The following is a 72,089-nucleotide window of genomic DNA, read 5'->3' as shown; positions in this document are numbered from 1 at the left end:
TTTCCTATTGAGCTGGTATTTTGCATGCATGTGTAAGTCGGATGACAATGCAATATTATGATGACACGGAGCTGATCTGATGATGGAGCTGGAAGGTAGCCATAGGAACTCCGCAATAAAACGACACAGGCCTATCGAATTTGGGCTCATTTAATTTGTATTAACGAGAACTTTAATCGTATATGGTAACTATCAGGGTCTGATGATGGAGCCGGAAGGTGTCCATAGGAAATTCGCACTGAAACAACACAACCTCGTCGAGTTTGGGCTCGTTTAATTTTTATTGACGAGTACTTTAATCATACATGGTAACCATCAGGGTCTGATGATGGAGCCGGAAGGTGTCCATAGGAAATTCGCTCTGAAACAACACAACCCCGTCGAGTTTGGGCTCGTTTAATTTATATTGACGAGTACTTCAATCCTACATGGTAACCAGGGTCTGATGATGGAGCCGCAAGGTGGTCATAGGAACTTTGCAGTAAAACGACACAATACCATCGAGTTTGGGCTCGTTTGATTCGTATTAATGAGGACTTCAATTTTATATGGTAACCAGGGTCTAATTATGGAGCCGGAAGGTGGCCATAGGAAATCCGCACTGAAACGACACAAACTCATCGAGTTTGGGCTGGTTTTATTCGTATTGACGAGTACTTCAATCCTACATGGTAACCAAGGTCTGATGATGGAGCCGGAAAGTGGTCATAGGAACTTTGCAATGAAACGACACAATACCATCGAGTTTGGGCTATAATTGTTCGTCTGCTCGTTTGCCTCCTGTCACATAAAAAATAAAAGAGTTTGGGCTCGTTTTATTCGTATTGACGAGTACTTCAATCCTACATGGTAACCAGGGTCTGATGATGGAGCCGCAAGGTGGTCATAGGAACTTTGCAATAAAACGACACAATACCATCGAGTTTGGGCTCGTTTGATTCGTATTAATGGGGACTTTAATTTTATATGATAACCAGGATCTGATGCTAGAGCCGGCAGGTGGCTATAGGAATTCCACACTAAAACGACACCACCTTATCGAGTTTTCGCTCATTTGATTCGTATTGATGAGCACTTCAATCACATAATATGATAACTAGGGTCTGATAATGAAGCTGGAAGGTGGTCACATGAACTTTGCGATAAAACGACACAATACCATCGAGTTTGGGCTCGTTTAATTTGTATTGACGATAACTTCAATCCTATATGATTACTAGGGTCTAATGATGGAGTTGGAATGTGGCCATAGGAACTCCGCAATAAAGCGACACAACCCCGTAGACTTTGGGCTCATTTAATACGTCGCAAGTCGTAACCCTATCAAATGGGAATAATGTTCGTTACATTTAGTATGAATGTAGTTTCATTTTGATTAGATGAATAACCCATTGCAAAGGTGCACGAGCTGAGAGCTGAATTATTATGAGGGTGTATAAAAAATAATATGTCATAATCACTAACGCTGCGCCTTAACCAAAATGTTTCAATAAATTTTAACTTTTCAAACCCGCATTATAAATACTAAAAAGTCGAAAATAAAATTAAATAAAAAAATATTTTTCAAAAACAAGCTTTTAATGCTCTAAAAAGAATAAAATAAAATATAAATTATTTCAAACCCAACAACTTATTACTTTACTCAATTTATATGATTAAAAGCTTGTCTGTCTGTCTGTCTGTCTGTCCGTCCGTCCGTCCGTCCGTCCGTCCGTCCGTCCGTCCGTCCGTCCGTCCGTCCGTCCGTCCTTTATCTCGTGTTTATTGCCTTATATTATACTTTTCCTAACGGAACCCCCGTACTACTCCGCCCGCACGCCCTGCCCCTCCCTTGTGCGTAAACAAGTCGGTGCGAGCGAACAACGTCGGTCACGAAACGTGGGATAATATTTTTTACGGAACCCTTGCGGCCTTTTCACGGAACCCCAGGGTTCCGCGGACCACCATTCGGGAACCGCTGCCATAGAAGATTTTACTCATAAAAATCTAACCCTATCATGCTTTCAGTATACTGGCCTTGGTAACGTCGTCTCTCAAATCCCACTATATTTTGATGAAAGCGTGCCCCTTGTTCTTGCAAAAAAGCCCCCATAATTATCTATAAATATATCCCAATGAGAATGTGACGTGCATCTTTAGAGACATTCTACGTACAATGAAGATGGAAAATTCAAATCGCTATAACTTCTTAAAAAGCAAATATTTTCGATTTGTAATCGCACTTTTTTATATAAATTTGCTTTAATAATCAGAATATTATAAGTAAAATCCATGCGCAAAAATTTTTTTTTTTTGTTGACCGGTGTTATTAGACCTACTGAATATAAAAACATTTCATAAGAATCAAGTCAAGCCGTTTTGAAGGAGTTTTGTTTTGAAACCAATAAAAGTCTGTAATACCAATAAAAGTCTGTAATAACTTAAACTAGCTTTCCGCCCGCGGCTTCGCCCGCGTGGAATTTTGTCTGTCACAGAAAAACAATATCGCGTGCGTATTTACTCATCGTTTAGACCTGGACTACGACAAACATTTTAAAACCAAAATCAGCTCAATCGGCCTAGTCGTTCTCGAGTTATAATCAGACTAACGAACATCAATTCATTTTTATTTATATAGATAGATAGATGATAGCTAGCGGCCGCCCGCGACTTCGTACGCGTGGATCCCGTTTTACCCCCTTCATCTATCTTAAGCGGTTTAGATTTTTTTCATACAAATGTTTTTTCCCGCTAACTCCCGTTCCCGTAAGATTTTTGCAATATCCTGTTGAAACTAAGCTTTAAGTTTACTAAGGTACCTGCATGCCAAATTTCAAGCGTCTATCTTACGCAGTTTAGATTTTTCATACATATGTTTGTTCCCGCTAACTCCCGTTCCCGTGGGAATTTTGCGGTATCCTGTTGTACCTAAGCTTTAAGTTTACTAAGGTACCTGCATACCAAATTTCAAGCGTCTAACTTAAGCGGTTTAGATTTTTCATACAAAAGTATTTTCCCGCTAATTCCCGTTCCCGTGGGAATTTCGGGAATTCCTTTCTTAGTGCACCTCTACGGTACCTAAACTACGTCCCTTCCAAATTTCAAGTGCCTACGTTTAACTGTTTAGGCTGTGCGTTGATCTGTCAGTCAGTCAGTCAGTTTCTCCTTTTATATATTTAGATAGATGATAGCTAGCGGCCGCCCGCGACTTCGTACGCGTGGATCCCGTTTTACCCCCTTCATCTATCTTAAGCGGTTTAGATTTTTTTCATACAAATATTTTTTCCCGCTAACTCCCGTTCCCGTAAGATTTTTGCAATATCCTGTTGTAACTAAGCTTTAAGTTTACTAAGGTACCTGCATGCCACATTTCAAGCGTCTATCTTACGCAGTTTAGATTTTTTCATACATATGTTTTTTCCCGCTAACTCCCGTTTCCGTGGGAATTTTGCGGTATCCTGTTGTACCTAAGCTTTAAGTTTACTAAGGTACCTGCATACCAAATTTCAAGCGTCTAACTTAAGCGGTTTAGATTTTTCATACAAAAGTATTTTCCCGCTAATTCCCATTCCCGTGGGAATTTCGGGAATTCCTTTCTTAGTACACCTCTACGGTACCTAAACTACGTCCCTTCCAAATTTCAAGTGCCTACGTTTAACCGTTTAGGCTGTGCGTTGATCTGTCAGTCAGTCAGTCAGTTTCTCCTTTTATATATTTAGATATATTTTTATTAATAGGATTTGTAGGTTGCAGTAAAATGATTATTTACATTAGAATAAGACTTCGTAATGTTTCTCATTCTATTCATTTCAGTTAAGGCATAGACATTGCACGGTTTCTTTGATGTTAGTTTTGAGCAGTCTAATTCTTCGATTTGAAGACCTTCTAATGACTTGACTCGGCTTTGTGGCTTAATGCCACGTAGGCTCGGCCAGCAGCAAATAATTTGGGGCCAAGATAAACAACAGCATGATCTACAGTAGTTCCCTGCATTTTGTGCACTGTTGAAGCCCAAGACAAGACAATCGGAAGCATTCTTCTTTTAACTGTGCCGTGATTAAATTTAGCTGGGAGTTGAACTGATTTAGGCTCTATTATGTGAATGCCGTCGTTACCAAAGTCTATGCGAACCGATGGTATATCGCTATCGTATAGTTGAGCACGTCTGTAATATGGCCATATGATTTCAGTGATGTGACCTATTGCTCCATTCACAAGTCCTTTAGCAACGTCAATGTTAGACCTCAACATAACTTTAGCACCAACAAAGATTTCTAGTTCTTTTGGAAGACCTCCTGTTTTATTAATGTCCGAATGTATTATATTATTAATATCAATCTGATCTTTTTTTTTTTTGTTCCATCAATTAATTAATCTTGGGCTGTAATTTTGAACATTTGTCTTTTTCTTCCTAAAATGTTCGACAACGGTTGCATTATGTTTGTTCACCTGCTGGTTGGTTGGGTAAATTCGAAGAGCTTTTTCAATCGAGAACTCTCCAGTACTATTTGAACTTCTTCTTGAACTTCCCCTTCCCCCCGGACTGCCAAAGAGTGCACACGTATTTTTGGTTACCGCGTTAAAATGTAAAAATAAAATGATTTAATCAATGTCATAAATTATCACACGAAAATAGGAGTGCAGAAGTTCATAGGAGTCATCAATCGCCGACTACACACGCACACAACGGGAGCGGCGCTGTTTCACACCAACGCATTGATAACAAGTACCAGGCCTGGCTCACTCCGCGCGGTACATCCGATAATTACCTACAGCGAAGCGCCCCGCCGGCGGGTATTATATCCGTCGAGTGTCACGCGCGCGCCCGTCAGGACTGGATGTTTGCCTTTAATAAATAATTTCTTTTGAATACAATTTATGACGTTTAAAGAATTTTATAGTTTTATTACCTATTACCTGCCCCTGTAAATGAAACGGAAGCGTAACAGCGGTAGTCGGGACACCAAATTACGGCTAGCTCTTTTTTTAAACTAGTTCTTTTACCATAATGCATAGGTTTCAACAAAAAAACATTGTTGCCAAAGTGCAGCGAGTAACATTAGAGTAAGTTTGCGCAAAGCCAATTAATACAAACATGATTTTCGGGTGACTCTTCTCAGTCTAGGATGAAGCCGTTTCGTGTTTGCGTAGTAAGTAGGTAGGTATGCCATTCTTTTTTCTGTAATAGTAGGTATGTTTAATTTATTCGTCTTATGTTAAATAAAATATATATGAATGAAGACATTGTATAAAAATAAGTACTTTTATACCCTAAGTAGGTATATTTGAAATGTTATTTTTTCAAAGGTAGAATAACAGTAATACTTACCTACATACGTACCTCTTTACGAATAATTATTTTTTCACTAGACAGCAACCCTAACAGCGTAAGAAGGGTTCAGAGTAGAGTTGCCACGAATAGTGATTTGGCCGAATACCGAATACCGAATATTCGGCAACGCTGTCGGCCAAAGCGCCGAATATTCGGCGGCCGAATATTCGGCACAAAGTACATGCTAGTCGAGCGCGTAAATAAATAACACGACAGGTTGCGACCTGTCTCCATCGCGCGCGGGCGGTGTGAGGCTATTTGACTGTTTAATTCAATTGCGAGTAAATCACGTCACGTCACGCATTGTCAGATTAATATATATTACAAATTTAATTTAACGTTACGATTTTGCTGAAAAATTTGTTCGTTAGTTCTTTTTCAATTGTTCGTTCATTAAAAAATGTCACCAATTAATAAAAAATCGGCCATATGGGAATATTATGAGATTTGTAGTGAAAATAATAAACTGGCCAATTGTTTGCTGTGTAGTAGCTCTGAAACTAAGTTGTAATGATGATCGGTACTACTGTACCGATGACGATTCTTCTCCACGTCGTAAGAGAAGAAACTTGAACGAAAATGATAAGTCATTTGAAATACACGACAGTTTCTGGAACTGCTTTGAGGAAGTCCCTAAAGATAATATGCGAAATAGTAATGATGAGGAGAACGAAGAAGAAGAATACTGTGGCAAATGAGATGGATTTTTATTTGAAATCAAATCGACTAGATCAGAAAGCTGATCCTTACAAGTGGTGGTTAACTAATGAAAAACAATACTCAAACCTCTCGAAATGGCAATGCCAGATTTTGTATGGAAGGTGGCGTCTTTTTTTTTTCGCGCGGCCATCGACCAAACTTTGTTTTTTGATTTCAAAATAGTGTTTTAAACCAAACTTACTATGGCATGTATACCTCTAAACTCAGTCTGAACTGAGTTACGAGCATTAGAAGTTTAATTATTTTCATACTAGATTTGCTTTTTGCGCGCAAGTTTTGTAAGAAATTGCAACAAAATATTGCGCTATTTTTTTATTGCGCTGATTCTGCTGCATACTGATGTCTGGAGCCTTTAATGGATGGTATTGTTTGTTTACACATAAAATGTCATTATTTTGTTGCAATTTCTTACAAAACTTGCGCCCAAACAGCAAATCTAGTATGAAAATTATCAAACTTCTGATGCTCGTAACTCAGTTCAGACTGAATTTAGAGGTATACATGTCATACTAAGTTTGGTTTATTACACTATTTTGTAATCAAAAAACAAGGTTTGGTCGATGGCCGCGCGAAAAAAAAAAGACGCCAATTTCTGGCATTGTCTTTTGCTAAAGTTTATCTTTCTTCTCCCGGGAGTAGCGTGTATAGTGAGAGGTTGTTTTCTGAAGCTGGTATCATTTATGATGAAAAGCGTAATCGTTTGCTACCGTCAAATGCTGAAAAGCTTGTTTTTACCCATCAAAACTTACCGCTTATTAATTTTACTTATTAAAGTATTGTAATTTGATAATAAAGACAAATCTTGATTAAAATTATGTGTCTTTTTTTTCCATGATTTGGTATTCGGTATTCGGCCGAATAGTACCTATTATTCGGCCGAATACCGAATAGTAGCCGAATATTCGTGGCATGTCTAGTTCAGAGGCACGCGATAGAAAGAGACAAAACTTGTAGGTTAATAAAATTGTAGGCACGCAGTGTTGTGCGAGCTGAATTCCACTGTATCGCGTCGTAGCAAGACTCGCATTTATTAAAATCGTCTAGGGGAGTAAACCTTCTGTATACTATTACTTATTCTGTGCAAGTACGTACCATCTGTGAGAGAATCTTCTGTCTACTTGTACACTCCCGTCACGAACGAAAGCGGAAACGAGACAACACAAAATTTATCACCTCAGTCCAACAAGCTAGTAAGCGAGAAAACAAACACGGAGGGATCAACTTATACTGGACGGAAAACGATTTTGTACCAAAGCGTCGATTGCCACCATTTTAACCTGACCCCTCTTCTATTAAGCGTAGGCACATGGCTCCACTTGCATTATGTTAGCCTGGTACTTTGAATGACTGATCTCGGACTGTCGCATAGTGATGTGACCTGTCTTAGTGCGGCTATACTCGAGTCTAAGAACAAAATGAGTCTAAATAGAACAAAACCTTCAATATTTTTACTGAATAAAACCGACTACTGTAATTGAATAAAATGCCTAATATGCTTAGATCACCGCCCCGCGATACTTCACTCACAGCCTCAAACCCTGAACTTGTTTCCTGTAATATAACACAGAGAGAACACAAGCGGCGTCGGTTAAGTAAGGACGAAAGGGAAGCACAAGAACAGGAAATGGAAGTAAACCCTGTGGTCGCAATCCAGGACCTCAAAACAATGATGGAAACCTTTATGAACAGTCAAAACTCAAGGTTGGAAAACATAGAAAAAAAACTTGCTCAAGTTACAACACAGAACGATACAATTCAGCGCACAAACTCGGAAATAGAGAAATCAATTAGTTTCTAAGATAGAAAAAAACCGCAAAGCACTGGAAGCTCAAATAAACACAGTGGACACGAAGTGTGAGACTTTAGAAAAAAATATACGCAAAACTTGTATAGAAATTCGAAATGTCCCCAAAGTTAAAGGGGAGAAAAAGGAACAATTATTCAAATACAGGATGTTTCAAAATACCCCCTAAAGCCTGAAAGGGCACAGAAACTGAAACAATCTGAAATAGAAGCCGTTGTTCCTATTGTCATATCTTGAACGGTTTTGGAAATAACGTACATCGAAAGTTTCCAAAAATATCGATATGAATTCCCTCACTTTCGATCAGCTGCAGCGGGGTTCATCGAACGCAAATCATAGACTTTGTATTTTTCAGAATGTCAATTAGCCGCATTTTTTGCCTACTTCCTTTATCGATGTGTTCAAAGCATGTTTGTTCGTTAAATAAACATTTTAAATAGGTACTCACTAACACTTTACATGTGTACGTACATTTGAAAAATTTTGTGAAAACTTCATCTATCCAAATCAGGCCACTTGATGGAAAAAAAATCGTAAGTAAATAACTTTTTCCGATAGCAACATCACTACTAATGATAGTTTTCAAACATTCTTAGACAACAGAAAAAAAATTAAAAAATCCGTGAAATTCCAGGTAGGTTACGTTACCGTACCTTTAGTTGAATTCTGTTATTATTTAATCTTTGAAATTGCATTTCCGCCCATCTTTAGCTTACTCCTAGTACCTTTCCTGGTACCACCAGGAGTAAGATTGAATTGTGTTCCGTATAAAAATAAGCATTTAGTAACCCGTTTGTAAGTTCACCATAAGCACCAATAAGGCCTCATAATTACGGAGCCGCAGCGCATGATAAACACAAAAAATATTGATGCGAGTCGGGTGAAGTGGTGGTGCCAGCCTCTCTTCCCGCGGTGAATCCTTCAGCGAGTATTGCCACGCATGCCGCAACAATAAACGCCGTGTGAGACGCATCGAAGCCATCCGCAGGATTCGGCTGCAAATAACGTTCCATTTCAAGAATACGCGTCTTAAATCGCTTTTCCGTAAAAGCACTCATGCACACACAATGCCAATGTTTGAACTCAGTTGGTCGCACAGCGTAAGATGCCCGGCGTCTCCGTAAATGAGGCCTTAGTTTTATTTCATTTTTTTATTTTAACAATTTGTTGAGTAGTCATTGGATACAGAGGCGTTCACATCATATTTTACAAAATCCTTGCAAAATGGGTCTTATTTAAGCAGCAAAAGGTTGATGTGAACGCATCTGTACCATTATTATTATTTTGTAATAATTTGCCAATAATAATAACATTAATAGCGGCATTTAAAAAAATGCTGAGAATTTAAAAGAATTCTAAAATAATAATAATAACAACAACAAAAAACGTACATTTAGACAAACATTTTATTTAGTAAGGCAAGCGCTCAAAGAAAGGCCAACGTGGAAGCAAAAGTACCTACTAGGGAAACATCAGTGCTTGAGCTTAAGCATTTTCGGTTTTCAGTTTCTTTTACGAAACCCTAATAGACAGTGATTTTAAACATTTTTACTTAGATTTTTTTTTGGTGGCTTGTTTTGAGTTTGCACATTTGCATAGTAACGGTTGACACCTTTTAAACCCGCGCGTTCGCGGGGGCGAGTGGGGCGCCTTATTACATTTTTCAAATATCCCAAAAATGAAATTTTAAGTTGGTATGAAGAACATGACGTCATACTGCAGCATCGTATCGTACAACTCCGTGTAAGTTTTTCCCTCCATTCGATAAAATTTGTCGTAACAGAAAATCAAAAAACATTAACTACTCACATCCAAAATCATTATTTCAAAACACATAAATGCCTAGTCTACTAGTCAGGCATGATTCATACATGATACAATATCGTAATACTAACTTACCATCAGGTGAGATCGCGGCCAAATGTTTAACTATTCATTTAAAAAATATGCTTTTATTTACTCATAAACCTTTCTTTAATAAATTTCAAAATCGTCTCGTACTTTTAAACTTAAAATCTTAAAAATCAATGAAAAATTAAAATAATACCCAAAGAAAATGTTGGCAACCTCATTAGTGAGTGGGCTCGGGAACACCACCCCCCGCCCTGGCGCCCACTCTAACGGCTAACTCGTGCGCAGCGCTGCGCGCCTGGTACACAATGGGCCGAAGTATGCATTGCGTACTAATTCCGGACCAACAATATTTTTTTATACACAAATAATTTTAAACATTATGCCTTTTGTATGTTAAACTTTTGGTGGTACAAATACTCTTAAGATTGTGTATGTAATTCTAATTCAGCAAACTCTTATTGTAAACGTAAACTTATTACAAAGGTAATGCTAGAACATAATCACGGGATGATATTACTTTAATATGCTTAAACTAAACAAGGCGGCTGAATAAAGGTATGGGAGAAATACCAGGCCTGGCTCACTCCGCGCGGTACATCCGATAATTACCTACAGCGAAGCGCCCCGCCGGCGGGTATTATATCAGTCGAGTGTCACGCGCGCGCCCGTCAGGACGCTGGCGTGCGTTGTAGTATAATTATAATTCTATGATCGAAGTATTATTTAAAAATGGACATAAAGAGAAAGAAATATTGTGCGGCGTTCGGGTGTTTAAATTCGAAAAGAAATCTACCGGATTTATCTTTATCAGGAGAACCAAAGTAACCGACATAGCTCGCAGAATTGCTAAAATCAAGTGGCAGTGGGCGGGGCACATAGCTACATACGTACCTCATTACAAATAAGTAGATTAATTATTTTTTCACTAGACAGCAACCCTAACAGCGTAAGAAGAGTTCAGAGGCACGCGATAGAAAGAGACAAAACTTGTAGGTGAATAAAATTGTAGGTACGTAGTGCTGTGCGAGCTGAATTCCACTGTATCGCGTCGTAGCAAGACTCGCATTTATTTAAATCGTCTTGCGGAGTAATCCTTCTGTACCTGTACTATTACTTATTCTGTGGAAATACTAAGTAGGTGCGCGTTATTGACACTGCACTGATATCAGAACGTGTAAACATTGAGGCTCAGTCAAAGAGAAGGTGACCTTTGTTCCTTAACTCGCCGAGCCTATTATTTACTTTGCGTGTTTGAACACATTCACTCAATGTTTTGTTAAATTTAAGTTTAGCCACTACCTACTTAATGGCATGTATTTAATCGTTTTGTAATTATCTCTTTGTCAAACAAAATAAATCAAAAATAGCAAAAAAAACTGACCTTTACACGAAAAACGCAATCTATGTAATTCAAACTTGTCATCAGCTTTCGTCTAAGCACAACTATTTGAATTGCATACTCATCTGTTTTCGGAATGCAGATCATAGATTTAAAAAGATAGCCGATTCTGGTTTTACATTAATTGTAGAACAGTCATGTTTCTGATGTTGCAGTAAGTTTAGGAGGAAAGTTTATTATTAACAGATATGCAATTATTGTTCCCGTGTAAACACGTTTAGGATTATTATCTAGTAAAATACTGTCTAACAAGTCTGCAATGCAATGTCTTTTCATGATTGTAATTTGTAGTGTTTTTCTTAAATGAATAAATTAAGGTACTATTTAGAACCGAGCTGCCGACTGTAACTGCTGACAGCACGTGCAGCGTCCCGTTGTTGTCTACGTCACTCACCATCAAGTGACAATGGAACGCTGCATGTTTTATCATATTATTAATAAGGAGGTTAAAGATTAGTTCGGTCCATTATTGGGGCTTCGGTAGCTCAAAGGTTAGCCACCAGGATTGCGGAAAACGCGGGTTCGATTCCCACACAAGATCATCAAGGTTCGGAATTCGAATAGTTAGATATTAGTAGCTACAGAGGCGTTCACATCAAGTTTTACAAAGGAGTACCCTAAGGCTGATTTACACGTAATAAGTAGGTAACTAAATTAGAATTTGCAAGTCGTTTAAATGCAATTTAATCACTTAAAATTAAGTCTTAAAGGATGATTTTCACGTATTATGTAGTTAAGTAGATAACTAAATTTTACCTTAATTTTTCGGGTAAGTTGGTGGATGGGGCTTATCACTTGACACCTTTTGATAAGCAGTTTCATACTAATTATGAGACATTTGGACATAGACTTAAAATTAAGTTAAAATTTAGTTACCTGCTTAACTAATAATGAAATCGATTGCATAGACCTCTGTAACCTGATCCACTTTAGCGTCCCCAGGCGTGCTGCGCTCAGAAGCACACGCAGAGACGAGAGAACCTTTTATGTAGACTTGTGTAAAACCAATGCGGGTTTACGAGCCCCACTCAATAGACTGTTGTCCATTTACAACCAGAATTTTAATAGCATCGATTTTTCCCAGAGTTCCTTAAGATTTAAAAAGCATATTTTAGACACTCTGCAAAGTGTTCAAATTAAAATTAAGATAAATTAAATGAAAAAAAAAAACAACAAAATTAATAATTAAAAGTCTGAACATAATATTAATTACTTCTTGGTGTTGAGCTACACCGCGTTTATAAGGTGTACCTTAATTGTAATTGCCTCGCTCTATATTACATGGTTTCATATATCAATATGTGGATTACGTAGTGGGATGTGTTACCACATAAATCCCAACTAATATTATAAATGCGAAAGTAACTCTGTCTGTCTGTCTGTCTGTCTGTCTGTCTGTCTGTCTGTCTGTCTGTCTGTTACGCTTTCCCGCTTAAACCTCGCAACCGATTTTGATGAAATTTGGCATAGAGATAGTTTGAGTCCCGGGAAAGAACATAGGATAGTTTTTATCCCGGTTTTTGAAACAGGGACGCGCGCGATAAAGTTTTTCTGTGACAGACAAAATTCCACGCGGGCGAAGCCGCGGGCGGAAAGCTAGTAATACATAAGTCTAGTAGATAAGTTAATTTCTGTAACACATTTGTTTGTAATTCCTAAAATAAATAAATAAATAAAATAAATAAACTACTTAATACGTGTAAATCAGTCTTAGGCTGCTTTTGTAAAAGTGAAAATTATTAAGGGACGCTTTAGAATGTTGATATGAAAATAAATCTGAGAATTCATTAACATTTCTTCTATTTTAAAATGAGACGTAACTTGGTAGGCAAAGTAGGTACATAAACGACATTGCGACATTCCTTTACCTGCGAAATAAAAATTAGCGTACTAAAATCATTGTAAAAATGTTGTTGAAATGTTGCATTGTCATAATAAGAAGTTGCAAAAATTTGGCATGTGGCACGAATCCGTTCGCACCACTTTGCACTGTGCGGAAGCGCCGAAAGATCGCGACACCGGCCGTCGGCTCTTCTTTGATTTAGTCGTTCATATGCTTCGTGCGTGATCGGTGTGTTTTCCTATCGTTTAACTACTTTCGAAAGCTTTGTGTTTTGTGTTGTTTTGCTACAATGGCAATGTTTTCTAATTCCGAATATTATGAGATGATGTTGTGTGTGGGTCGAGCTGATGGAAATTTAACTCAAGCCCGTGAACTTTATCGGGAACAGTTTATCGAAGGTAGACCGGCGGCTGACCAGCGACGGCTTCCGTCGTATCAGTGTTTCCATGATATGGTGACACGTCTCCATTCTACGGGCTCTTTTCATCGATCGGGTTCTAGTGGTCGCCCAAATACAAACGAAATGCGTGCAGAAGAGGTCCGATACCTTGGCCTGCCCGTTCTCCTGATATTACCCCGTTGGACTTTTTTTGTGGGGTTTTGTGAAAAACCAAGTTTATTTTACGGATTGCCATACCGTGGAGGAAATGGAACAGCGTGTAAGGTCTGTGTTTGCGTCAATAACGCCTACCATGGTGCGAAATGCAACAGTTACACAGGCCATATCAAGACTGGCAAGAATATGCGTGCAGCAAGGAGGACGTCATTTTGAGCCACTTTTGTAGGTATGTATCTAACCATAATTTTGAATGCTTGTTGTTTTGTAACGACGTGCGTGTATTTTTTTCTCCGTAGGTATTAAATAATAATACCTAGTAAATACTAGGCGCACAGAATGTTTTAATGAGGCGTGGCCGGGGGCGTGAACATAGAAAGTTGCTCCTGGTCACTCCTGGTAGGACAATGAATCCAAATTAGTGATGGGAATTTTAATAATCGATATTTTTATTTTACATAAATTTACCCGAAATTAGAATATGTCGCTATGACTGTAAGAAATTAACAAGGGACTCTTTATAGACGTTTATTAAATACCCTTCAGTTATTAGGGGTTTTTTTTGAAACACCCTGTATATACAAGAGCCGACACCGAACATCAATATAGATCTTGATCTATGCAACTTACGTGACGTCCACCGCCTGCCTAGCAGGGCAGAGGCAACCTCCGCAACCTTAATAGCGGAGTTTGGAAGTACTTTGATAAAGAGTCACGTGCTAGACGCTGTGAAGCGCTACATTAAAGACAACCCCAAGGACCAACTCAACTCTAATCATATAGGAATAATGCATACGAAATCACCTATATACAGGGTGTCCCGTAATGTAACGTCAAGCCGGAACTGGGTGTTGAGGCAAGTTATGCTGGTTATCAGAAAAATATAAAAAAAAATCTATGTGGCATTTTGTCAAAATAATAGACATTTAAAAAAAATCTAAAAATTATACTCCCGGTGACGGTCTTTTTACTCGTGTTGCCAGAAATCTTCACTTTTTCCAAATTTTTTTTTTTTGTTATGTAACCCTGAATAATGCTTCTCTAAATTGTTATCAAAATCACAAAACCAGCTGCTCCAGCTTGGATGAAAAAAATACATTATTCCCAAAAAAATTTTGCCTAGTTTAAACTGACTGTGCTGAAAAAAAATTGTACTACGCGAGTGTGGCAAGTGACGTCATAATTTGGCGCATTTAGTAAGGATTCCAAAATGGTATAACACTTGGTAAATTCTTGGTGTAATTGTCGACAATTTTTGTTTTTTTGGAAATAATCCCGTTTTTAACTGTATCTACCTTGGTTAAAAATTATTATTCTAATGTGCCCAAAATTCAAGTTTCTGGCTTAAGTGAGGTGGAGAAGCCATTTTAAAAGGTATGAGCGGGACGGAGAGGGCCATCTTACCAAGCAAGGATGTTATGGATATCCGTAACCGTAACCGAAACTGATTCAAAAGTTACGGATAGTTATGGATATCCGAAATAAAAAAATATCCATAACCGTAACCGAAACTGATTCAAAAGTTACGGATAGTTTCGGATAAAGGCGGAGTCTAAGGGTACAATTCCAAACTGCAAAACTCTATGAAATCTGCAGTATACACGTCGCAGCTGCAATGCCGCGCTGCCGATTTCATAGTTTTGCAGTTTGCGGTTGCAGTTTGCGGTCTGCGGCCCGTCTTGGAATTGTACCTTAAATCTTACCAACTTGTCTGGCATTCGCTGGCACCATCTAATATGCCAGCCTGTTTTACCTTTATCATACATAGGTGTCGTCTTAGTTGGTACATAAAGTAGCTATGTGGGTCACGCTCACGCAGCATCTTGCTATTTGTATTATACCTACATTTTTGAAATTCTAATAATTCCGTAACCGAAATTATCCGAAACTTTCGGATAATCTGAAATGATTTCACATCCGTGACCGTAACCGAAACCGGTATAATATTATTCTAATATCCGTAACCGTATCCATAACCGAAACTTCATAACCCTGTTACCAAATACAAGTGCAGGCAGAGCAGGTAGTAAAGGCGCGCGCGCACGGGTGACTTTTGTCACAGTATGTCAACTACTAATTACTGTCATGGTGAAAAAATTCAAGTTTCTGTGACTGACTATCGTACTGACTGTACGATAGTCAGTCACAGAAACTTGAATTTTGGGCACATTAGAATAATAATTTTTAACCAAGGTAGATACAGTTAAAAACGGGATTATTTCCAATAAACAAAAATTGTCGACAATTACACCAAGATTTTACAAAGTGTTATACCATTTTGGAATCCTTACTAAATGCGCCAAATTATGACGTCACTTGCCACACTCGCGTAGTACAATTTTTTTTCAGTACAGTCAGTTTAAACTAGGCAAATTTTTTATTTTGAATTTTTTTTGGGAATAATGTATTTTTTTCATCTAAGCTGGAGCAGCTGGTTTTGTAATTTTGATAACAATTTAGAGAAGCATTATTCAGTGTTACATAACAAAAAAAAAATTGGAAAAAGTGAAGATTTGTGGCAACACGAGTAAAAGGACCGTCACCTGGAGTAGAATTTTTAGATTTTTTTTAAATGCCTATTATTTTGAAAATATGCCACATAGATTTTTTTTTATATTTTTCTGATAACCAGCACAACTTGCCTCAACACCCAGTTCCGGCTTGACGTTACATTACGGGACACCCTGTATATCAGCGAATACACTTGTAATGATTTTAGAATTCATATTGTATTTTATACGATTATTGGTTACTTTTAAATAGTTATTGCAACAATTTTAGTATTTGTATTGTATTTTAGAAGAACCCAAAAACCCATTATTAAATTAAAATACTTTATTTGATTACTTCCTAGGCATTTTGCAGACATTAGAATGATTTTAGAATTTATTTTGTATTAAATCCAATTATTTCATATTTATTATTTAATTTAATTATTTTAGATTTTTATTGAATACATTTTAGTATTTTAAAAATTAAGAAAACAGCTAATTATGAAATAGGTATTGCATTTGACTAGTTCCGGAGCATGCCGTCGATAAGTCGTTTTGAACCGGTTGACTTTCACTGATGGAAGGGGAAGTTACCTTATCGCTGGCATGCCGCTGGACAGTCAGTTCGATTTGAGCGTTCAAAGCAAGAGGTACTATTAAGATGACGTCATAATGTCGGAATTGTGTAAATCAGTGGTGCTGAAATACAAGTTAGAACAACCTACAAGAGTGTTTCATTTCAACTCAGAAGTGGTACGTGATCTACAGCTCATAAGGTACGTTTTTATTTATTTGGTTAAAAAGTAATTGATTTTAAAAGTTCAAGTAGAAAAACGTATGAATATTTCGTTTAATGCATGAAATAGTTATTTTTAAAACGAGGCTAGACGCGCCTCCAGTTTATCAGGCTAGATGCGCCTTAGACTATGACTATGACTTTGACCATGACTAAGACTTAGTATAACAAGGCTAGATGCGCCTTTGACTATACTAAGTATAACAAGGCTAGATGCGCCTTTGACTATGACTAAGTATTACAAAGCTAGATGCGCCTTTGACTATGACTCAGTACGAGGCTAGACGCGCCTCCAGTTTGATAGGCTAGATGCGCCTTAGACTATGACTATGACTTTGACCATGACTAAGACTTAGTATAACGAGGCTAGACGCGCCTCCAGTATAATAGGCTAGATGCGCCTTAGACTATGACTATGACTTTGACTATGACTAAGTATAACAAGGCTAGATGCGCCTTTGACTACGACTAAGTATAACAAGGCTAGATGCGCCTGTGACTATGACTTAAGTATAACAAGGCTAGATGCGCCTGTGACTATGACTTAAGTATAACAAGGCTAGATGCGCCTTTGACTATGACTAAGTAAAACAAGGCTAGATGCGCCTTTGACTATGACTATGACTGTGACTGACTTAGTATATCGAGGCTAGACGCGCCTCCAGTTTATAAGGCTAGATGCGCCTTTGACTATGACTAAGTATAACAAGGCTAGATGCGCCTTTGACTATGACTAAGTATTACAAGGCTAGATGCGCCTTTGACTACGACTAAGTATAACGAGGCTAGATGCGCCTGTGACTATGACTTAAGTATAACGAGGCTAGATGCGCCTTGACTATGACTAAGTATAACAAGGCTAGATGCGCCTTTGACTATGACTATGACTATGACCATGACTATGACTGTGACTGACTTAGTATATCGAGGCTAGACGCGCCTCCAGTTTATAAGGCTAGATGCGCCTTTGACTATGACTAAGTATAACAAGGCTAGATGCGCCTTTGATTACGACTAAGTATAACAAGGCTAGATGCGCCTTAGACTATGACTATGACTATGACCATGACCATGACTATGACTGTGACTGACTTAGTATATCGAGGCTAGATGCTCCTCCAGTTTATTAGGCTAGATGCGCCTTAGACTATGACTAAGTATGAGATGTAGAGGCTCCTTAAGAACAAAATATTCGACCATTTGTAAGTACTATTAATTAGTCTAAACGAATAAAGATATTTTGACTTTTGGCTTTGACTATAACTATGACTGTGACCATGACTATGACTTAGTATGAGGTTAGACACTCCTCCAGTTTATTAGGATAGATGCGCTTTTGAATATGACTAAATATAACGAGGCTAGACGCGCCTCCAGTTTAATAGGCTAGATGTGCCTTGGACTATGACTATGACTTAGTATGACGAGGCTAGACGTGCCTCCAGTTTATCAGGCTAGATGCGCCTTAAGGGCCCCATTGTTTAGGATGTCTCTAGAATAAAAAGCCTTCTATTGCTGACATAACAAGGAAGCCGTCCAATTGTCACATGAGTTGTGTGTGTAGGTCGTACTGAATAAAATACAAATATAAATACAAAATCTTTATTTGTGATGCATAAGTATAATAGAAACATGTCACAATGGTATTTTACTACACTTTGCTCAGGGAGCATAATATTATTTGTGAAACAAAAGATTTTTAGATTTATTTTTTGAGATTTAGATTTTTAGAAAAGACATAAATCAAACTTTTGCTTAATATAACATGAACATAGCTTCCATATGATGTTGAGTTGATGCTGGTCAGACACAGTTTATTTCGTCGAGTACTTTATTTCACAGTTGAGTACAACGACTACTGAAGATGGAGCTCGTATACCGCCAGGGACACCCGTCAGCTGACGATGAAATAAGCGTGCTAAGCGAACGAAGTTGTCGTCGTCGTCCAGTAAGAAGGCGCCACCACGATCGTCTTCTATGGGGCCAAGGTTGAAGAAAAATACGCGAAGGAGCTCATCTTCTTCCAGCTCTACTGAAAGAACAGTGCCACATGAGGTTCGTAAAATTTCTGGTAGACTCTAGTGAAGAAAAGTGCCTATTTTTTATTGGTAGTTTTTATTTATTGCGCACACATTATGAAATATTACGCATACCTACAGTAAAATGGGAATATTAGCTTATGTAGTAAATCTTTAATAGTAATAATTAAAGGTAATAATAAAGTATTCGATTATAACGTTTAAATTAACGTTAAAGTAAATGTGCAAAAAAAAATTATTTTTTTAAAATATTTTTACACAAGTAAAGTGAATTAATTAATGATTCGTTTATTTTAAAATTGTCCTCGGTTCGGACTTTCGGTAGGTTCTTTTGCCAAGTACAATATCTTGTCTATAGATCTATAATTCCACTTCAAAAATATATTTCGAATATGAAACGTCAAGGTTCCATAATGAGCAGAAGTTTAAAGTTTTTCTTTTAGTAGTCTTTTATTTTTGACAATTTGTGAGCGCTATTATAATAGCTAATGCAAGTAAGAGAATTTTGTCTTTGACTTACACATTGCAAAAGTTAATTGGCTTAGCTAAAGGAACTACGGACGTCTGTTAGAGGAAATTTTGAATCCTGCTACTTGAAAGGATGAACAGTTGACGTAATTATTTTTATGACAAAAAAAATCTATGAGACTGTTTTGGTAAATGAAAAATCCTTTTAAGTGTTGGTAGTGAGTGCACTTGTTGACGCAAAACCGATGTTGAAACTAAGTATAGTTTGGCGGATCATTTCAATATCAATTCCAATTGTAAAAGTTGTGGTCAATCATCAGTCATACCTCTATAGAGCTAATATAAACAAAAATGTTGATGAGATTGACGCCGTTATAGAAGTGTTAGCGATTGATGATGTATAGCAGACTTCACTGACAATGGACGATTTGACACCGATATTGATTCGATATTACAATTTATTAAAGACATTCTAATCTTGAAAGCTTAATTAATCTGAAATGACCTGTAAATTACCATTTTTGGTCGGATTGTAATTAAGAAAAGTAGTTTGATTAAATTCACAAAATAGCGACGTCACTTGCTTGTCGTGCCATACGAAATCTATGGGAGTTTGATTTAACAGTTTTTAAAAGTACGTCAATTGACTGGCGGTGTCAACACGTCTATTGGTCAAAACTTCACGCAACTGCAATTTCTCACGGTTTTGAATACTGACATTCTATAAAATTCTTGGTCAGAATATTTTCGAGAGCCACGAAAATGACGGACACAAGTAAATACCAGTTAACATAAATTTCTAGTTTACAAAGGATAGTTTCTGGCGTTTACAGTTGCCTTTCGATTTAAAATTTGAAAATAACTTGACACCTGGCGAGCTTAAGGCCGTGGGTTCGATTCCCGCCTTAGGCGGTTCTATATTTTCAAGTGATATTTTATAATGCGAATAGCTTTCCGCCGAGGGTTCTTCCGCGTGGAATTTTGTTTGTCACAGTTGTTTGTTTTGTATGTTATGTATGTAAATTAAACAGGGGGCCAAGTACCGGGTGTTTAAGAGCCTTTTTAATTCACAACGGCAAAGGTGAAATCGTTTTTGGTAATTTGTCGCCTAGTCCAATAACACTTAAAGCAAATATTTTAATAGCTACTTCAATGCTTTTTGGAGCATGTCCAATAACCCTTTTCCCTTTTGTAATGAGATAAGTGGTAATGATGGTATTTGCACATTATTTTTCATCCTGACATCAAAGACTGCACGTGTACGTCCTATCTCAGTCAGATTTATAGCAATACAATCGCGATAATTTCACAAAAGAGTATAAAGCTTATCTAACTAACCAGAACTTGTCGGAACTAAGTCCGGGCTTAGTCATAATATCAGCTCTATCGAGAGTATCCATAGCTGAGGGGTCTTTTACAATTCGATTTACATGACATATTATGTCATGTAAATCGAATTGTAAAAGAGCTGATATTATGACTAAGCCCGGACTTAGTTCCGACAAGTTCTGGTTAGTTAGATAAGCTTTATACTCTTTTGTGAAATTATCGCGATTGTATTGCTATAAATCTGACTGAGATAGGACGTACACGTGCAGTCTTTGATGTCAGGATGAAAAATAATGTGCAAATACCATCATTACCACTTATCTCATTACAAAAGGGAAAAGGGTTCAGAAAACCATAGATGACTAACTTGATCCAATGCTATGATTATCAATATTATTCAGGACTCTAAATCATATTTAAGTCAGATCTTGATGATAAAGAGAAAAGTCTTTAAAGTTCTGTAGCAGTCACTTACTTTAGTCGACCCACAGACAGGCGACCCCTGAGGAAAGACATCTTCAATGAAAGACAACTTCTATGAGTTAGAGACACTAGCTGTGGTGTGTGTGTGCTAAAAAAAAAGGTATATCTTTTAAGACTTAAAAGTTTCTACTGGTTATGCTGCCTTAAGAACCACGTTAAAAAAAAAAGAAGAGTTCCGCGAATAGTCCAAATACCAAAATTTAGTCATAGAATCTGACGACAACCCATCCAAACATCGTAATCTCTTCAAATAGCAGATACAGTAAGGTTGATATCAAATTATTTTTAGTGGTCCCACGTACAGCTAGATGGCAAATATGTTGCGCTTATCGTGATGAAATCGAGCATCACAGACATTCAGAAACACATAATATAAGGACACTGTAATTGTACCTATTGGTTTCAAACACTTGGAAAATTTGTAAAGAAGAAAATTATGTTAAGGCCTTAGAAATACATAATTTATTCTGACGAAAGTACCTTTAGTGTTAATCATAAATCGTGACCATAATTCATTATTTGCCAGATTACGGTTACAAATGGATATAATTGGATATAATATTAACGTTTTGACATGTTCTTATAAACTTAAAAACTTTCACATGGCAGTCATGGCAAGATACACTGTAATTAAATTGATTATTTACTAACATCTAATGGACGTGTATTTATGTGAAATAAAAATTTGGATTTAAAAAGAGTAGTTTCCAATATATTCGATATGGTAGTTTTGAGAAAATTATAAAGTAAAACGATTAATATCTGAATTTCATGCAAATATCCGTTATTGGTTATAAAATAAGTCATTACGAATAATATAGATTAGATGAAAATGTATAGTGTGTATAAGTGCCTACAAGATTTTTCTCCCTTTCTTAACATTTGTTACTGGTTTAATATGAAGAATATAGTTTCTAAAATGCATTATTAATGTTAAAACACTTGTTAACAAGTTGTCATAGAATTGTTTATCATTCTACTATATATGCTTCATATTGTAATATTGTTTGAAAAGTAATATTAATGATTTTAGAATAAATCCTTATTAGACGTGAATGCCGGGAGGCATCACGGTGTCGGATGGCCGAATGTAATGATTTTAGAATTCATATTGTATTTTATACGATTATTGGTTACTTTTAAATAGTTATTGCAACAATTTTAGTATTTGTATTGTATTTTAGAAGAACCCAAAAACCCATTATTAAATTAAAATACTTTATTTGATTACTTCCTAGGCATTTTGCAGACATTAGAATGATTTTAGAATTTATTTTGTATTAAATCCAATTATTTCATATTTATTATTTAATTTAATTATTTTAGATTTTTATTGAATACATTTTAGTATTTTAAAAATTAAGAAAACAGCTAATTATGAAATAAGTATTGCATTTGACTAGTTCCGGAGCATGCCGTCGATAAGTCGTTTTGAACCGGTTGACTTTCACTGATGGAAGGGGAAGTTACCTTATCGCTGGCATGCCGCTGGACAGTCAGTTCGATTTGAGCGTTCAAAGCAAGAGGTACTATTAAGATGACGTCATAATGTCGGAATTGTGTAAATCAGTGGTGCTGAAATACAAGTTAGAACAACCTACAAGAGTGTTTCATTTCACACTTATCGAACAAATCAAAGAAACTTTTCTACTTGGCAAGAGAGGTTGCTAAAACCCTGGGATATTCGTATTGTTGGACTTCTAACGATAATGTTTACCTGCGGCGCAAAGACGGTGACCCATACATCCTGGTGAAGAACGAAGGACAGCTCTCCGATTTGAAGAACCAGAAATGACTAGACTTAGGATATTTATTGTTTTTTATTAATAACTAGCGGCCGCCCGCGACTTCGTGCGCGTGGATCTCGTTTTACCCCCCCTTCATCTATCTTACGCGGTTCAGATTTTTTCATACAAATGTTTTTTCCCGCTAACTCCCGTTCCCGTGAGATTTTTGCAATATCCTGTTGTAACTAAGCTTTAAGTTTACTAAGGTACCTGCATGCCAAATTTCAAGAGTATATCTTACGCGGTTTAGATTTTTTCATACAAATGTTTTTTCCCACTAACTCCCGTTCCCATGGGAATTTTGCAATATCCTGTTGTAACTAAGCTTTAAGTTTACTAAGGCCAAATTTCAAGCGTCTAACTTAAGCGGTTTAGATTTTTCGTACAAAAGGATTTTCCCGCTAATTCCCGTTCCCGTGGGAATTCCTAAGTATCCTATAACCTGCCCAGGAGTATGAAGAATAATTGTACCAAGTTTCGTTAAAATCCCTCAAGTGGTTTTTGTTTCTATAAGGAACATACAGACAGACAGACAGACAGACAGACAGACAGACAGACAGACAAAAATTTTACTGATTGCATTTTTGGCATCAGTATCGATCACTAATCACCCCCTGATAGTTATTTTGAAAATATATTTCATGTACAGAATTGACCTCTCTACAGATTTATTATAAGTATCTATAGATAGTTTTAAAAAAATATTTTCTAATATAAGGTACGTTAATAAGCAATCTCACACAATTGTTTTGAACAAATCTTATCACTTTTACACACACACTTACACACACACAAGCAACACATCCAAAGCTCTCACTATTATTTTTCTGTCTCAATCATTTAACAATCATAAAGAGCATCAATATATCAATCCCATTAAAAAAATATTAAAATATCAGAATAAATATTATTATAGTAACATTATATGCAATTATAAATCAATAACCACGGTCACAGATATAGATATACATAGATAACGCAAGTAACACGATCTGTATTAAAACCAAGCGTGCCGACTTTTTAATACCTACTGTGACGTCACAGCCAACATTTAGTGACGGGAAATCGTAATCGATTCAAAGATGCCGATGCCGCCGATGCCGCCGTTGCCCCAACGCACCGCTACGATCACAGAAATGGCATCGATTATCTGACAGACGAATGAGATACACAGACGAATGAGATATACAGACGAATGATATTAAACGGAATGTTTAAATAGATAATATTTTCATTGAATTTTAAATAAAAATGTATAATTCCAAAACAGATTGCTTATTATACATCGTTGCTGCGCGGGCATTTTTCGAGCCGCCAGTGTTGTCACACATAATTAATTTTTTTGTATCATTAATTTCATCCTGTTTAAGTTTATTTTGAGACAAAGTCACATGTAGTTTTCTTTTAAAAAAACAATTAAATAACTACAGCTAATTTTAGACACGATCCCGTATTAATAAAAACTTAAAATATGTTATATAAATAGTGAATAAAATACATTTTAAGTTTTTATCAAAATATCAATATATCGACAACGGTGCCTCGTAGATATTTTGTATTGCTCTTATAACATATCCAGCAATATTATGTGATTATTTGGTCACAAAATTCTGTTATTTGTGGCAATGTTTTATAAATATCATCAAAATCACGTACACTACCTGTATGGGTGCGTGACAGTTTATATAAGTTTATATGATATAAATTCATTTCAATAACGTTCATATTGTATAATAAACGTATGTTATAATAACACTTGATATAATTTTTTAACATATAATGTTTACTTCATATAATGAATCATTTCTAATAATGTCATTTCAGATACCAATCAAAACGCATAAAGACATTTGATATAAACCTTACTTAATCTAAGACTCATTTGATGTAATTTTGTTTAATATAAATAATATTTCATATAACCATTACATAAAATAAATATTATTTGTTATAACGACTATTTGGTATACTCTTTAATTGATATAATTTCTGATAGATATAACTTTTAGTATGTTCTTCTTTAGCTTGACTTATAAATTACTTTAGTGACAAAAACGAATCGCCGTAAAACCGACTCCACGTAGTCTTGTCTGCCCTACCCCTAGAGTGTAATTTAGAAGCGCGTAGGGACGAAGGGGCGAGGCGGCCCGCGGGCTGAGGAGCAGGTGGCTGGAAGCGAGGCGCCGCGGCTGAGGCTGGCCGGCGAAGCCGGCCAGCAAGCCGAAGACGCGGTGTCGAGCGAAAGCCATCTGCGACGATTAGCACGCGAGGGACCGCCAGAGCCCCGCAGTGCCGGAGCCGTGACAGAAGTCTCAAGTTTTTAGTCAAATTTTCATGCTGCATGCCTGCTTGCTTGCTTGCTTGATTGCTTGTTTGCCTGCTTGCTTGCTTGCTTGCTTGCCTGCTTGCTTGCCTGCTTGCTAGCTTGCTTGCCTGCTTGCTTGCCTGCATGCTAGCTTGCTTGCTAGCTTGCTTGCCTGCTTGCTTGCCTGCATGCTAGCCTGCTAGCTTGCTTGCTTGCTCGCTTGCTTGCTCGCTTGTTTGCTAGCTTGCTTGTTTGCTTGCTTGCTGCATGCAATGCTTATTATAACAATTGAACTTTATATAAAACTAGCTTTGGTCGCCCGCTACGCGGGCTACAAAAGCTAGATCTGCGATGCTGGCCGCTCCGGGCTTCGCCCTACGCGGCGCTCGGCCTGCGGCCTCGCATTCGGAGCTCGGCCTTCGGCCTCGCAGAAATTACAGGGGGTGTTAACTGTGTCACTGTGCTCTTGTGCTTTTTTGACGCAACACAAATAAATCTATGGCAACTGTCGGGATTTGAACCATCGCTCGGCCTTCGGCCTCGCCTTTTTGTCTGTCACTGGGCTCTAGTCCTTTTTTGACGCATTAAAAATAAATCTATGGCGACTCACAGGCTTTAAACTATCGCTCGGCCTTCGGCCTCGCCTTTTTCTACGTTAGCTAAGCCCCCCTGCATACAATTTGTATGGAGAATTTAGTCCCTTGAGGAAAACGGGTGAACGCTTGGCGGCCATCTTGGATTTCCAAAATTTTGCATTTTTGCCTTAATCTGGACCATTTTCCGCGCCGAACCCCATTTTTACTTTTTTTCTAACTTCACCCACTCCCGAATTGATTTTAGACTTTTTTTGGATATTTTAGAGAATGTAACGACCCGCCTCACCACGCCACCACCCCAGAGACATTTTAGTGAGAATGACAAATCCAAGATATCTTTTTTCATATTCTAATGATAGTAATAATTCAGACTGAAAAAACTTAAACACAATAAGATTGAAGAGGATCCCTTCCAATCGTGTAATGTTTCATTGCCAATAATGTGACTGTTTTGACACTAAAGTAACCAAAAATATTTTTGACTATCTATGGGAACTGTGGCAAAGTAATATTATAACATCACCCTATTAAAAATTAAAAGCATAGGAATCTGGACAACTTGGTTTGACCAGTCCCCGAAGGCAGCGCCTGTTCACAGACATGACGGATGAGCCAGCCATCGCTTCACTCGATCATATTTTAGAGAATGTAACGACCCGCCTCACCACGCCACCACCCCAGAGACATTTTAGTGAGAATGACAAATCCAAGATATCTTTTTTCATATTCTAATGATAGTAATAATTCAGACTGAAAAAACTTAAACACAATAAGATTGAAGAGGATCCCTTCCAATCGTGTAATGTTTCATTGCCAATAATGTGACTGTTTTGACATTAAAGTAACCAAAAATATTTTTGACTATCTATGGGAACTGTGGCAAAGTAATATTATAACATCACCCTATTAAAAATTAAAAGCATAGGAATCTGGACAACTTGGTTTGACCAGTCCCCGAAGGCAGCGCCTGTTCACAGACATGACGGATGAGCCAGCCATCGCTTCACTCGATCATATTTTAGAGAATGTAACGACCCGCCTCACCACGCCACCACCCCAGAGCCATTTTAGTGAGAATGACAAATCCAAGATATCTTTTTTCATATTCTAATGATAGTAATAATTCAGACTGAAAAAACTCAAACACAATAAGATTGAAGAGGATCCCTTTCAATCGTGTAATGTGTTATTACCAATAATGTGACTGTTTTGACACTAAAGTAACCAAAAATATTTTTGACTATCTATGGGAACTGTGGCAAAGTAATGCTATAACATCACCCCATTCAAAATTAAAAGCGTAAAAATCTGGACAACTTGGTTTGACCAGTCCCCGAAGGCAGCGCCTGTTCACAGACATGACGGATGAGCCAGCCATCGCTGCACTCGATCATATTTTAGAGAATGTAACGACCCGCCTCACCACGCCACTACCCCAGAGACATTTTAGTGAGAATGACAAATCCAAGATATCTTTTTTCATATTCTAATGATAGTAATAATTCAGACTGAAAAAACTTAAACACAATAAGATTGAAGAGGATCCCTTTCAATCGTGTAATGTGTTATTACCAATAATGTGACTGTTTTGACACTAAAGTAACCAAAAATATTTTTGACTATCTATGGGAACTGTGGCAAAGTAATGCTATAACATCACCCCATTCAAAATTAAAAGCGTAAAAATCTGGACAACTTGGTTTGACCAGTCCCCGAAGGCAGCGCCTGTTCACAGACATGACGGATGAGCCAGCCATCGCTTCACTCGATCATATTTTAGAGAATGTAACGACCCGCCTCACCACGCCACTACCCCAGAGACATTTTAGTGAGAATGACAAATCCAAGATATCTTTTTTCATATTCTAATGATAGTAATAATTCAGACTGAAAAAACTTAAACACAATAAGATTGAAGAGGATCCCTTTCAATCGTGTAATGTGTTATTACCAATAATGCGACTGTTTTGACACTAAAGTAACCAAAAATATTTTTGACTATCTATGGGAACTGTGGCAAAGTAATGCTATAACATCACCCCATTCAAAATTAAAAGCGTAAAAATCTGGACAACTTGGTTTGACCAGTCCCCGAAGGCAGCGCCTGTTCACAGACATGACGGATGAGCCAGCCATCGCTTCACTCGATCATATTTTAGAGAATGTAACGACCCGCCTCACCACGCCACCACCCCAGAGCCATTTTAGTGAGAATGACAAATCCAAGATATCTTTTTTCATTTTCTAATGATAGTAATAATTCAGACTGAAAAAACTCAAACACAATAAGATAGAAGAGGATCCCTTTCAATCGTGTAATGTGTTATTACCAATAATGTGACTGTTTTGACACTAAAGTAACCAAAAATATTTTTGACTATCTATGGGAACTGTGGCAAAGTAATGCTATAACATCACCCCATTCAAAATTAAAAGCGTAAAAATCTGGACAACTTGGTTTGACCAGTCCCCGAAGGCAGCGCCTGTTCACAGACATGACGGATGAGCCAGCCATCGCTTCACTCGATCATATTTTAGAGAATGTAACGACCCGCCTCACCACGCCACCACCCCAGAGACATTTTAGTGAGAATGACAAATCCAAGATATCTTTTTTCATATTTATTCTAATGATAGTAATAATTCAGACTGAATAAACTTAAACACAATAAGATCGAAGAGGATCCCTTTCAATCGTGTAATGTGTTATTACCAAATGTGACTGTTTTGACACTAAAGTAACCAAAAATATTTTTGACTATCTATGCTATGGGAACTGTGGCAAAGTAATACTATGACATCACCCCATTCAAAATTAAAAGCGTAAAAATCTGGACAACTTGGTTTGACCAGTCCCCGAAGGCAGCGCCTGTTCACAGACATGACGGATGAGCCAGCCATCGCTTCACTCGATCATATTTTAGAGAATGTAACGACCCGCCTCACCACGCCACCACCCCAGAGCCATTTTAGTGAGAATGACAAATCCAAGATATCTTTTTTCATATTCTAATGATAGTAATAATTCAGACTGAAAAAACTCAAACACAATAAGATTGAAGAGGATCCCTTTCAATCGTGTAATGTGTTATTACCAATAATGTGACTGTTTTGACATTAAAGTAACCAAAAACATTTTTGACTATCTATGGGAACTGTGGCAAAGTAATGCTATAACATCACCCCATTCAAAATTAAAAGCGTAAAAATCTGGACAACTTGGTTTGACCAGTCCCCGAAGGCAGCGCCTGTTCACAGACATGACGGATGAGCCAGCCATCGCTTCACTCGATCATATTTAGAGACATTTTAGTGAGAATGACAAATTCAAGATCTTTCTTTTTAATTTAATAAAAATAACAATTCAGACTGAAGATAATCTTGACAATGGAGGGGATCACTTTATTGTCATAATGTTTTATTACTAATTTATGATATTAATTTATGCAACATAGTATTAAAAATAGGTCAAGTTGCGGCGGGAGTGGCCCCTTGGCCATCCCTAAAGCCAACTGCATTTTTTTACATACAATATAAAAAAAATCGGAAAACAGCGGTTTAGATAGCAAGAAACAAACGGACATATTCATTACGTCACGGTCATTGCATGGGTTCAAATATTATATGTGCTCCCTCGAAAACCTACTCTCTACATAACCGTTTAAAGCACTTTATATATCTATAAAAGTACCTATGTTCTTCAGTGTAACCTACGACGCAGCGTGCATTGCTTATTCAAGTAATGGGAAAAAAAAGGCTACCCCTGTACATTATTTCAGCTTCAACCAAACCAACGCGTGCAGATTGCCATCGCCGGCGCGATCATAGGCCAATGACTGGTCGTGCGACCTGTCATTCGCCTATGATTGCGTCGGCGATGGTGATTTGCACGCGTTGGTTTGGTTGAAGCTTACTTTTACAAAATGACAATTATACGATATCTATTATATGCTGGTAAGAACAATTCCGTTCAGTTACGCTTAAAACGGCATATAACTAACAAAAAATCAACACACCCATTGCTCATTGCCTCCGGAACCATGCATATGTTTGTTATATTGGCATACTCGTACTTGTACCTAGACTTCCTGACATTCCGTCGACGCTGAGGCATTCAATTGGCACAAGTGGGACATTATCAAGCGGTTATTAACCTTACCTTGATTCGTCACCCCTGCATCTTCTCTCCGGTCTCTTCCCCCTCAACTTCACGCCCGCAGTTATGCGGCTGTCGAACTCCACACTCTTCGCTTCGATGTCGTTACCTTCCCCAAGACGTCCGCCGGTGTTTCCCACAGCATCAGCAACATCAGCCCACAGGCTGGCGTGTCCCCCTAACAGTCGTCCACGTCTATCCTTCAGTTCGCCCTTCAGCGATATCATAACATCTCTTCTTCAATTTGGTTGACCGAGAAAGCTCCTATTCTAAAATCAAACACCAATGTAAATGGATTTATACTCCAAGTGACGACGCTATACCGATCCACCCCTACAGTGTAGAGATGATATTTAACATAGCCCATTCCCCCGATACTTCACTATCTCCACTCACACCACCACACACGCATAACTCATATACACAAAACCAACATGCCCAAACAAAAACCACCAAATTTTGAATTCATGCGAAATGAGTATAAAAAAGCAAAAATAAATAAATAATGCACGTGTATAGGCGTGTCAGCTTGATTTTAATTGATTTTAAAATATATTTACACAAAAGAATTGTCAATTGATTGATGAGGTGAATTATATTTACACTTTCCGAGAAACTGCGTAAAAATAAAAAAGTATATAAAAAAAGTAATCTAAAGAAGCTGCGGGTACACTACATTATTAAGCAAAAGTTTATCGTCGACTAATTTATCGCGCGAAACTAAAATTTTGATATCCGATTTTTCTTGGACCCGACCTAACGCTACGTACAATTGGCCATGACTGAACACGTCCGACCGCAAGTCTACGCCTACCCGATTTATAGTCTGCCCCTGACTCTTATGAACAGTCATGGCATAACACAGAGCTAAGAGGAATTGCCGTCGCGTCATTTCGATGGGGCTGTCCGGTTCGATTGGAGCTTTAAACAAGATACGCGGAATCAAAAATTCGTTTGTTTCGCCTGGCTTGCGAACGGTTATTATGCGCGGCGTAGTTTTCACGACGATAACTTTTGTGCCATTGACCAGTCGGTCTGAAAAACTAAGATTGCGGATTATCATGCACACGCATCCTACTTTTAGTGTTAGATCATGTTCTGGAACACCCTTTGGCTGCAGTTTATTTAACGCGTCCGCGCCTAAAAATATATCGTCCGCGTTATCGGAAAGGACTTTATCGATTGAATAAAAGTGTAACGGTTCCGACTCTACTCTATCTAATACTATGGAATTAATTTCCCTAACGTTTTGATTGTGTGTGGTGAGTATTGCTCGACCAGCACACGTGTCCGGTTCAACAATGACAACATGTGAAAAAACAAAATCTATTAAATCGTTCAAATCTGTAACATAAGAAAGGTGGGAAGTTAAATCTACTAAATTTAAAATTGAACGATTTACCTTTACTGTTTGAACCGGCAATTGATTCGATCCCAGTTTTAATAAAAAGTCAGAATACTCTGGGTCGTCTCTGTTACGTTGGGAAGTGCTCAAGTTGAAAATTCTAATTTGTTCCCAAATCGGTGAGGACTTGACTGAACAATTGATTACGTCAGAGTTACTTTTAGCTTTTACTACGACAGGAGGTATCTGACGGAAATCTCCTGCGAAAATTACGATTTTCCCACCAAAAAGCCTGTTACACTTCATCAAATCGCGGAGAGACCTATCAAGCAGGTGAATTAAATATTTGTGAGCCATAGGGGCTTCGTCGTAAATAATAACGTCAGCTTGTCGAACAAGCTCAGCGCGCTGCGAACCATTGGTAATGCTCCAGTAACCAAGATCATCTACGGGGTTGAGGGGGAATTTAAACATGCTATGTGCCGTAATGCCGCCTACGTAATTTTGCGCCGCGATACCTGAACTCGCCGTACACAAGACAATTCCTGAATTTCCGCGTGCGTGTGCAGCAATTACATTTAAAAGCAAAGTTTTACCTGTTCCGGCAGGCCCGTCAATGAAAATGGCAGTATTGTTTGAGTTTCGGAACTCGCTGTCACTCAGGAGAGTGTGAATATAACTAAACACGAGGTTTTGGTCGGGGGATAATTTTGGTAGCCAGCTACTCACGAACGTGTTTAACTCGTCGCGATTATATTCGACGCGCTCGCGGCCTACTTCGGTCGAATCGTCTATAACGCCCGGTAACCCTTGCTCGACAAGGGATGTCCCATGTTTACGCAATAACCAGTCGATTTGGACGAGACAAAGTTTATACGCTTTTTCTGCGTCATCGGATAAACGCTGCAAAAAATCCTGACCAATTAAATGTTTGTACTTATCCCACAAAGAAACGACCCTAACCCCGTTCACAGCTAAGAGTACGAAAAAGCTACGCAGCCGTGGTCCAGTCAAAAATGTAGATGCTTCCTGCATAGCAATCTCATACTCCGCTTCATCGTCCGCGATCCCGAGAGCTTTCGCAGCTTCCTGGAAAGTTTTGCACAATGGACCACCAAGTTTATATAAATCGTCGTAACTACGACACGGCTGAGACGCTAAAAGAAGACGCAAGTAAAATAATTCACCTCTGTTTGGCGCGACCCAGAATAAACGCGATACTAATTCGCCCCTTTGCCGTCTTGTCAAAAATTTATTATTGCTCAATTCAAAGATTTCTACATTTTTTGTGGTGGGACGTCGTGAATGTACAATAAACCGCTCGTAAAAATCTAAATACGTTATGTTATCAAACTGTTCACCGAGAGGCCTTTTAAAATAAGTTATTAAGTCCGAATGAGCGCGGCGCGCGGCATCTGCTTCGGTTCCCGGCTTGAAAAAGATGGATTGTTGGCCCTCAAGGTGTACGGCGAGCTGCTTTACGTTCGGTTCGCGAGTTGTTACGTCAAACTCTAAAATGCGCCACGTCGCTTCGCAAGAACCAAGGTAACGTTTGGTGACATACTGCTCGATTTCATTGTTTTTATCTGAATCGGGAACGACTGTAACGCGCGATTCGTCAGGACCTTTGGTCATGTATTTGAATAGATATTTGACGATCGCGCGTGCGGAATATGCTAATAAATTTATGTGACAGTCATACTTGAGGAGAAGAGCGGCATTGTACGGAACGACCCACAAATCACTAACCGTTATGTCTCTATTTCTAAATTGAATGGTGGCTTGGTTTTTACTATCACGGCGTAAATGAACAAAACCTTTGTCATCGCAGTAAGTTACAGCCGTTTCAGATTTAGGGAAATACTTTGTGCATTTCATTTTTTCAGTATCCCAACATGGCAAATCTGTTCTATGTGGAGGTCCACATGGGCCGTGTATCATGTGATCAAGCACAGCCTTGCGTAATCTACCACCTGCCTCAGAAGGAGGAGGGATATCTGCCCTTACAAATTGATCGATTTCAAAATTTTGTATGGGACCACCCCCTTCGATTCTAAAACAAATGTGGGCATGGGGCAGTCCTCGTTTTTGAAATTCTATGACATGCATAATATACATACATCTACCAAACCCAGGCCTGGCTCACTCCGCGCGGTACGTCCGATAATTACCTACAGCGAAGCGCCCCGCCGGCGGGTATTATATCAGTCGAGTGTCACGCGCGCGCCCGTCAGGACGCTGGCGTGCGTTGTAGTATGATTATAATTCTATGATCGAAGTATTATTTAAAAATGGACATAAAGAGAAAGAAATATTGTGCGGCGTTCGGGTGTTTAAATTCGAAAAGAAATCTACCGGATTTATCTTTTTTTTTCGCTTCCCAAAGATGCTGAAAGGTATGTTGGCCATGTAGGTAATCAATAATTCTTAGGATAGTATAGGAACCTAACCTACTATGACTACTGCTCAGAATGCGTTCGTTCGTTTCAGCCAAATGACGTCCACTGCTGGACAAAGGCCTCTCCCAAGGTTTTCCATAATGAATGCATACTTACCTACATACGTACCTCATTACAAATAAGTAGATTAATTATTTTTTCACTAGACAGCAACCCTAACAGCGTAAGAAGAGTTCAGAGGTACGCGATAGAAAGAGACAAAACTTGTAGGTGAATAAAATTGTAGGTACGTAGTGCTGTGCGAGCTGAATTCCACTGTATCGCGTCGTAGCAAGACTCGCATTTATTTAAATCGTCTTGCGGAGTAATCCTTCTGTACCTGTACTATTACTTATTCTGTGCCAAACCAAGCACCAGTTCTAAGGTCTTTTAAAAGTTGTGCGAGTTTCAAGTTAAAAACTCTCGCACAAATTAAGGGATTAGGCCTTTGTCCTTGTGGAGTAGATTGTTGGATCTCGGGCCACTTTGGATTGCATGTCATCGTTAAAAAGTATGATGGAGTGCCCAGTCTATTGACCAGTGCAATCGCATCCATATATTTAGTTTTCATATACCGTGGACCTCCAGTAAATGTATTGGGCAGATAGACACGTCCCGGCACAACACCGCCCTCTCCCCGTATGGTTTCATCTGCTGCTATCTGGTTACTAATCTCTACTGAGTTTTCTACTTCCTGAAGGGGAGCAGATCTAAGAGCAGCATCTGAGGAATGATTCTGCATGTTAAAAATGTACCTAAGTCGTTCCTCTGAAATTCTACAGAACATATCTACTATCCATTCCTCAGAAAATCTGCTCAACTCTGAAAACCGCGGCTCAGATAGCAACAAACAACGGACGTATTTATTTTGTGTTAGTTTTACGCCGTTGTTATCGAGTCTATTCGGTAACCAACCGGGATTACCGTGTGGATACAGCAAAGGATATTGGAAAGTTTCATACAGCGGATGTAAAATGTCTACAGTGTGCGGTTTTCGAGCACCTATGCGCCATATGACTATAGCTTTAGGAATATAGCGTTCGCGTTCTGTGCTCAGAATTGCGGCTATTTCCGAACCGATTGGCATGTCTCCTAAAATATTACCATGGGAGCGTCGCGACGTGGGTTCAAATATCAAATGTGCCTCCTCGGAAGGCTCCTGACTTAAACGTTTAAAACAATCTATGTACGGACTAACATTATGCATAAAATTGGTAATGCAGCGAACTACCTCCATGTCTAAATTTTGGCTTACAGCTGTCCTTTCCCTTTCGTCGTAAATGTACATACCGATAGGATTATATGTGTCAGTGTAAGCTAAATCAAAAACGCGATGGTAAGTTCGGCCCTGAATTTTTAAGAAAGACACACCGGAATTTGGTTGATGAAAACCATGAGAAACGCCTAATGCGCTAAACGAAAACAAATTATTGAAAGCTCGCGGTCTTAGAAGGAAAGCTGGGTGGGAATAGAACTCTTCGGTTAACGGCGGTAAATTTTGAACATTATATGCTCCAGAACCACAACACCACTTGACTCTACCTTTTTCCTCAACAAAAATTCGCGCCTGACATTGAGGACATCTGTGACTGTCATTTAAAGACAATTGTTTAAAAGAATGGGTCTGAATTGAATCTAGGTCGTCGTTTTGTTTTTGTCCGATAAGAGTTTCCGAATTACGCAACGCGGGCTCTAAATTTCGATTTACTGTATCGTACTGTTTCAACGATTCGCGTTTTAATTCCGGGTTTTGTTCTGAGTATCGTTTTACCGCTTCCCTATTAACCGACGGATTACTTTGAATGTAACGTTTTACCGCGTCCCTGTGAACGGAGGGATTGTTTTGAGAGTATCGTTTGACCGCGTCCCTGTTAACGGAGGGATTGTTTTGAGAGTATCGTGTAACCGCGTCCCTATTAACCGACGGATTTTTTTGGGAGTACTTTTTAACCGCGTCCCTATGAACAGTGGGGTTCTGGGCAGCATATCGTTTAACAGCCTCTCGGTGTCTAATAGTTTTAGTTGACGCTACGTTTTCATCGACCCGACCGCTATTTAAATCGACCCGATCAATTACAACGACTGGCTTTAATTTCAATTTGACATCAGAATGTGTAGTACTGACGGACAAAGGTTTCGCATCATGGGCAATTTTTAACGCAGTTAACACCTTTGCTGCGGCAGTAACTTTCTAATACTTTCCATTCCTTCGGTACAAGGTCATTAAACCTGGTATTAAAACTTACATTGTGGCGGCACAAGGCTTAAAGACCTTGTAATATTTAAGATATATTAATTTTATTTTTGGCTTCATGTTAATAGATATTGTGTTTTTTTTCTTTGAAAATTAATAATAATGCATTTATTGACATACATCTGAAGGCGTTCGTGAATAACTTGTTTAGTATAAAAATTATAGCTATATTCAAAATACAAGGCTTATGCACCCTGTGCCGCACTGAAGTAGGGAAGTCTGGTGGGTATTCTAGGGATGTGAAATACAAATAACGATAGTTTAAATTAAGTTTTAATAGAATTTTAAAAAAGTAACAAACAAAGATGTTGTAATAATTTAGTCTAAATATTTTACAAATAAGATATACGTGCATAAATACTTAAATAAGCTATATTTAAAGAAAACATATTATAAATAAATAATAAATCTTTGGACAATTTCACACAGCGCCAGCTAGCCCCAAAGTAAGCAACTTAATGCTTGTGTTATGGGTGCTAGCTTAACGGATATACTACTTATATACTTTTTTTTTTTAATACATAAATATTATACATAGTCACACCCAGACCCGTCACAGAAATTAAAATTCATCATTTCAATTTCTGCCCGGCCGGGAATCGAACCCGGGACCTCTCGGCATAGTAGTCCGTTCTGAACCACTACACCAAACGGCCGAATTTATATTATTTAAGAACATTTAGTTACAACTTCAAATGTTTGTCACGAAAAACATTATTTAAATTAGCAATAAATCGTGTAGCAAATTAAATTATAATCAATTTGCAGTTTTGATTTTGTTTGTTTCTCTTGACGCCATGTCGACATGTGCGTTTCTTACGAATGCGAGGCAACACTGGCTGCACGTAGCTAGCGTGGAGTGCGGTACCAGGTGCGCAGGGTACAAGGTGCTTCGACCTGGTTTCGCATTGTGAAGACATTTTATTAATTCCGTGCGGTACCAGGTCTAAAAACCTGGTATTAAGGTAGGTACATCATTGGATTCTATTTTAAGAATACATCATAGATATATATTCATCACTTTCCTACACCGGACCCAATTGAAGTTATGCCTTACGCACGACAAGGAAGACTATAATTTTCTTAGCCGCACGGTAAGCGAGACGTACACAAGGTCTATAGACCTGGTTTCGCACTCAACGTGTTAAATCTACTCTTTCAAGAACCACAACTGGTTTTAATTTTTCATTAATTAATTTAGATTTTTTCGGTGCGGAAGAATCTACTTTAGATTTAGATGATCTCTTTTTTTTGGGTCGACCTCGTTTGGTTGATTGCACCGGTGCAATGTCTATTGATTCTAACTCAACTTTTTCAAGGACTACGACAGGTTTCAACGTTGTTAATTTCGCGTCGCGTGGCTCGAGTGGGACGACGGGATCTAAGTTTAGCGCAAAATTTACTACAGTTAATTTATGTATAGAATATTGCGCCGAGGTATACGCATGTCCTATGAACAGTAATTTTGCGAGATCTTCTAAATTTTGGAAACAAAACAAACGCGCCTTATTTTGAGTTTCGTCCCGATGATTAAATTTATTATTGATGCCAACCGCATGGCTATTAAATAAATAAAATTTGTTGCCAAATTTCCAAAAAGAAACCGTCAATTCGTCTGGTAATAAGAAAACGTGGTCCCGAGGTTTACACTGCAAGTAAAGTAAATCACCGTACTGAAGAATAGTATTGATATCCGCAACATCAAACACGGCCCGATTTTTAATAACTGACAAAGCGGATGCACATGCTGACATGGCTACACACTGTGCATTATTACCTTTATACCGTGCATCGCCTTGATGGGACAATCCTTTACCAGAAATTAATAATTAATAATAGTCTGATTGACAATGAAGTCGCGCTTATTATGCATTACGAATACATAATTTAAAAGAAAGTAATTTGCTTCGAAATTATTGTTTGTGTGTTTCATTATCTTCTAACACTCTCCGCTAAAATATCTAAAGCATTTTGACAAGGCCTTAGAACATCACCTTAAAGCAATATCAATCATGCTAATTTTGAGGTACACACAGAAAACAAAATGACAAAATATAGTGCCAACAAATTTTCTGAAAATAAATCGTCAATAAATTCTTATTCAGTTATAAATGGTTATGCAATGAACAAGTGATACATTTTACAATGCCTACCTGATTAATTACTTTTATTGTTTTGGTAATTGAAATTAAGTTTGTTTTTTACTAATAAATAAAAGAAATTAAATTAAATTTAAAAGTAGATATACCTACCTATAGAGACCTACCTAAACCGAAAATCCAAACTCATACAATTAATAGCTGCTAGTGCTAATAGTAATAAGAAGTTTAATATAAACAAAAGTTTGAAATTTTATTATAATTGAACAACAACATTACCTACTTAAGTACGTAGGTAATGTATCCAAATTACTAAAGAAAACAGTAAATTGTATTAAAAACAAATGCCTACCAGTTAAGGTATGTAATGATGGAAATCAATGATTATACAAATTAGTACTAACCTATTTTACTGTAACTGTACCATTTTGCAGTAAGTTCATATTACAACAAGTAATTTTATTAGGCTAATCCTACCTAAAAAATGCATTGCATTGATACAATATTTCCTAAAATAACTAATGCAAATTCAAATAACAGGCTTGCCTAACCCCATTGAGACAATAAGTAGGTACCTACCTACCTAATTTCTGCTTATCAAACATACCTAAATTAAATTAGTAATAATATGAATCAAAAGAAATTTAGAATTAATGTTTCTGTAAAAATGAAAAATATTATAGGACCTTAGATTAATAATCTAAGTCGGTATAGGACCAATTTCAAACATGATGAATATTGATAACTTCAATCAATTGGTGCACATCTATTTGAATTTAATTAATTTATGACAAGAGATAAAAATTAAATGTTATTAATACCACTATTCAAGTAGGTAAATTATAATTAGTATAATTTTTAATCTTGATTTATAAAAGGCTAGATATTATGGTCAGATCCAGACTCATACAAGTTCAAAAAAAAGTACCTATACCTAGTAAGATGAATGTCAAATTAGAATTCAACACACTAAATTGAAAATATTGATAAATAAATACAAATATAACAAGCGCAGGATATATTTAAGTAGTATCAAATGCAAATAATCCTATTGCAAATCTGAAGGTTTTCAAATAATATTTAAACTGCATAGATATTACCTACCAATATTTGGAAGGATTCAATCAAGTTCTTATTATTGATTTGATTTCAGAGCAAATCAATTATTTTAACTGAAACATTAATTAAATTAGATGTGATTCAATAAATGCTTTGTTTATAATAAGAACTAAAGTTATGCTTACTTGTGTATTTTAAATACCTAATGTAACACCAATTTCAACAGTAAATAATCCTACGTGTAAAATTATTTTACATAACTATTCATATGAAAACCATCTCAGAGTAAGAAGATCTAAATAACTTTTATTGATAGATAATGTGAATTTATGTTCATCAACAAAGAAATGATAACTTGCCTGTTAGGACATTATTAATACAAGTACCTTGTGTGGAATTGACATGTTTCAAAATATAAAGATTTCTTACGTGTTATTTACTATTTACTGTTAGGCATGGACCTTTTTTTATAGGTCCATGATTGTAGGTAGGTGTAGGTAATTTAAATAACTTGGCAAATAGAATAAGGGGCTACGCCCTTGTCAACCATATTTAGGATATGTGTGAAGTTATTGACTTGAAAAAGCTAGATCTTAACGAACAGACTCAAAATAAAGAAACAACGATAGAGAAATCCTATAAATTTGCAGTTATGAACTACCTACAACACCATTGCCATGTCAATTATAAAAGAAGAAAAATGGCGGTCCATAACTATTCATCAAAGCCAAACATAGTATATTTTTAATGAACCATGGACCTAAACACAGAAAATAATGGAAAGAAGAACAAATAAGACTTACCCGTGGCGATGCAGACGGCCGTGGTGGAATCGTAGTTGAAGCGGGGCATCGTGAAACTGCAATTATACACATTTAATGAACTAAAGAACCACAAATTATGGCACTGAAGAACCTAAAATACACTTGAAACTTCGATCATTACACTTTAAAAAGTTTTAAACCATAAAAAGTTGTTTGTTTAACATTATTTCATTTGTTTTACAATGGCGTCCCCTTCAACAAAAATGATGCCTACACTAACGGAACGTTGAAAAGAAACAATTAAGTTGATATATCATCAAAATTGATTTGTACAATAGTATTTTATTATTTGACAAACCTATGGATAATAATTTTAATAATATTTACACATAACTTACCGCGATGAAACAAGATGCAAAACAGTTGCGACCGAGAGGGAGGCGGAAGTGAATGAGCGCGAAATGTCTCACTCAACTTTTTTTGGCCACAAAACTTATGACCATAGACAACTTTTGTTTGGTGGTGTTTAACCTATTGGTCACCAACCTATTTCGCCTGGAACAGTAAAAAAATATATTTCTGTTTTGAAAATAAAGATTTGGGTTTTAGGCAATCGCAAAAATACGCATAAAATAACTAAAGCATTTCTATAAGTATTTTTATCAAAGAAATATTGCACGGAAATGTTAAACGTTTTGTATTTTAAAAAAGACCATGGCGCTCTAAAGGATATAGAACGCAACTCAGATTTTATTTAATCTGATTTGATTATGATGATTAATTATGATAGAAAAATAATTATTAATAACAATCGGTTATTATGAATAATTTGGTAAATGTGATTAAAGAAATCATTCACGTATGTATAAAATTAAATAAACTGCTTAGGGTTGGCCCAAGGTCCACCCCCACCGCATCTAAACCTATTTATTAAATTTTAAACAGTTCGTTTAAATTTTAAACATTCCAATCTCATTATACTAATTTATATTAATATATTAAGATATCAAAACGTTCAAAATGTGTTGCTGTACACGAGCCGGTGTTCTCTATTAAGATATTTGTAAGTGATAAATTAATGTGATTACTTTCTTACTTTTACCTCGACTGTCCGTAATTATTATTAATAACTGGTAAGTAACATAATATACATAAATTAAAACGAACTGTCCCACCCGTGATAGTGACAGGGGGGCGCCACCACCGTCAATACCGAATCGCTGGTTCCAATTTTTGCCACGTTGGAAACTATATAGTTTAATGATGGTGGCGCCCCCCTGTCAATGTGTTTGGTGACACGGTTCAGTTTAAATTAGTTCATCTATATGACTGTAAGTAATGAACAGCGCAGCCGCCGCCGGTCTTATTGATCCTTGAGGGGATAATGACATTAATTAATCAGTAAGACGTACTATGGATCGAAATAGCGATTTATGGACATATTGATTTTTTCTTTCACAATTTCTATTTGAAAAAAATACTTATCGAACGTAACTTACGTTATTCTGATGAATAAATGTTGTTAAAAGTTTTTCTCTAAAATCAATAGTTAGGCTGGAAAAAAATATTTTCCATTTTCGTCGTATGGAATGAAACTTAAAGTGGTCGTTTTCGACTAACCCTATAGCTTGTTGACTATAATCCTAAACTATCAGCGCGCGCCCAAAGTTGCCCGTTCAGAAGTTACAAGGTTCCAAAATATGAGTTAAATATTTGTCAGTAATTTAAGGTTAATTTAAATTGTTAACGTATGGAATTCGTTGAATCTTTAAAGATATTCCAAAAAAAGTCACTTTTACTAACTTTTTTTTCATTTTTCAGAACCACATAACTTGTGAACGGGCAACTTTAGGCGCGCGCTGATAGTGTAGGATTATAGTCAACAGGCCATTTCATTCCATACAACGAAAATGGAAAATATTTGTTTCCAACCAAACTATTGGTTTTAGAGAAAATCTAACGACATATTATATTCATCAGAATAACGTAACGTATCAATAGGTATTTTTTTTCAAATAGAAATTATCAAAAATATCGCTATGTCCATAAATCGCAATTTCGATCCATAGTGTGACGTAACCTGTCAATATGAATTTAAAAAATAGAAGTTGTGAAAAAAAAACGCTGTCCAAAATTTCGCTTTTCGATCGATCCATAATAGAAGTTTTTTTTAAAACATGATGATGACATTCACAACGCTAAAAAATTATTATTTTTATCTCATAAAGATAAAAGTAAATTATGCCTGCTCCACTTTTACCTACTTTCAAGGGACCTTAATTTTTCAGTCGTACAAAACAAAATTTGACAGAAGGGCGCTACACGGGTTAAAATTCACATTTTTGTCCTTTGACGTTTCAAAATCTTTTGATTAAATTTCCGAACGAAACATCCTATCCCTCTCTAATCTATGGTCCCTACACCCCCCCTCTTGACAAACTGTCAAACAAAAGTTTGTTTTGATTTGGTTGGTGTTGTTTTGTTCGAATGAAATTTATAAAAATAGTTACTTACATACATAATATCTCAAAGAAATAATCTATAGCTGAAACAAGTGATCTTAAAAATAATAGTAACAGAAGCCTTGTACAATATTGCAACAATATCTGAGTTTTCAATGTGATACTGTTACGTTAACTCTATGCATATTTTGCCTGTGTAAAATAAAGAGAATGGTGATTGCAGCGTAAGGTAATGCTTGATGATAACTATGAAACGTTTGATAATTGATGGCACTATTAATTATTCAATAATATTTATGAGGTCAAAGTTTTTGAGGATGAATGTTTTTTACTCTTGCACTCTAAAAGTATTGTACAGTTTTGATGAAATTATTTAACTATAAGGCTGGGTTGCACCATCTTAATTTAACAAACATCAAAAATCTATCAAACTTCATTCAGAAAACACCAGTTATCGTTAAAGTAACGGTCAAAGTTAGGTAATGCAACTGAGCCTTAACGTTTACTACAAAATGTAAGCACAATATCTATCAATTTAATTAAAGTTATATATTTTACTTTTCAGATGTTAAAGTGATCAATAATGATGTACAACTTGTCCCGGAAAACCAATATTTAATGAAAATTAACAAAATCTTAACAAACCAAAGTAAACTGTTCATAATTCCAAAATATTTAATTTAACATAAATTGATTATTGTCTTTAAATAAGCCTTCTTAATAAATGAGTGTTTTAAAATTCATTGGGTTTTAATTAATATTAAATATCTAATAAGTTGAGATAAAAATGATATAGGAATGTTATCAACTGAACTAAGTACCTAAATATACCTACTATAATAAAGTATCAATCAATCATCAATGTTAATAGAGTTCAAGGTAATAGTAATATTTTGATGGCAATGATACAGACGGAAACAAGGCTATTTTCATAAATAAAAATAGATAAAAACTTTTAAATACTACGTCACTTTTAAGAACTTATTCTACATAATAAAAGTTTGGAAGTTCTTTACAAGCTTAAACTTGTTTGTTTGGCTCTTGTGCATAAAATCTTACTTTTACAGGCATGGTATGCAGCTAAATGCATCAAATAAATTATTAAGTAAATACTTTTATCCTTCTTACTGTTAGAATTTTGCTGTGTGTAGTTTTTCATATCCAGATTTTTTCTTAGAGATTATTAGTTTTCTTTGTGTAATGAAGTACTATAACACTAACTTTATTTAGTAGTAAGTAGGCAATACTTATCACATTTAGTTTCAACATTTGTCATAATAATATAGGTACGAGTAGGTACTTTAGTAAGTCCTGTTCTTTATATTTTAAAAAAATATTTTTTGGTACTGGATGGCGCAATACAGGGTAAAATTTTATAATGCCACCTGGAGGGAAAGTACTCTTAATATTGTAGATAGAACTTTTTTCTCAAAGAAAACATTCCTTTATTTTCGAAAAAAAAAGAACTGCATTCAAAGATTTACAAAAAAAAAAAACTTGCCACACCCATAATCAAACCAACTGAAATCTATTAAAAATTACAACCTGTATTTTTATTGCATCAATCGTTAGGGTTACATATAAGGATGAAATCTCTCTAACAAACTTGATAAATCAAATAAAAGGAAAACCATGAAATCTTTGAATGCAGTTCTCTTTCTTTTCAAAAATAAAGGATTGTTTTCTTTCAGTAAAATTTTCTATCTACAGTATTACCTACTTACTTTCCCTCTAGGTAGCATTACAAAATTCCACCCAATAATATTTATTTAATTAATTAATAACTACAATTTATAACACACAAAAGTTAGTGAGATGGCTAAAAGAAATTTCAGTTACATTTTAATGCAACTACCTACTATGATATATGTGCCGGTTTGCACAATACTAAATCTCTTCATATCTTATCTTGATCACGTTCACAGTGTCAGCACATTTATCACGTATAGTGCTGATGCTGTGACGTCATTTACCTTTAATCTATATCGTATAAATAGTCATGCAGTTCGTGTTAATAAACAGATTAATATCAGAGACTAACTACAACCGTGTATCATTCATACGGTCTCCCAACATGGCACAAATTGGTGACCCCGACGAAGAAGATGATCCCGACGAAGTTGGCACAAATTGTACCGACGAGGAACCCGACGACGAACCGGACGAAGAAGATGAACCAAACGAAGATGACACAAATTGGTGACCCCAACGAAGTCGAAGAAGCAGACGAAGCCGACGAACGACGACGAAGTTAAACACGTACGAAACAACGTGATGTGAGACGTAACCTCCATCACCAATTCACCACCATCTTCAGCATCAACCTCCGCCAGCTTTCATCTGACATGGAATCAAATTGGCTACCCCGATTGAGCAGAGCAAATCCGTGACGTCACTTCAACTTCAATCATCGTCATCATGTCAACTCCGTGCAAGTCGTGCAACACAACACTACGAGAAGTCGCTGCCAGTACCCCTGTCACATCCGTATTCCCGATTTCTAAAAGGACCAACCTCGTATGTGTAGCTGGAATCAGTCTTGGAACTTCAAAAGAATCAAATCGCTAATAAAATATTAGAGAATGCAAAAATAATGAAGTCTCAGCAGTTCAACAGTCAACTACAACATTCAAGACCAAACAATGGAAAATGTGCTAACACAGCTATAACATGTGCAATTGAAATAATGATTGTGCCATGACCGTGAAAATTTGCGACGCAGCAGTTACAGGCCAAGGTCGCCTAGTCAAGTAAGAAGATTTTGTTATTATAATATGTATAATGTATGCTGTATGTATAGGATAAATATACAGGATGGAATTTTGTAATGCCACCTGGAGGGAAAGTACTCTTAATAGTGTAGATATAAATTTTTACTGAAAGAAAACAATCCTTTATTTTTGAAAAGAAAGAGAACTGCATTCAAAGATTTTCGAATTTTTTTCGAAAATTCACTACTATACCATACAATTTTCTGTAAATAATTAAGATAATTTAAGATTTCATGGTTTTCCTTTCATTTGATTTAATAAGTTTGTTAAAGAGATTTCATCCTTATACTTAACCCTAACGATCGATGCAATAAAAATACAGGGTGTAATTTTTAACAGATTTTAGTTGGTTCGATTCCCGGGTGTAGCAAGCAATTTTTTGGAAATCTTTGAATGCAGTTCTATTTTTTTTTTTTTAAATAAAGGAATGTTTTCTTTGAGGAAAATGTTTTTATCTACAATATTAAGATCACTTTCCCTCCAGGTGGCATTACAAAATTCCACCCTGTATAGTAGTAATATTTTGTTAGTTATGTTTGGTCTAATCTACTTTTTAAATTTCTTTCAAAATATGTGCTTAACTGTCTATGTACATAATTATGTAGTTAGGTATTTACAAAGAAAGCTTTGGCGTGCCGCGTCAGTTGCTGCTAAGGCGTAAGTAATCATTCGACTTGCACTTTGGTTTTATGTTCCTATATTATTTCATAATGCCCGCTCGTTGTACAAGTACCTATAACCTATGTACAAGTTTCTGATTCTTGCTTGAGAAATACATATTATGAATTAAAATCTATAAAAATGTGTAGGATATAACTAACTACCCACAAGACACGGGAGGAGTAGTTACTTAGTGGGTTATATGGTGGGGCTCATCACCCTGCCAGATAGGTAAGGACCATTATGAGTTGAGAACGCGGGACATTACCAAGTATCGGCGTGTGCCTCAAACAACGGTCCCTATTCGGTCTCACTCAAGGAAAATGTCATTACGTCTTCGGCTTTCAGTGTGCGGCATGAATGATATATTGTGCTGGTGGCCACTGTCCGAGGCCTATTAAAAAAGCAGGAGATGAAGAAGTCGATTGGTCATGTGGAGGACTACAGCCGGCAGAAAATGGTCGTTGGTTCCTTGTCACGACTACGAACCCTAAAAAAGAGTGATTACCTAACTACAAACTTATTTGCAGTTGTTAGTAGACAATATTTACAAGTTACTACGGAACTCTCGGTAAACTCTCGGTGCACGAATCCGATTTTCACTTGAACGGTTTTTAGGGTTTCGTAGCCAAATGGCAAAAAACGGAACCCTTACAGATTCGTCATGTCTGTCTGTGTGTCCGTCCGTCCGTCTGTCCGTCCGTATGTCACAGTCATTTTTTTCCGAAACTATAAGAGCTATACTGTTGAAACTTGGTAGGTAGATGTATTCGGTGAACCGCATTAAGATTTTGATGCAAAAATAAAAAAATAATAATAAATATTAGGCACTCCCCATATACTTAGAACTGAAACTCAAAAAAATTTCACACGTAACGTGTGGGGTATCTATGGATAGGTCTTCAAAAATGATATCGAGGTTTCTAAAACATTTTTTTTCTAAACCGAACAGTTTGCATGACAGACGCTTCCAAAGTGGAAAAAAGTTGGTCCCCCCCTCTAACTTCTAAAATAAGAAAATTAAAAATCTAAAAAAAACATAAGATGTACATTACTATAAAAACTACCAACGAAACTTGTTTTTTTTAATGGTTGAAAGGGCTGACAATAATACTCGGATATTTGAATACTTCCTTTTTATTTCCCTATAAATTTCAGGTACAGAGCAAGAGGCGTCTTCCACAAGTACGACCACAGAGCAAGAGACAATTTCTCTTTTTTTTTTTCTAGCGTTTGGATATTATGATTGGATACACAACACCCCCTCCTCAATCAAAGTATCCAAACGTTGACCTTTAATATTACTTACTAACTTAACTTTATAGGTACTTAAACCATTTGGTTACACTGAGCTTTGTACTAGAAATATTTGATGAAAGTAACATTATGTATAGCGCTTTAGTTGAACATTTTTTCTCTTAAGGAAACAAATATATTCTTACACAATGGCTTAGTTAATACATCTGCAATCTGATCTGTAGTATTGATATATTGTAATTCTACTTCACCTGCTTCAACTTTATCTTTTACAAAATGAAACTTTATATCTAAATGTTTTACTCGCTTTAACTGCTGATTGGGATTACAAAGTTTAAGAGTGGACTGGTTATCTTCAAAAATTAACATTTGGAAATTGAAATCTGAAATACACAATTCACGCAACATGTTATTAATCCAACATGACTCACTTATACATAAACTCAAAGCAACATATTCACTCAATAGCCCTAAGTCTTTCATGCGAAAATTACTCTCGAGACACTCTTTTAACCTGTTAATTTCAATTTCACTAGAGCCTGTAATTAATATATCGTCAACAAATATTAAACAGTAGGTTCTCTTGTTACCTTCAACTTTGGAATACAAGCACAGATCAGACTTACTTCTTGTGTATCCTTCTTTGTTCATAAAGCTGTCAAATTTTTCATACCAACAAATAGGAGCATTTTTTAAGCCATAGATTGACTTATTAAGTTTACAAACATAACCCTTTGGAACACAATCATTGTAACAAACAGGTAAACTCATATATACTTCACCTTTTATATCGCCATGTAGAAATGCATTGCAGACATCTAATTGGTAAACTGGCCATCCCATATTGACACAAACTGCTAGCAAAACTCGAATTGTACTCATAGTTGCAACTGGTGAATAAATATCTTCATATATTTGCTGTTTAAAACCCCTAGCCACTAAACGACATTTAAACTTTGATATTTTCCCTTGGTTATCTCTTTTGATTTTAAAAACCCACTTACTATCAATCAATTCACAATTTTGTGGTTTCTCTACTAAAGACCAAGTGTTATTTTCTTGCAATGCTCTTAATTCCTCATCAATTGCATTCTTCCAACTAGACGAATAGGGGCCAGCCATTGCCTCTTCAAATGTGGTAGGTTCATCTAACAAACTAAAATACAACTCATAATCCTCAAAACGTTTAGGTAATTTTGTAACTCTCTTAGGCCTCTCTCTCTCTCTGTCACTCACTTGTTCTGTCTCTGATATGCTATCTACCCATTCATCCTCATCTTCACTTGGCTGCCCAGCAACACTTCTTCTACTAACACACAGTTCACTACTACTGTCATCTCGTACATACTCCGTCTCACTCTTTCTCTCAATACACTCTTTTCGTACATGCTCATCGCCACTACTATCTTCTCTCACAAAAACTGTCTCATTCATCCTCTCAATATTCTCATCCTTCCTGTTAATTTCCTCTTCACGCATATCTAACCTAGCTTGATCCCTCTCAATCTCCCTCTTATATGGTGCAACTACAATCTCTCTCTCTATACATACCTTATCACCTTCCATATAATAAATTCTATACCCTTTCGTATCCTCAGCATATCCCATAAATATACCACATTTACTCTTTGCATCCAGTTTCTTTCTCCTTTCATCAGGCACATGCACCCACACTGTATTTCCAAATCCTGTTTTCAAAAAAGCTATATTAAAAGACTTTCCATAGTACAATTCAAATGGAGTTTTACCTTCAACTGGGCTGGGTCCAGTTCTGTTCAAAATGTACACAGCTGTATTAGCTGCCTCAGCCCAAAAACGTTTACCCAAATTACCGTCTGATAACATGGTTCTGGTGGCCTCCATGATAGTCCTGAATTCCCTTTCGGCTCTTCCATTTTGTTGTGGTGTGTAGGGCACAGTTACTTGGTGTTTTATTCCTAATTCCTTAAACAAGTTAGACATTTTGTTATTTACAAATTCTCTGCCATTATCGCTACGAAATATTTTTATATTTGTATGAAATTGTGTCTGAATTTCTTTAATATATTCTCTAACTTTGAAAAAAACTTCATCTTTACTTTTAATGAAATAAACTTTTCTAAAATTCGACTTATCATTTTTTAATAATAATAAATAACGATGACCTCCAAGAGATGTCTCTTCAATAGGACCACAGAGATCCATATGAATTATATCATGAACATTAGCTGCCCGAGATTCACTTGTGGGAAATGGATCTCGATGTTGTTTTCCTATAATACAAGATGTACAAAAATTCCTTTCATCTTTTTCACTAAATTTAATATCATGATGTTGCAAAAAGGCTTTAACATGTCTAAAGTTCTGATGTGCCAATGCACAATGCCACCAGAAAATGTCATTTGTAGATTGATTTAAAAAACAGCTCAAATTATTATTTGTACACTTACAGTTTCTATATGTATATTTGAATAACATCTTGTATAAATTATTAGTTCTAGTTGCCATTGCTTGAATACAGTTATCTTTTATAAAAAATGCAGTTTCTGAACTAGAATTTAACTGAAAACCTCTGTCGAGAGTAGTCCCCTGTGAAAACAAATTAATTTTTAAATTAGGTACAAACAATACATCATGGAGAGTGACTTTATGAAAATCTCGACCATTGTAAGCAGACAAACAGATATTACCAACACCAACAGCTTGCATTGAAGAGCCATCCCCCATTTTGATGTTTTTCTTAACCGGTAAGTCGCTATATGTGCAGAATAAGTCCCTCTGCTTACACATGTGTTGTGAAGCACCGCTATCCAAATACCATTCGGTATTCACTTCGGATTCAATGTTGTTAGCGATTAGAGCTACGCCATCTTGATTGTTGTTCTCCATCGACGATGAATTGCCATTCATTTGCATATTACCACCATGATATAACGGACGCCCTCTCGCCCCCTTTGAATACTTGCAATCCTTCAAAAGATGTCCCTTGTTGTTGCAGCCATAACAAACTATATTCCTGCACTGATATTTATAGTGCCCAAGCTTGCCGCAGTTGAAGCACTTCACACGAGTGGTTTTGGTCACCAAAGCTACCTCCTCATTCTCTTCCTTTCTATATCTCTCTTCTTCAATTAATAGTCTTGCCAGCAAATTGTCCATAGTCTGAGCATCTTTTGGCACACTCTCCCAGGCCGACTTGAAGTGTTTGTATTGTTCTGGTAATGCCATTATTATTTTTGTGATTATTAAGTTGGCTGGTATTGCTTCACCAATCTCTTGGATTTTTCCCACTATGTTATTGAGCCGGGTGTAAAATGAAGTTATTGAGTCAGAGTTCTCAAATTTGAGGTTATAAAATTGCTCATTCAATAGATGCAGACTCAGTTCTGACTTCCTTTCATATACACATTCTAATTTCTTCCACATTTCACACGAGCTTTATATAATATAAAATATATATATATATACGAGCTTTATATATTATAGATATATATATATATATATATATATAGATAATAGATAATAATAATAATAATAATAATAATAATAATAATAATAAAATAAAATATATATATATATATATATATAGATAGATAGATAGATAGATAGATAGATGATAGCTAGCGGCCGCCCGCGACTTCGTACGCGTGGATCCCGTTTTACCCCCTTCATCTATCTTAAGCGGTTTAGATTTTTTTCATACAAATGTTTTTTCCCGCTAACTCCCGTTCCCGTAAGATTTTTGCAATATCCTGTTGTAACTAAGCTTTAACAGGCCTCCGTCACTCGCCTATGACGGCCGAGATAATTACCTACAGCGCGCGAAAACTTCAAGTTGCAAATCAGTCAGGACCGCCACGCGCCTGTGTACACACGCGTACCTATACTCGCTCAGTCGATCATCGTCGCAATCAAGGTTTATTGTTCCAACAGCACTGTTATTCGTCTTTATAATGGAAAATCGTATATTTAGAAATAATAATTAACTGTAGTAATTTAAATAATTAAAAATAACAGCATTTTTTTTAAAATAAATTTGAAATACTTATGGCAAAAAGCTATAGCAAAAACATTATTTTAGCTAATAAAACATTAACTTTACTTCACCGTGTCTATTTTCCGACACTACACCTTTTAAAACTGTTTGTCCAATTTCGAATTATCGCAACACTGAAGTTTATTAATAGGTACTTTGGAGATGGTACGAAATATAAACACCACTAGATTAACGTTTACTAATCGTAAATACAATAATTGCATTTTAAAATTAAGTTTTGATTTATTTTACTTTGCTTAAACAACCCTGACGCTTGAGCTGCGAGGTAGATCAATTCTGATCACAAAAAAATTGCGCTCTTGTGAGCGTAGTAGTAAGGTGCGATTTCGAATGCACCAGGTTCGTTGGAAATTTTGATTATTATTATTACCGTTAAAATGTCCGCATCTGATCCTGATCAAGGGAGTGCAATTTCTGTTGCTACTATTATGTATTCTGTGGCTTTAAGTTTACTAAGGTACCTGCATGCCAAATTTCAAGCGTCTATCTTACGCAGTTTAGATTTTTTCATACATATGTTTTTTCCCGCTAACTCCCGTTCCCGTGGGAATTTTGCGGTATCCTGTTGTACCTAAGCTTTAAGTTAACTAAGGTACCTGCATACCAAATTTCAAGCGTCTAACTTAAGCGGTTTAGATTTTTCATACAAAAGTATTTTCCCGCTAATTCCCGTTCCCGTGGGAATTTCGGGAATTCCTTTCTTAGTGCACCTCTACGGTACCTAAACTACGTCCCTTCCAAATTTCAAGTGCCTACGTTTAGCCGTTTAGGCTGTGCGTTGATCTGTCAGTCAGTCAGTCAGTTTCTCCTTTTATATATTTAGAAGATAGATGATAGCTAGCGGCCGCCCGCGACTTCGTACGCGTGGATCCCGTTTTACCCCCTTCATCTATCTTAAGCGGTTTAGATTTTTTTCATACAAATGTTTTTTCCCGCTAACTCCCGTTCCCGTAAGATTTTTGCAATATCCTGTTGTAACTAAGCTTTAAGTTTACTAAGGTACCTGCATGCCAAATTTCAAGCGTCTATCTTACGCAGTTTAGATTTTTTCATACATATGTTTTTTCCCGCTAACTCCCGTTCCCGTGGGAATTTTGCGGTATCCTGTTGTACCTAAGCTTTAAGTTAACTAAGGTACCTGCATACCAAATTTCAAGCGTCTAACTTAAGCGGTTTAGATTTTTCATACAAAAGTATTTTCCCGCTAATTCCCGTTCCCGTGGGAATTTCGAGAATTCCTTTCTTAGTTTACCTCTACGGTACCTAAACTACGTCCCTTCCAAATTTCAAGTGCCTACGTTTAGCCGTTTAGGCTGTGCGTTGATCTGTCAGTCAGTCAGTCAGTTTCTCCTTTTATATATTTAGAAAAGATAGATGATAGCTAGCGGCCGCCCGCGACTTCGTACGCGTGGATCCCGTTTTACCCCCTTCATCTATCTTAAGCGGTTTAGATTTTTTTCATACAAATGTTTTTTCCCGCTAACTCCCGTTCCCGTAGGAATTTTGCGGTATCCTGTTGTACCTAAGCTTTAAGTTTACTAAGGTACCTGCATACCAAATTTCAAGCGTCTAACTTAAGCGGTTTAGATTTTTCATACAAAAGTATTTTCCCGCTAATTCCCGTTCCCGTGGGAATTTCGGGAATTCCTTTCTTAGTGCACCTCTACGGTACCTAAACTACGTCCCTTCCAAATTTCAAGTGCCTACGTTTAACCGTTTAGGCTGTGCGTTGATCTGTCAGTCAGTCAGTCAGTTTCTCCTTTTATACAGTGTGTCCGGGCATGTAGTGATCAAACTTTAAAGGCGTAATCTATGAACAATTTTATCGATGAAAATACTTCAAATTTGGGGCTTGACCCATTTCTCGAAAAATTACATCGATTTAAGTTTTTAATTTTTAGTTTACACCTCTTCTTTAAAAAACAAGTGAAAGCGTGGGTAGCTTAACATTAATAGGCAAATATTTTATATCATGCGATAGCCAATAAAATTATCTATTAGTAGAAGAAGAAAACAGACACAAATTTCATACATTTTATGGGAGTAAGAATGGATTGAATTATAAAAATACATTACTTTTTTCACTTCTTTTTCAGTTATTTTCCAACACAAGAAAAACCAGGTCGTTAAGGTATGTTTTATTTGCATTGTATTATTAGTATTTGAGCTATTCTACAAAACCAATGTAAATTTATTAGTCTACGTCTATTAGTTTCGACGTAATTGTTGAACAAAGATACCCCTTCCCAGCGGTTTCCATAGCGCACGCGACATGCGAAAATGCACTGCCTGAAAGAATCACACAACCTATTCCGATTACTATGGAAACCGCTGGGAAGGGGTATCTTTGTTCAACAATTACGTCGAAACTAATAGACGTAGACTAATAAATTTACATTCGTTTTGTAGAATAGCTCAAATACTAAAAATACAATGCAAATAAAACATACCTTAACGACCTGGTTTTTCTTGTGTTGGAAAATAACTGAAAAAGAAGTGAAAAAAGTAATGTATTTTTCTAATTAAATCCATTCATACTCTCATAAAATGTATGAAACTTGTGTCTGCTTTCTTCTTCTACTAATAGATATTTTTATTGGCTATCGCATGATATAAAATATTTGCCTATTAATGTTAAGCTACCCACGCTTTCACTTGTTTTTCAAAGAAGAGGTGTAAACTAAAAATTAAAAACTTAAATCGATGTAATTTTTCGAGAAATGGGTCAGGCCCCAAATTTGAAGTATTTTTATCGATAAAATTGTCCCTAGACTTTGCCCTTAAAGTTTGATCACTACAAGCCCGGACACACTGTATACAGGGTGTTTCTTGTAAGGTGTCAAGCCGAAGGCAGGTGATAGGTGAGGACTAGACCTATCGATTTCACCCCTATGTATGTTCTACGATTTTTCGTAGTTTAGAAGTTATCGTTAATTTTGTGATTTTTTCAAATTTCATGACCTAGTAGGCTTTAAATTTTTTTTTCTTTTTTTCGGGTTGGCTTTTATCAGATTTATTTTTTTTGACAGATTCCCTATTAATTGCACATGTTTGAAAAAAATAATCACCTTCCTATCTTTGATGCAAGATACAAAATTTTTGCTAGAAACAAAAAAAAATTGCTTTTAGCGGAACATTCAAAAATTTTCAACTTAAAAGTTTGAAAAAAAAAAAGAACTTACATAGGTCCAAAATAATTTTAAAAACTGCACAGTTTTCTGAACTTTCATAATAACACAAAAAAACATGTACTTAATAGGCCATTATTTTCTGTAATCGCTCTACTAAAGTGGTAAGTCGGAGATTCCGTTACATGTTTTTGACTTTCTTAGGACTAACTAATGTTTGCAATTCTCTATGTTTACGTTACGTAGAACACATTTAAAGACAATAACTGAACAGAACATTTTTTTATCCACAACGAGGAATCCCTTGCCCTTCATCTGACCTGATGGAAACTGATGGATGATCAGCGAGCTTCACTCGGAATCCTAAACCACAGAGGAATTGGCTGTCCTAAATAGGTGGCCTTACCACTAGACCACAGTGGTGGTTGTTACTTTACGATTAAATTCGATATACCTACATATTAGAGTGTGAGAGAAAGGGAAAGAGTTTGTGTGTGTGTGTGTGTGTGTGTTTTGATACCAGATGAAGGGCAAGAGGTTCCTCGTTGTGGATAAAAAATGTTCTTTTCAGATATTGTCTCTAAATGTGTTCTAAATAACGTAAACTTAAGGGATTGCAAACATTACTTAGACCTAAGAAAGTCAAAAACATGTAACGGAATCTCCAACTAGCCACTTGAGTGGAGCGATTACAGAAAATAATGGCCTATTAAGTACATGTTTTTTTGTGTTATTATGAAAGTTCAGAAAACTGCGCAGTTTTTAAAATTATTTTGGACTTATGGAATTTCTTTTTTTTTTTAAACTTTTAAGTTGAAAATTTTAGAATATTCCGCTAAAAGCATATTTTTTATGTTTCTAGCAAAAATGTTGTATCTTGCATCAAAGATAGGAAGTTGATTATTTTTTTAAAAAATCTGCAATTAATAGGGAATCTGTAAAAAAAAAGAAATCTGAGAAAAGTCGACCCAAAAAAAAGATAAAAAAATTTAAAGCCTACTAGGTCATACAATTTGAAAAAATCACAAAATTAACGATAACTTCTAAACTATGAAAAATCGTAAAACATACATGGGGGTGAAATCGATAGGTCTAGTCCTCACCTATCACCTGCCTTCGGCTTGACACCTTACAAGAAACACCCTTAGATGACCAAACGTACTATTTAACTGACTCTCATTCCTGTGGACCAAAAGGGGCTAGAGCAAATAATGGAAAAGCGTGCGCGATTGAATGTACAACAGTCGATGAGTTGGTTCGTTTATGTAAACGAGCTACTAGCTCTCAAAATATCCCTTACACTTTAACGTATGTGGCAGTGAGACGTATAGACATCCAAAACAACAATCATACACCGATTATCACGTCACAATCAACAAGAGACCAGGAATCTAAAAATATAAAAGGAGAAACTGACTGACTGACTGACAGATCAACGCACAGCCTAAACGGCTAAACGTAGGCACTTGAAATTTGGAAGGGACGTAGTTTAGGTACCGTAGAGGTGCACTAAGAAAGGAATTCCCGAAATTCCCACGGGAACGGGAATTAGCGGAAAAATCCTTTTGTATGAACAATCTAAACCGCTTAAGTTAGATGCTTGAAATTTGGTGTGCAGGTACCTTAGTAAACTTAAAGCTTAGGTACAACAGGATATCGTATAATTCCCACGGGCACGGGAGTTACCGGGAAAAAACATATGTATGAAAAAATCTAAACTGCGTAAGATAGACGCTTAAAATTTGGCATGCAGGTACCTTAGTAAATTTAAAGCTTAGGTACAACAGGATATCGTAAAATTCCCACGGGAACGGGAGTTAGCGGGAAAAAACATATGTATGAAAAAATCTAAACTGCGTAAGATAGACGCTTGAAATTTGGCATGCAGGTACCTTAGTAAACTTAAAGCTTAGTTACAACAGGATATTGCAAAATTCCAACGGGAACGGGAGTTAACCACTGAAGATAGATGAAGGGGGTAAAACGGGATCCACGCGTATGAAGTCGCGGGCGGCCGCTAGCTATCATCTATCTATCTATATATATAAAAATGAATTGATGTTCGTTAGTCTGATTATAACTCGAGAACGACTGGGCCGATTGAGCTGATTTTGGTTTTAAAATGTTTGTCGTAGTCCAGGTCTAAACGATGAGTAAATACGCGCGCGATATTGTTTTTCTGTGACAGACAAAATTCCACGCGGGCGAAGCCGCGGGCGGAAAGCTAGTATATCTAAATATATAAAAGGAGAAACTGACTGACTGACTGACAGATCAACGCACAGCCTAAACGGTTAAACGTAGGCACTTGAAATTTGGAAGGGACGTAATTTAGGTACCGTAGAGGTGCACTAAGAAAGGAATTCCCGAAATTCCCACGGGAATGGGAATTAGCGGGAAAATACTTTTGTATGAAAAATCTAAACCGCTTAAGTTAGACGTTTGAAATTTGGTATGCAGGTACCTTAGTAAACTTAAAGCTTAGGTACAACAGGATACCGCAAAATTCCCACGGGAACGGGAGTTAGCGGGAAAAAACATATGTATGAAAAATCTAAACTGCGTAAGATAGACGCTTGAAATTTGGCATGCAGGTACCTTAGTAAACTTAAAGCTTAGTTACAACAGGATATTGCAAAAATCTTACGGGAACGGGAGTTAGCGGGAAAAAACATTTGTATGAAAAAAATCTAAACCGCTTAAGATAGATGAAGGGGGTAAAACGGGATCCACGCGTACGAAGTCGCGGGCGGCCGCTAGCTATCATCTATCTTCTATCTAAACATATAAAAGGAGAAACTGACTGACTGACTGACAGATCAACGCACAGCCTAAACGGCGAAACGTAGGCACTTGAAATTTGGAAGGGACGTAGTTTAAGTACCGTAGAGGTGCACTAAGAAAGGAATTCCCGAAATTCCCACGGGAACGGGAATTAGCGGAAAAATCCTTTTGTATGAACAATCTAAACTAGAGATGAAACGGATATCCGGCAACTATCCGGTAGGCCGGATATCCGGCCTAAATTTACTATCCGGCCGGATACCGGATAGTAACTCACTATCCGGCCGGATACCGGATATTAAAAAACTACGACAATTTTCTATTAATAAAATGAAATAGTTACATTAATCTTTGAGGTAAATATAAATAAAATGGCTTATAATAATGACGGCTTTTATTTAAAGTCCAAAAAGTTACAAAAAAGCCATTCTTCAAAAAGCCTTTCAAAAAACTAATTTCTTTTTCTGGGCTATTCACTCTAATGACGAATACATAAATACACCTATGGGCCACCCGCCCAAAAGAAAATTCACTTTTGAAAATTGAAGGAAACGAAAACTGTACATTTTTATAGAACTTTAACTATTGCAGTTTGAAGGAAATTTAATGCAATTTATTTTTAAATTTACCTTTATTAAATTACATCGCCCAGGAGATTTCCTTGACGCTTACAACATTCGATCAACATACATCAAAATCTTAAAATGCGTTCGTTAGAATTACCTCGAAACCTATTTTCAATTTTTTGCCGAATGCTCAGCTTCAGTTGCTGCATGTTTGTTGGATTATAAAAGTTGTATACTCTATTCTTAATGTAACACCACAAAAAAAAATTCTGGAGTGAGATCAGGGCTTCCTGGTGTCCAGGAGATGTCACCCCTGCCTGAAATTATTTTTTTGTGGGAACATGTCTCTTACCATCTAAATGCTCTCATTTGAAATGTGACACGTAGCCCTATCTTGGTGAAACCAAGTGCTCCAGTCATAGCCTTGCGAATCTTGCAGCTTTAAAAATCAAAAAGCTTTTCAGCCTACCAGTATAGCATTCTTAAAAATTAATCATCCTTTCAATGCAACAAACCAATTAAGCAGGGATGAAATCTCACTGCCTCTAAGAAGCGCTAGTCTCAATCCAGCAGATTTCTTTTTGCGGGGTTACCTAATGAGCAGAGTATACTCTAATAATCCAAAAACTCTGCAGCATTCATCCATCCTGAATCCATTTCGAGGTAACTCCCAACGAAAGTTTTCCAAAATTTTGATGTATGTTGACCGAATGTTGTTAACGTCAAGGGAATCACATGTACGATAAAATTTATAAAAGGAAGTAAATTTTAAAATAAATTGCACTAAATTTCCTTTAAATTGCAATAGTTAAAGTTCTACAAAAATGTACGGTTTTCGTTTCATTGAATTTTCAAAAGTGAATTTTCTTCTGGGCCACCCTGTAGTAAATAATATCTGTTAATGTCGAAATATTGCCAAATAAAAAAGGCGATCTTTTTTTCACTGATGGTTTTGATGACATGATGCATGCAGTTCAGTCAGATTACGCAGCAAGTAAACTAATTTAATTTTCGCTATTCAATCACACACTCACGATAGCAACCGAAATCGTTCGAATTGATCTGCCCCCTAGACAAGTGGCAAAATCTGACATTCTATTCGGACAGATTCGATTTTCGAAAAGTGTGACTAGTCTAGTCTACTAATAGACCCACTAATCACGTTCGAAGCACCTGTGCGGCGCTAAGCTCGTCACGACATGAAACCAGACAATGGGCCAACTATCCGGCCGCCGGATATCCGGCTATCCGGCCTAGCAGCTGGCCGGATATCCGGTATCCGGTATCCGGCCAAACAACTATCCGTTTCATCTCTAATCTAAACCGCTTAAGTTAGATGCTTGAAATTTGGTGTGCAGGTACCTTAGTAAACTTAAAGCTTAGGTACAACAGGATATCGTAAAATTCCCACGGGAACGGGAGTTACCGGGAAAAAACATATGTATGAAAAAATCTAAACTGCGTAAGATAGACGCTTGAAATTTGGCATGCAGGTACCTTAGTAAATTTAAAGCTTAGGTACAACAGGATATCGTAAAATTCCCACGGGAACGGGAGTTAGCGGGAAAAAACATATGTATGAAAAAATCTAAACTGCGTAAGATAGACGCTTGAAATTTGGCATGCAGGTACATTAGTAAACTTAAAGCTTAGTTACAACAGGATATTGCAAAATTCCAACGGGAACGGGAGTTAACCACTGAAGATAGATGAAGGGGGTAAAACGGGATCCACGCGTACGAAGTCGCGGGCGGCCGCTAGCTATCATCTATCTATCTATATAAATAAAAATGAATTGATGTTCGTTAGTCTGATTATAACTCGAGAACGACTGGGCCGATTGAGCTGATTTTGGTTTTAAAATGTTTGTCGTAGTCCAGGTCTAAACGATGAGTAAATACGCGCGCGATATTGTTTTTCTGTGACAGACAAAATTCCACGCGGGCGAAGCCGCGGGCGGAAAGCTAGTTCTATATAAATAAAAATGAATTGCTGTTCGTTAGTCTGATTAAAACTCGAGAACGGCTGGGCCGATTGTGCTGATTTTGGTTTTAAAATGTTTGTCGTAGTCCAGGGTAGGTCTAAACGGTGAGCAAATACGCGCGCGATATTGTTTTTCTGTGACTGACAAAATTCCACGCGGGCGAAGCCGCGGGCGGAAAGCTATTAGAAATAAAATAATAATCATGAAACAAGTATTTAATATGGTGTTATAATGGTGTTACAAATAGTATGTCCGGAGAGAAAAAATGTCAATTTTCAAGTAGTGATGTCAGGCTACAGCAGTCTCGATCGTCTACAGCAGTCTCGATCGTCTTGCCCACTTCCGTGCTTGATCGTCTGAAACCTTTAGGTAAGCATACAAGTAACCTACTCCAGTATTTGTTCGTTAAAAATGTGTTCCCGGTATTTCTTTTTAAAAGTGTACAATGTTTGCAGACGACGTAATGGCGGCGGCAAGTCATTCCAGCACTTGGAGGCGGCAAACCTGAAGCACAACCTGAAGCTACCCCGGAAGGCAACGGTTCGGTGCGGCGGAAGAACGAGAGTGCTGCTGGAGCGACGGGTCTTGTGCGAGTGGAATTCCCTTGTCCAAACTAATTTATCTAGTAGATAAGTCGGAGTGTTGTTTTTCATCATACCAAAAAGCAGTGCCGCGAAGTGCAACGCCCTGCGTGAGTTCATTTTTAATATTTTAGCATTAGTTATACAGTGTGTCCGGGCATGTAGTGATCAAACTTAAAGGGCGTAATCTATGGACAATTTTATCGATGAAAATACTTCAAAATTGGGTCTTGACCCATTTCTCCCAAAATAACAAGGATTTAAGTTTTTAATTTTTAGTTTTTACCTCTTCCTTCAAAAACAAGTGAAAGCGTGGGTAACTTAACACTAACAAGCAAATATTTTATATCATGCAAAAGCCAATAAAATTATCTTTTAGTAGAAGTAGAAAACAGACACAAGTTTCATACATTTTATGGGAGTAAGAATGGATTTAATTAGAAAAAGACATGATTTTTTTCACTTCTTTTTCAGTTATTTTCGAACACAAGAAAAACCAGGTCGTTAAAGTATGTTTTATTTGCATTGTATTATTAGTGTTTGAGCTATTCTACAAAACGAATGTAAATTTATTAGTCTACGTCTATTAGTTTCGACGCAATTGTTTAACAAAGATACCCCTTCCCAGCCGGTTCCATAGCGCTGCTAACATGCGAAAATGCACTGCCTGAAAGAATCACACAACCTATTCCGACGCGCTATGGAACCGGCTGGGAAGGGGTATCTTTGTTCAACAATTACGTCGAAACTGATAGACGTAGACTAATAAATTTACATTCGTTTTGTAGAATACCTCAAATACTAATAATACAATGCAAAAAAAACATACTTTAACGACCTGTTTTTTCTTGTGTTGGAAAATAACTGAAAAAGAAGTGAAAAAAGTCATGTATTTTTCTAATTAAATTCATTCTTACTCCCATAAAATGTATGAAACTTGTGTCTGTTTTCTACTTCTACTAAAAGATAATTTTATTGGCTATCGCATGATATAAAATATTTGCTTATTAATGTTAAGCTACCCACGCTTTCACATGTTTTTGAAGGAAGAGGTGAAAACTAAAAATTAAAAACTTAAATCCTTGTAATTTTGGGAGAAATGGGTCAAGACCCAAATTTGAAGTATTTTCATCGATAAAATTGTCCATAGATTACGCCCTTAAAGTTTGATCACTACATGCCCGGACACACTGTATGGCGTAACGTGTGTTCTCGGCGGGATTGAAAAACAAAAACGGGCGCATGCATTTTGCACACGTTGAATAGTTTTCTTGGTACGCGCCAGCAGTCGGGGGCCATAGACCACGTCCATATAGTGCCTAGGACCACCGACATATTTTCTAACTTTCAGTTGCAACGATTTGAACTGGATGGACATGAGGAAGGCACTTTAAATTGTTGACGGGAGATCAGATGAAGATCCTACTAGTCTTAATATAAATGCCGTACAGAAATTAATTGAATTATATCCAGTCATTGTAAGCCGACATTTTATGGTACGAGTTCAAGCACTTTTAACGTTTTTAACAAACAATCACGAAGTTCTTGGTGGACAAATGAAAGATTTCTGGTGGCGTATAGAATACCAGAATCGCGGTAGTCCACATCTACATATGGTGGTTTGGATAGAAAATCACCCATCTTTTGAAACTGAAGAAGGCATACGCCTCCTTGACCAAATTGTGTCGTCAATTGCCACCAGAAAATAGTGATATTTATGAACTTGTTAAGAAAAATCAAATTCATCGGCATACTCATACATGTCATAAAAACAATACCAATACGACGTCTTATCGGTTCGGTTTTCCAAGACAAGAATCTGTTGAAACTCGGATAATTGATCAACCTTCTAATGAATATCTCTGCAATATAAATATAAATATATAATACTAGCTTTCCGCCCGCGGCTTCGCCCGCGTGGAATTTTGTCTGTCTCAGAAAAACAATATCGCGCGCGTATTTACTCATCGTTTAGACCTGGACTACGACAAACATTTTAAAACCAAAATCAGCTCAATCGGCCCAGTCGTTCTCGAGTTATAATCAGACTAACGAACATCAATTCATTTTTATTTAAATAGATAGATAGATGATAGCTAGCGGCCGCCCGCGACTTCGTACGCGTGGATCCCGTTTTACCCCCTTCATCTATCTTCAGCGGTTAACTCCCGTTCCCGTGGGAATTTTGCAATATCCTGTTGTAACTAAGTTTTAAGTTTACTAAGGTACCTGCATGCCAAATTTCAAGCGTCTATCTTACGCAGTTTAGATTTTTTCATACATATGTTTTTTCCCGCTAACTCCCGTTCCCGTGGGAATTTTACGATATCCTGTTGTACCTAAGCTTTAAATTTACTAAGGTACCTGCATGCCAAATTTCAAGCGTCTATCTTACGCAGTTTAGATTTTTTCATACATATGTTTTTTCCCGGTAACTCCCGTTCCCGTGGGAATTTTACGATATCCTGTTGTACCTAAGCTTTAAGTTTACTAAGGTACCTGCACACCAAATTTCAAGCATCTAACTTAAGCGGTTTAGATTTTTCATACAAAAGGATTTTTCCGCTAATTCCCGTTCCCGTGGTAATTTCGGGTATTCCTTTCTTAGTGCACCTCTACGGTACCTAAACTACGTCCCTTCCAAATTTCAAGTGCCTACGTTTAGCCGTTTAGGCTGTGCGTTGATCTGTCAGTCAGTCAGTCAGTTTCTCCTTTTATATATTTAGAAGATAGATTAGATGATAGCTAGCGGCCGCCCGCGACTTCGTACGCGTGGATCCCGTTTTACCCCCTTTATCTATCTTAAGCGGTTTAGATTTTTTTCATACAAATGTTTTTTCCCGCTAACTCCCGTTCCCGTGGGAATTTTACGATATCCTGTTGTACCTAAGCTTTAAGTTTACTAACGTACCTGCACACCAAATTTCAAGCATCTAACTTAAGCGGTTTAGATTTTTCATACAAAAGGATTTTTCCGCTAATTCCCGTTCCCGTGGTAATTTCGGGAATTCCTTTCTTAGTGCACCTCTACGGTACCTAAACTACGTCCCTTCCAAATTTCAAGTGCCTACGTTTAGCCGTTTAGGCTGTGCGTTGATCTGTCAGTCAGTCAGTCAGTTTCTCTTTTTATATATTTAGAAGATAGATGATAGCTAGCGGCCGCCCGCGACTTCGTACGCGTGGATCCCGTTTTACCCCCTTTATCTATCTTAAGCGGTTTAGATTTTTTTCATACAAATGTTTTTTTCCGCTAACTCCCGTTCGCGTAGGAATTTTGCAATAACCTGTTGAAACTAAGCTTTAAGTTTACTAAGGTACCTGCATGCCAAATTTCAAGCGTCTATCTTACGCAGTTTAGATTTTTTCATACATATGTTTTTTCCCGCTAACTCCCGTTCCCGTGGGAATTTTACGATATCCTGTTGTACCTAAGCTTTAAGTTTACTAACGTACCTGCACACCAAATTTCAAGCATCTAACTTAAGCGGTTTAGATTTTTCATACAAAAGGATTTTTCCGCTAATTCCCGTTCCCGTGGTAATTTCGGGAATTCCTTTCTTAGTGCACCTCTACGGTACCTAAACTACGTCCCTTCCAAATTTCAAGTGCCTACGTTTAGCCGTTTAGGCTGTGCGTTGATCTGTCAGTCAGTCAGTCAGTTTCTCCTTTTATATATTTAGATAGATTAGATGATAGCTAGCGGCCGCCCGCGACTTCGTACGCGTGGATCCCGTTTTACCCCCTTTATCTATCTTAAGCGGTTTAGATTTTTTTCATACAAATGTTTTTTCCCGCTAACTCCCGTTCCCGTGGGAATTTTACGATATCCTGTTGTACCTAAGCTTTAAGTTTACTAATGTACCTGCACACCAAATTTCAAGCATCTAACTTAAGCGGTTTAGATTTTTCATACAAAAGGATTTTTCCGCTAATTCCCGTTCCCGTGGTAATTTCGGGAATTCCTTTCTTAGTGCACCTCTACGGTACCTAAACTACGTCCCTTCCAAATTTCAAGTGCCTACGTTTAGCCGTTTAGGCTGTGCGTTGATCTGTCAGTCAGTCAGTCAGTTTCTCCTTTTATATATTTAGATAAATATCTTTGGACAATCTCACACAGCGCCATCTAGCCCCAAAGTAATCTAAATATATAAAAGGAGAAACTGACTGACTGACTGACAGATCAACGCACAGCCTAAACGGCTAAACGTAGGCACTTGAAATTTGGAAGGGACGTAGTTTAGGTACCGTAGAGGTGCACTAAGAAAGGAATTCCCGAAATTACCACGGGAACGGGAATTAGCGGAAAAATCCTTTTGTATGAAAAATCTAAACCGCTTAAGTTAGATGCTTGAAATTTGGTGTGCAGGTACGTTAGTAAACTTAAAGCTTAGGTACAACAGAATATCGTAAAATTCCCACGGGAACGGGAGTTAGTGGGAAAAAACATATGTATGAAAAAATCTAAACTGCGTAAGATAGACGCTTGAAATTTGGCATGCAGGTACCTTAGTAAACTTAAAGCTTAGTTACAACAGGATATTGCAAAATTCCTACGGGAACGGGAGTTAGCGGGAAAAAACATTTGTATGAAAAAAATCTAAACCGCTTAAGATAGATGAAGGGGGTAAAACGGGGTCCACGCGTACGAAGTCGCGGGCGACCGCTAGCTATCATCTTATCTATCTAAATATATAAAAAGAGAAACTGACTGACTGACTGACAGATCAACGCACAGCCTAAACGGCTAAAAGTAGGCACTTGAAATTTGGAAGGGACGTAGTTTAGGTACCGTAGAGGTGCACTAAGAAAGAAATTCCCGAAATTACCACGGGAACGGGAATTAGCGGAAAAATCCTTTTGTATGAAAAATCTAAACCGCTTAAGTTAGATGCCTGAAATTTGGTGTGCAGGTACGTTAGTAAACTTAAAGCTTAGGTACAACAGGATATCGTAAAATTCCCACGGGAACGGGAGTTAGCGGGAAAAAACATATGTATGAAAAAATCTAAACTGCGTAAGATAGACGCTTGAAATGTGGCATGCAGGTACCTTAGTTAACTTAAAGCTTAGTTTCAACAGGATATTGCAAAATTCCTACGCGAACGGGAGTTAGCGGGAAAAAACATTTGTATGAAAAAAATCTAAACCGCTTAAGATAGATAAAGGGGGTAAAACGAGATCCACGCGTACGAAGTCGCGGGCGGCCGCTAGCTATCATCTATCTTCTAAATATATAAAAGGAGAAACTGACTGACTGACTGACAGATCAACGCACAGCCTAAACGGCTAAACGTAGGCACTTGAAATTTGGAAGGGACGTAGTTTAGGTACCGTAGAGGTGCACTAAGAAAGGAATTCCCGAAATTACCACGGGAACGGGAATTAGCGGAAAAATCCTTGTGTATGAAAAATCTAAACCGCTTAAGTTAGATGCTTGAAATTTGGTGTGCAGGTACGTTAGTAAACTTAAAGCTTAGGTACAACAGGATATCGTAAAATTCCCACGGGAACGGGAGTTAGCGGGAAAAAACATTTGTATGAAAAAAATCTAAACCGCCTAAGATAGATAAAGGGGGTAAAACGGGATCCACGCGTACGAAGTCGCGGGCGGCCGCTAGCTATCATCTAATCTATCTTCTTATATCTAAATATATAAAAGGAGAAACTGACTGACTGACTGACAGATCAACGCACAGCCTAAACGGCTAAACGTAGGCACTTGAAATTTGGAAGGGACGTAGTTTAGGTACCGTAGAGGTGCACTAAGAAAGGAATTCCCGAAATTCCCACGGGAACGGGAATTAGCGGAAAAATCCTTTTGTATGAACAATCTAAACCGCTTAAGTTAGATGCTTGAAATTTGGTGTGCAGGTACCTTAGTAAACTTAAAGCTTAGGTACAACAGGATATCGTAAAATTCCCACGGGAACGGGAGTTACCGGGAAAAAACATATGTATGAAAAAATCTAAACTGCGTAAGATAGACGCTTGAAATTTGGCATGCAGGTACCTTAGTAAATTTAAAGCTTAGGTACAACAGGATATCGTAAAATTCCCACGGGAACGGGAGTTAGCGGGAAAAAACATATGTATGAAAAAATCTAAACTGCGTAAGATAGACGCTTGAAATTTGGCATGCAGGTACCTTAGTAAACTTAAAGCTTAGTTACAACAGGATATTGCAAAATTCCTACGGGAACGGGAGTTAACCGCTGAAGATAGATGAAGGGGGTAAAACGGGATCCACGCGTACGAAGTCGCGGGCGGCCGCTAGCTATCATCTATCTATCTATTTAAATAAAAATGAATTGATGTTCGTTAGTCTGATTATAACTCGAGAACGACTGGGCCGATTGAGCTGATTTTGGTTTTAAAATGTTTGTCGTAGTCCAGGTCTAAACGATGAGTAAATACGCCCGCGATATTGTTTTTCTGAGACAGACAAAATTCCACGCGGGCGAAGCCGCGGGCGGAAAGCTAGTCTAAATATATAAAAGGAGAAACTGACTGACTGACTGACAGATCAACGCACAGCCTAAACGGCTAAACGTAGGCACTTGAAATTTGGAAGGGACGTAGTTTAGGTACCGTAGAGGTGCACTAAGAAAGGAATTCCCGAAATTCCCACGGGAACGGGAATTAGCGGAAAAATCCTTTTGTATGAAAAATCTAAACCGCTTAAGTTAGATGCTTGAAATTTGGTGTGCAGGTACCTTAGTAAACTTAAAGCTTAGGTACAACAGGATATCGTAAAATTCCCACGGGAACGGGAGTTACCGGGAAAAAACATATGTATGAAAAAATCTAAACTGCGTAAGATAGACGCTTGAAATTTGGCATGCAGGTACCTTAGTAAATTTAAAGCTTAGGTACAACAGGATATCGTAAAATTCTCACGGGAACGGGAGTTAGCGGGAAAAAACATATGTATGAAAAAATCTAAACTGCGTAAGATAGACGCTTGAAATTTGGCATGCAGGTACCTTAGTAAACTTAAAGCTTAGTTACAACAGGATATTGCAAAATTCCTACGGGAACGGGAGTTAACCGCTGAAGATAGATGAAGGGGGTAAAACGGGATCCACGCGTACGAAGTCGCGGGCGGCCGCTAGCTATCATCTATCTATCTATTTAAATAAAAATGAATTGATGTTCGTTAGTCTGATTATAACTCGAGAACGACTGGGCCGATTGAGCTGATTTTGGTTTTAAAATGTTTGTCGTAGTCCAGGTCTAAACGATGAGTAAATACGCGCGCGATATTGTTTTTCTGAGACAGACAAAATTCCACGCGGGCGAAGCCGCGGGCGGAAAGCTAGTTGTATATAAAACATTTCAAATGTAGAAAGTTATTAATAGAAAATTAATTAGTTAATTAGTAGAAAAAACATGTAAAATTTCAGCTTTCTAACTTTCTTAATTTAAGATTTATGAATTTTTGAAATCGTTTTTTTGCTCTGGTGTAAAATCGGACTTTTTGAGATACGACAAAATCGCTTTCTGCCGTCAATATAAAAATAAAATGTCTAACAATCAAATGAGATAAAATTCTTTTCCTATAAAACTTAAATCATATAAAAATAATAATTTTATATGAAGTTCAATTCTTATAATAAGCATTGCATGCAGCAAGCAAGCTAGCAAACGAGCATGCAGGCAAGAAGCAGGCAAGCAAGCTAGCAAGCAAGCTAGCAAGCAGGCAAGCAAGCTAGCAAGCAAGCAGGCAAGCAAACAGGCAAGCAAGCAAGCAAGCAAGCAGGCCAGCAAGCAAGCAAGCAGGCAAGCATGCAAGCAAGCAGGCATACAGCATGCAAGCAGGCAAGCAAGCAAGCAAGCAGGCATGCAAATTTGACTAAAAACTTGAGACTTCTGTCACGGCTCCGGCACTGCGGGGCTCTGGCGGTCCCTCGCGTGCTAATCGTCGCAGATGGCTTTCGCTCGACATCACGTCTTCGGCTTGCTGGCCGGCTTCGCCGGCCAGCCTCAGCCGCGGCGCCTCGCTTCCAGCCACCTGCTCCTCAGCCCGCGGGCCGCCTCGCCCCTCCGTGCCTACGCGCTTCTAAATTACACTCTAGGGGTAGGGCAGACAAGACTACGTGGAGTCGGTTTTACGGCGATTCGTTTTTGTCACTAACGTCATTTATAAGTCAAGTTAAAGAAGAACATACTAAAAGTTATATCTATCAGAAATTATATCAATTAAAGAGTATACCAAATAGTCGTTATAACAAATAATATTTATTTTATGTAATGATTATATGAAATATTATTTAGATTAAACAAAATTACATCAAATGAGTCTTAGATTAAGTAAGGTTTATATTAAATGTCTTTATGCGTTTTGATTGGTATCTGAAATGACATTATTAGAAATGATTCATTATATGAAGTAAACATTATATGTTAAAAAATTATATCAAGTGTTATTATAACATACGTTTTTTATACAATATGAACGTTATTGAAATGAATTTATATCATATAAACTTATATAAACTGTCACGCACCCAATTTGACCCTATGGTTAAAGGGCAGACCATACATATGTGGCTTAATAAAGTGGAGGAATGTGCGAAGTTATATAATTGGGGTAATGACCAAATTATTCATTATGCTCTGCCGCGTTTGGTAGGGGTCGCGCGTACATGGTATCAAGCATTGCCTACGATGTCATTTTCCTGGCCTGAGTGGAAAAATAAACTTGTAGGCCATTCAAAAAATCTGGCACCTATCTACTGCTTTATAAATCACTTATTAGACCTCAAGTCGAATATGCCACACAGGTTTGGAATCCTTTTTATCAAAAGTACCGTGATTTGTTAGAATCGATTCAAATATCTACGCTCTGTAAACTACAGATGTCACCATTCTAGGTCCTCTTATGATAACCTCTTGTATAAATATTCTTTAACTACACTAAGCAATAGGCGATCACTACTTGATTGTATTTTTCTATACAAAATTTGTCATAACTTCTTTGACTGTTCTCAATTTGTTAATTGTATACACTTTCGCGTACCAAGTCGGTCACTAACAATACGAAACACATACGTCCATCGTTTGTTTTTTCATAATATGTGCAAAACAAATGCAGGTAAACGTGCACCTTTGCGTCGCATAATGGAACTATACGACAACAGCTTCTCCGATGTAGATTTATTCAATATGTTACTGCCTCAATTTAGAAAGGCTATAAACCTTATATTGAACGAATTGTAAATTTAAGTAGGTACTTAGTGAAAAACAGTTTTTATGTTTTCCTCTTCAAAATTAATGTTTCTTTTGTTTTTATTAACTGTATAGAATCGCACGTTTGGCACGTCTTATGCTTTAATATCTTTGTTGTTTCTATCTGTGCCTTTTCACTTTTATTAGTAGATACAGTGGGTTTATAGTGCGCTCCGTGACAGAATCTTATCAATTATTTTGGATGGTAAATGTATGGACTTATCACGTTAAATCGATAAAATCGCGCGGTTGCATCGTTTCGCGGCGCGCATTCTAGACCCACAGTCCTCTTGTGGATAACGGTGTTGGTTGTATAATTACTTAAATGTTTACATAAGGTTTTAATTGTAATTCTTATTGTACAACTGTTTGTTTTCTTTAATAAAATAAAATAAAATAAAACGTCTGATTAAACTAAACAAATAGTTTTATAAAGTTTATTCATTTTTTTTTCGATTAAAACGTAATGTTAATTAACCTAATAATATGTAAAAACGGCACAGAGACGGGGCTTTTAACTGGTTACCTATCATAAGCAGAATGCTTCCCAAATATTTGGGTGCCCCTTAAAATAACCTTGTTTAAGTAAATAATTGATGATTAAACGAACTTACCTGTAAGTGAAGTTCTATCATAATTATACGAAGCGCCTCGTCCGAAGAGATTAGTAGTTAGGTACATGTAGTATCGCATAAGTCACACCACTCCTGCACTAGTTGAGAATATTCCTTTTTCTGATTTTTATTTTTTAAAAGTGGGTAGTATTTTTTCTCCGCGGTGGCCGCCCGTCGGCCTGCGTCTCATTTAGTTTAGAGTAATAACTTTCAAGTCATTGACGTATTTCTAAGGTGATTAGTAACGGGTTTATAGGGCGGGCGGGAGGTTACTAATCTCTTCGGACGAGGCGCTTCGTATAATTATGATAGAACTTCACTTACAGGTAAGTTCGTTTAATCATCAATTATACTTCGCGCCTCGTCCTCGAGATTAGTAGTTAGGTACATGTAGACTTTGAGAGTAAGTGTATTGTAGAAATATCGTCAATTGAATTTAATTGAAAAAAAAAAACTGTTTATTCCAGTATATAATTAACATTAATACATGATTATTTAAGTAAATAGAAAAGAAAGATTTTTCTTGTCATAACATGAATACAATTATTATCATAATAATTTTAACAGTTATATATGTAACATAAAACATGATAGATATTATGTAATTAAACGAAACATAACATTTTCTGTATTTGATTTAGATTTGTTCATTACCAATAATTGACTGAGCTAATAATGTACAATCATTGTTTATAATAGTTCTATTGTAGAACCTAGCGAATACCGTCAAATTGCCGCTCCAGCCAGCTGTGTTCCGGATGGCATCAACATTTACGCCGAGTGAGTGCGCGCGCGACGTGCTGGCGTGCCTTGTACTGTGCGCCGAGAAGACAGACGTGTCGATCCCACACTCACTCAGTGCCGTTTTAACCCATCGGCTGAGAGTCTGAGTACCGACTGATTTATGAGGCTTTTTAATACCTACGAACAATAGATCAGATTTCCTTAAAGGTGCCAGTTTTTTAGTATAGCAGAGCAGAGTTTTAGCAGGGCATATTGCAGGCTTTTGATGAAAAAATGGTAGGTAAAGTGTTGGTTGGTTAGAACCCGCTTTGGATGTTTTGATTAAGTCCGGGATTTGTATACTAATGTGGGTTGATAAGACCTTGATGCTCTTTGTTTATTTTTGATAAAGTTTGCAGTCTATGAGCGGTTACGAGTGCCAGTAATGTAATAGTTTTTCTAGTCAATTTTTCCAACGGTAAATCTTCATTAGGATACCATTTAGTTATACAATCTAAGACACCATTTGTATCCCACGTGTAGTTATACTTTGGTAGACATGGTCGAAGGCGAAATACACCTTTAAAGAATCTCTGTATTCTGTCGTCTTTAGATATATTAGGGCCTAATAAAATTGCTAAGGCCGATCGACAAGAGTTTAGGGTACCGGATTGGGCACCTTTATTAAATAGTTCCGTCAAAAAATGAATTACTGTGGGGACGGACGTAATGAAAACTTCGGTGTCCGTATTTTTACAGTAGTTCCACCATTTTCTTAGACAAGAGTCATATTGTTTGACGGAGTTAGCCGATAAAGATGCCATCATAATATTCAAAGAAGATGATGGTAAGCTTCTTCTTGATAATGCTTCCCGGATAAGATGGCAGCCACCAGGGTAATCGTCTCGTGTATTCGACTGGAGCTGGAATGCGAGATTAAAGCACGTTTATGAGGTGGAAATGTCACAACCCTAGATACTGTAAGAGCTTGAAAGACCGGGTACCAAGGCTGGGTAGGCCACAAGGGGACAACTACGATACCCATAGACTTTTCGGAAATTATTTTTCTCAAGACTTTCAGAATCACTGAGAAAGGGGGAAAAGCATAAAAGTGCGTATTAGCCCAAGATACAGTAAACGCGTCGATGGACATTGCGTCGGGATCTCTTTGCCATGAGATGTAAACTTCGCATTTTTTATTGATGCGGCTGGCAAATAAATCTATTTGAGGTTTGTTAAAGCGGAGACATAGGTAGTCGAAGGCCCAGTCTGCTAACTCCCATTCGATAACTGGGTGATTTTTCCGTGATTCTGCATCTGCCACCACGTTATTGCTTGATTTTATGTAAGACGCGTAAATATACAACTTTCTTTCCTCGCACCAATCCCAAATTTCTC

The 72,089-nt window shown here is 37.1% G+C and overlaps 2 long non-coding RNA genes across 2 annotated transcripts; one reads left to right on the top strand and one right to left on the bottom strand.

Moving 5' to 3' along the window:
* Positions 1-30,013: 30,013 nt before the first annotated feature.
* On the bottom strand, positions 30,014-40,405 carry LOC135086381 (uncharacterized). Its single transcript, XR_010260459.1, has 3 exons — positions 40,296-40,405; positions 39,937-39,992; positions 30,014-30,207 (listed from the first exon to the last, which is right to left on the bottom strand). It is a non-coding gene; the product is annotated as an uncharacterized LOC135086381 (long non-coding RNA).
* Positions 40,406-42,380: 1,975 nt separating this feature from the next.
* LOC135086371 (uncharacterized) lies at positions 42,381-43,102 on the top strand. The gene is made up of 2 exons (XR_010260451.1): positions 42,381-42,588; positions 42,925-43,102. It is a non-coding gene; the product is annotated as an uncharacterized LOC135086371 (long non-coding RNA).
* The last annotated feature ends 28,987 nt before the right edge of the window (positions 43,103-72,089 follow it).

This window comes from Ostrinia nubilalis, chromosome W (assembly GCF_963855985.1).
Source record: "Ostrinia nubilalis chromosome W, ilOstNubi1.1, whole genome shotgun sequence".
NCBI lineage: Eukaryota > Metazoa > Arthropoda > Insecta > Lepidoptera > Crambidae > Ostrinia > Ostrinia nubilalis.
The sequence above is the reverse complement of the archived record's forward strand: the minus strand, read 5'-3'. Positions and strand labels throughout refer to the sequence as shown.